The 72,089-nt window shown below is 33.4% G+C and overlaps 4 protein-coding genes and 1 long non-coding RNA gene across 9 annotated transcripts; 1 reads left to right on the plus strand and 4 right to left on the minus strand.

Annotated features, from left to right (window-relative positions):
- Positions 1 to 22,417: 22,417 nt before the first annotated feature.
- On the minus strand, positions 22,418 to 23,056 carry LOC107177819 (cytochrome P450 714C2-like). Its single transcript, XM_015532273.3, has 3 exons — positions 23,025 to 23,056; positions 22,687 to 22,937; positions 22,418 to 22,601 (listed from the first exon to the last, which is right to left on the minus strand). Exons 2-3 carry the CDS (start codon positions 22,932 to 22,934, stop codon positions 22,469 to 22,471), a joined length of 381 nt encoding a protein of 126 aa, XP_015387759.2. The 5' UTR covers positions 22,935 to 22,937; positions 23,025 to 23,056; the 3' UTR covers positions 22,418 to 22,468.
- Positions 23,057 to 29,888: 6,832 nt separating this feature from the next.
- On the minus strand, positions 29,889 to 31,348 carry LOC102609782 (hypothetical protein). Its single transcript, XM_006485057.4, has one exon. The coding sequence runs from the start codon at positions 31,111 to 31,113 to the stop codon at positions 30,151 to 30,153; it is 963 nt and encodes a 320-aa protein (XP_006485120.1). The 5' UTR covers positions 31,114 to 31,348; the 3' UTR covers positions 29,889 to 30,150.
- Positions 31,349 to 32,107: 759 nt separating this feature from the next.
- Positions 32,108 to 37,454, minus strand: LOC102609027 (sialyltransferase-like protein 2). Of its 5 annotated transcripts, XR_001508756.3 has the most exons (13): positions 37,190 to 37,451; positions 37,022 to 37,092; positions 36,821 to 36,910; positions 36,540 to 36,617; positions 36,340 to 36,440; positions 35,581 to 35,773; positions 35,395 to 35,485; positions 35,255 to 35,319; positions 33,673 to 33,827; positions 33,493 to 33,574; positions 33,082 to 33,191; positions 32,661 to 32,987; positions 32,108 to 32,313 (listed from the first exon to the last, which is right to left on the minus strand). XR_001508756.3 is itself a non-coding variant. In XM_006485056.4 (12 exons), the coding sequence occupies exons 1-12, from the start codon at positions 37,275 to 37,277 to the stop codon at positions 32,801 to 32,803; spliced, it is 1,293 nt and encodes a 430-aa protein (XP_006485119.1). In that variant the 5' UTR covers positions 37,278 to 37,451; the 3' UTR covers positions 32,349 to 32,800. The 5 variants fall into 5 exon arrangements, 2 of the variants coding, with proteins under 2 accessions (XP_006485119.1, XP_006485118.1); XM_006485056.4 differs by lacking the exon at positions 32,108 to 32,313 and having other exon boundaries at positions 32,349 to 32,987; positions 37,022 to 37,074; XM_006485055.4 differs by lacking the exon at positions 32,108 to 32,313 and having other exon boundaries at positions 32,349 to 32,987.
- A 2,049-nt stretch (positions 37,455 to 39,503) lies between these two features.
- Positions 39,504 to 41,056, plus strand: LOC112498859 (uncharacterized). The gene is made up of 2 exons (XR_003066284.1): positions 39,504 to 40,283; positions 40,443 to 41,056. It is a non-coding gene; the product is annotated as an uncharacterized LOC112498859 (long non-coding RNA).
- Positions 41,057 to 58,300: 17,244 nt separating this feature from the next.
- LOC102577992 (putative bHLH transcription factor) lies at positions 58,301 to 60,968 on the minus strand (the record flags this gene model as incomplete). Its single annotated transcript, NM_001288879.1, is given in 8 exon segments — positions 58,301 to 58,698; positions 58,951 to 59,079; positions 59,243 to 59,431; positions 59,522 to 59,617; positions 59,710 to 59,778; positions 59,919 to 59,984; positions 60,121 to 60,306; positions 60,416 to 60,968. Coding segments are annotated over 7 exon segments (1,113 nt in total). The 3' UTR covers positions 58,301 to 58,698; positions 58,951 to 58,983.
- Positions 60,969 to 72,089: the final 11,121 nt, after the last annotated feature.

Consider the following 72,089-nt stretch of genomic DNA (forward strand, 5'->3'; position numbering starts at 1 on the left):
GGACAATTTCATTTGGATCCCTAAATTTTGTGAATTGTCACTATGGCCCAAAATCTTTGCAAACTTTTCAAAAGGGTCCTTGACCGAGGGTCAACTATGTAAAAGATCATTTTGGTCCCTTAAATTTTGGGAAATTATAGTATGGCCCAACAGTTTATTTTATTGTATTTACAATTTGGGCCAAAAGTTTTAATAGTTAAAACAGTAAACATAATTCTGAAAATTGTTCATTTTAGTCCAAAATCCTTTCAATTTTGGCGATTTTTCAGAATTTTAAATTTTAAAATAATCCATCAGTTATTGAATCTTATGGGCATATCATTTATATATTTTATTGAGGCATGTAGATATTTTATTTGATTTAATATCTTGTTAATTTCATTTGACAAAATTTATTTAGCCTCAATTTTGTTAATATACGAAATATATATATGATGCAAAACTACAATTTAGAGTGATTGTGTATCTGCTTATCGTAGGACCAATCATGATAAATTATTTGATGTTTTGCAATTGGTTGTCCATTTATAATTATGAATTATGGATTATGTGATGGATTATTATTGTTATTACCAAGATCCATACGGGTGATGATACTGCCCTGTCGGCAAATCACTACTTGGTAGGATGCTTGGGAAGAGAGAGTTGTTGAGTATTTTCTACTGAGTGGCTTAATTACCCTGTCGGTAATAAGTCAATGTTGGTGTTATATTCAACTTGTCTGCTTTATCTTTAGGTTAGTGCATTCCTATATTGTTAAAGGATGCCTAACATATTGTGTTGCTATTGGAGAAACTTAGAATGAGGAGTAATTGATTATAGCATGATTTTTTAGTTTTGCATGCTTGATAATTCTTTTGTTATTGCTTCCTCAGCTCTAGATATTCTCTCATTTCTCCAAGTAGCCTCCCTCAAGAATTTAACTTGGACAAATTTTGAGGAATGGCGTGAGTCCATTTTGTTTTATTTGTCTACACTGAATAGAGACTTGGCATTAAGAGTTGATGAACCAGCCAAGCCCACAGATAAGAGCACTGCTGCTGAAAAAGCAGAGTGGGCAGCTTGGGATGAATCCAATAGACACTGTCTGGATACAATGAAATACACAATTGATAGAACAACTAGAGATAGCATCCCTGCATGTGATAAGGCCAAAGATTACTTGGCAGCTGTTGGAAGAACTTTTAAGAAGGTAGATAAGGCAGAAAAGGGTAACTATCTGAGGCTGCTTGCTAACACTCAGTATGATGGTGTTTCTGGAGTGAGAGAGCACATCCTTAAGATGACCAGTTACCATAAGAAGTTAAAGGACATGGATGTCAATCTGCCTGATGACTACCTGGTCTTCCAAATCCTTGAATCCCTTCCACTACAATTTGGCAATTTGAGAAGCCAATACAATACTCAGAGAGACACTTGGAATATCACTGAGTTGATTGCTTATGTGGTTCAAGAAGAGGAATCATTGAAGAAGGGGAAATCTCACACTGTCATGGTGGCCACTACTCAAGAGAGTGGGAGTGTGAAGAAAGGCTCTTCAAAGGGCAGCAATAAGTTTTTCAAGAAGAAAAAGTTTGGCAAGAAAACTTCACGTGGTACTTCTTCTACCACTTCTGGTTCCACTTCTGAGAGCTTTAAGGGAAAGTGCCACTTTTGTAAGAAACCTGGGCACAAGAGAGCTGACTGCAGGGGATTCAAAGCATGGTTGGAAAAGAAAGGTATTCCTGTAGCCTTTGTAGGCTTTGAATCTAATCTTATTGATGTTCCTTCTGATACTTGGTGGTTGGATACTGGTGCAACCATTAATATAACGAATTCCTTACAGGAATTCAGAAGCATGAGGGAGCCCAATGAAGGGGAGTTGATAGTTCAGATGGGCAATGGAGTGACAGCCAAAGTTGAAAGCATAGGAGTTGTCAGACTACATCTAGCCACAGGCCATGTTTTGGATCTATTAGATACAGCTTATATTCCTTCTATTAGGAGAAACTTGATATCTGTATCTATTTTGGATAGATGTGGCTATACTTTTCATTTTGGTGATAGAAAAGTTTACTTATTCCGCAATTCAGAGTTAGTTGGTTCTGGCACTCTATATGATGGCTTGTATATGATTGATTTATTTTCTCGTGCTGTTGAATCATCATCCAATGCTCATGTTATGCACGTTGTTAGCTCTAATCGTGTCAGGGTTGATGAAAATTCCTCTATTTTGTGGCATAAACGGTTAGGTCACATTTCTAAACAGAGGATGGAGAGGCTTATTAAAGATAGCATTCTACATAAGTTGGATTTCTCTGATTTTGGCACTTGTGTTGATTGTGTCAAAGGCAAACTTACTGCCAAAACCAGAAAAGAGAGAACTCAGAGGAGTCAACAGGTGCTGGAGTTGGTACATACAGACATTTGTGGGCCATTTACTCCTATTGCCATTGGAGGTTATAAGTACTTCATCACGTTCATCGATGACTTTTCTCGTTATGGTCATGTTGAACTTCTTGCTGAAAAGTCTGAATCCTTATCTGTGTTTCAAGCCTTTACGGCTAATGTTGAGCTCCAAAAGGGCAAGCAAATTAAAGCAGTAAGGTCAGACAGAGGTGGTGAGTACTATGGGCGATATGATGAAACTGGGCGTAATCCTGGACCTTTTGCTAAATTTCTTCAGGAATGTGGAATAGAAGCCCAGTATACAATGCCCGGAACTCCTGAACAGAATGGAATTGCAGAAAGGAGAAATCGTACCCTTCTTGACATGGTGCGGTGTATGCTGAGTAACTCCACCTTACCAGATTTTCTATGGGGTGAAGCCTTAAGGACTGCAGCTTACGTTTTGAATCAAGTACCTAGTAAGTCAGTGCCCAAAACTCCTTATGAGTTGTGGTCAGGAAAGAGACCGAGTCTTCGTCATTTTCATGTCTGGGGATGCAGAGCAGAAGTGAGGCCCTATAATCCACAATCAAGGAAACTTGATCCGAAAACAATTAGTGGTCATTTTATTGGCTATTGTATCGGCTCAAGGGGTTCTAGATTTTATTGTCCTTCCCACACTACTAGAATCATTGAGTCTGATCGTGCCATTTATTTTGAAGATGATCACAATGGTGGGAGTTCTGAGCCTCGCAGTCTGACATTGAGAGAAGAACGTGTGGTTTTGCCTATTCCATCTTTTCCGACTTCTGCGATGGGATTACCACATATTGATGATTCTTCTGTTGATCCTGAACCTCATCATAATATGGAGCCCATGATTGTAGAGGATGATGGTACTGATGTGCCATTGAGGAGATCAGAGAGGATCAGGAGACCTGCAATTTCTGATGATTATGTTGTTTACTTGCAGGAGCATGATTTTGATACTGACTCTTCATCTGATCCTATTACCTTTCAAGAGGCCATCAGTTGTTCAGAATCATCATCTTGGATACATGCGATGCATGATGAGATGGCATCTATGTATTATAATGGGGTTTGGGATTTAGTTGAGTTACCAGATGGATGCAGACCAATTGGTTGCAAATGGGTTTTCAAAACCAAAAGAGATGCCAGGGGTTAGGTAGAGAGGTATAAGGCCAGGCTTGTGGCTAAGGGTTTCAGTCAAAGAGAAGGCATTGATTACACTGAAACCTACTCTCATGTTTCTACCAAATACTCTTTTCGTATTATCATGGCATTGGTAGCTCATTTCAATTTAGAATTGCATCAGATGGATGTGAAGACAGCTTTTCTCAATGGGAGCTTGTCTGAAGATGTATACATGGTGCAACCTGATGGTTTTGTTGAGTCTGGTAGAGAAAACATGGTGTGTAAGCTTAAAAGGTCCATTTATGGACTTAAACAGGCATCCAGACAGTGGTATTTGAAATTTCACGATATTGTCACCTCTTATGGGTTCCACGAGAATGCCGTTGATCAGTGTATATACTTGAGAATCAATGGGAGCAAATATATCATTTTGGTGCTTTATGTGGATGATATCTTGCTCGCTGCTAATGACACTAATTTGTTACTTGAGACAAAGCAAATGTTGTCATGCAGCTTTGATATGAAGGATCTTGGTGAAGCCCATTATGTATTAGGGATAGAGATTCTTCGTGACAGACCTAGAGGAATTCTAGGTTTGTCTCAAAAGACTTACATTGATCGCGTTTTGAAAAGGTTCAATTTGCAGTCTTGTGCTCCTGGGAAAGCTCCAATTTCGAAAGGTGACAAAATTTCCAAGTCTCAGTGTCCCGATAATGATGTAGACAAAGCTAGAATGCAAACAGTTCCGTATGCATCCGTTGTGGGTAGCTTGATGTATGCTCAAGTCTGTACTCGCCCTGATATTGCCTTTCCAGTGGGAGTACTTGGAAGATACCTGAGCAATCCTGGATTTGAACACTGGAAGGCTGCAAAGAAAGTACTTAGATATTTGCAAGCCACTAAAGATTTTGTGTTGACATATCAGCGATCTGACTATTTGAATATAGTCGGATATTCTGATGCTGATTTTGCAGGGTGCTTGGAAGACAAGAAATCCACATCAGGTTACATCTTTATGATGGCAGGAGGAGCTATATCATGGAAAAGTGTCAAGCAGACACTCATAGCTTCTTCAACAATGGAAGCAGAATATGTAGCATGCTTTGAGGCTACACGTCATGCTTTATGGATGCAAAATTTTATCACAGGGCTAGATTGTATAGTGGCCGTACCGAGGCCATTAAAGATATACTGTGATAATTCTGCTGCTGTTTCTTTTTCTCACAATACAGGGAGTTCTTCACGTTCCAAGCACATTGACATTAAATACTTGTTTGTGAGAGAGAAAATTGCTCTATCTTGTGTATCAGTAGAGTATATCCCTACAGAACTCATGTTAGCCGATCCACTTACTAAAGCTTTAGCTCCAAAGGTATTTAGGGAGCATGTGACGCATATGGGATTATTTCAATCCACTTATATATGCTGAGTCAGTGGGAGTTCTGGTTTGTATTATGAGTTGCAACTTAAATGAGCTTATGTATTACTCATTTTGTTATTAAGCATGCATGTTGTTATGTGAAATGGATATGCCATATATTGTGTACACATTTGGTTGCGTATGGCATTATATATATATATATACTGAGGATATTATGGTCCGAGACATTTTGCTAAGTCTCAATATGGACATTAAAGATTGAAGCATTATGACTTAGCTTCAGTGTGCTTTCTTGAGACATTTTGATTCAGTCTCATTATGATTATAAGAAAGCACGGCTTCTGTGAGACATCTTGGTATTAGTCTCATTATGATTAAAAAGGAAGCTCGCTTCTCGAGACATTTTGCTATAGTCTCATTATGGTTATAAAGAAGCGATGGTCTAGGAGACATATTGTTTTCGTCTCATTTTGCTAGACATCTGGACTTTATGGAAATGAGCATGTTGATCACATTGTCATGTTATTTCCATAATTATACTTGTATACTACTACATGATCACGTGTTTATAAGTGTCTTGTTATATGGAGCATCCTGTCGGTGCACATATGATTTGATATTTATGGCACATTTTGGACTTGTTTATGTTTTGGGTGATTGCTTGTATTTGATCTTTTGTTATTGTCACATATTGATTAATTCGGTTGTTTTCAAAATATTATTTTATTTTAAATTTATCATTAGAGTGATTTCTGTCGTCCAAGTGGGAGATTGTTAGATTTATTTCTCACATTATGTGGACTGACATAAATCATTCTAATTATTTTCTATATTTTACCGAATTAATACGTGACTAAAGTCAAATATTGTTGAGCAATTTTGACATACCATGTACAGTAGTATATTATGGACAAGTATATTCTTAATTGTGTTATTTTCGCCCATAATGGGATGGGCAATTTTGTACTAACACATGAGGGGTCCCTGCACTCAACCGCTGTATTTAAGTAACTTCAGCCCATTGGGAGTTAACTGTTGAAAAAATCAGTGGCATGAGTGCAGTGCACCTCTCTCTCTCCCTCTCCCTCTTTTCTCTCCCGTGAGTGTGTGTACAGCAAATTTTGAAGCAAGCCGATCCTTGAACTGAGGCAAGAGAAAGGAATTCAGAAGCTAGATCAAGCAACTAGCAACTCTCTTGAGGCTCCATAACAAGCTTTCAAGGTCGGATTCATGGGAGATCACGGTAATTTTCGAAATTCCCGAAAATATGTGTTTAATTTGGAAATGCACGATTAAGGGCATAAAGTTTGTGTTTGTTTCATCAGTTAGTCCATACCTGCAAAGGTATGGATGGAGAACTCCTGCTGGAGCTACATTTTCAGCCTTTTGTCTTTGACAAGTATTATACTGCTTGATGAATTCTCTTATTTTTTTCTCATTCCTACACAATAAAATACTAATCTCACCCTCTGCAAAGTCTTGTGGTACCCTTCATGTGTGCTTCAATGTATTTTATTTAAAGTTGCAAGCATTAAAGATCAATCTGCTAGCAAATAAATTCGATTCTGAAATAAAGAACTCCATCTTGATATTTCCAGGGCCCTACAGTTTCTCACTGTTCAAATAATTTACCAACTGCAGCAAAGTTGAATTACTTCGCACTTCTTCTTGGATGGACCTTAGCCAATCAGGAACTGAGGCTGAAATTGCATAATTTTACCATTTTCCTTCCGCCTAGATAATGCATCTGCAACCACATTATCCTTTCCCTTCTTATGTTCTCTGGTAAAATTATAGCAAATCAATTTGCCCTTGTAGGATCGTCTGATCCATTGAAGCAAGTGAAATCCAACTTGATTGTTCTAGGGAGATGACTATTGAAGAAAATTTCTTGGCTGCCTCCTCCACTAGTGTTTCTTTTTCCACCGCTATTATGTGCTGCATTATAAGAACATTGACCTTGCTCACGAGCTCGGCTACTAGACATTGGATCAAGTCGGACATTCATTGCTGAGAACATCTCTTGCATTTCCTTGACCATTCGTTCTTCACTAGCTGCAAGGGAGCTTACTTCAGTCTCTAAGCTTTTCAATCGTGGTTTCTCCATGCCTTGCTCTGATACCATTTTGTTACGTGACAATGTTACTGACCTTGTAATTGGTCTATTTAAGGAATTAAAGCCTTCCAGAATCGTTTGCTTTTGTTTCCCAATTGTAGTAGACAACTAAACAAAGAATAAAGAAGTAAACTTGGTCTATTTCAAGGAAGACAAACGCCTCCAATACTAATAAAATCCGAAGGAAATTAATCTGCTGCCTTCGTTCACTCCTGGACTCTAAATTTACACAAAAACTTCAACGGAAAATAATGAAAACATAGCTAAAAGATAGCACAAGTGCTGACTTAGTGGACCACTTTTACAAGTAAATAGCAATAAGTCAGCAAGTAAATAAAAACCAAAGATTTATTCTGACTATAACAACTACCCCAGACGAATAAGACTCTAAAACAGCTCGCATGACACATGGTGGAAGAAGTTTAACATACAATGACATCTGCTATGTAACATTTACTTTGCTGTTAATGGTGACTGTTTGTTTCAAATTGATCACTGCCCATGAATTCAAAAATTTGCAATTGAAACTCCTAATTGTTAAAGTGCAAATGTTAAATGTTGTTCACCTACCTACCCTTCTGCGACGGAGAACTTTTGCCGAAACTTAGTATCGTTGCTTAGTGACTGGTGGCTGATTGAGATATAAGATTGAACATGATTCCATTCAAAGCCATAATGCCTTGTATCCCAATGACTCTGCTATAACAATGACCCTATTGGCCTATTTGTACAGTTGACTGTACCCATGGCATGTGTTTGATCAAGAATTTTTGGAACTGCATGGCAGGTGTTTGATCAAGAATTGTTGGTTTTTTGACTTGCTTATCCAGCTTAAGTTAAATTTCTACCGAAGATGATATATTTTTGCAAGGCTTATCGGAAGCCATAAACCAATTAGGTCTCTGTAATTTCATCTAGTTCTGCTTGTGTGGTGCAGAGCATGGAGTCGCAAATATGGCCGACTGACATCAATTGTATTATCATTTTTGGTCAATTGTATTCTTATAGTTTATACCAGCTTTCATAGAAGAGTTTAAAACTTTGGCAATTGTAAATTAGTAGGATTAAAAATTGTATATATAAGATCAATAAAAGTCTAAGATTACTATTTTTATTCAGCTACAATAGAGAAAGAAACAGATACAAGTTCATGGTGAAGGCTTATCAAAATAAAAGAACAACATCAAAAATTAATTAGTTAATTGTTATCTAAAGCAACTGAAAATGAACCAAATACTAAACTGATTAATTAATCTCGGGGCCAAAACTATTCTTTTTCAACTTCAATGCTCTCACTATCTTTTTTTACCAAGTCATATCCTTTTCAAATATTCTGTTGGTCAGCGCTTGCACGTGTCTCCAATTAGATTAGACAAATGGTTATGAATATCATTTTTATCATTTGAAAGAATTGAAAGGTCAATATAAATGAACAGATCATTCACAGCAAGTTGCTTCATCAATAAGCTTCTTGTTTTGATCCCCTCATGACGACGAAGTCTTTGCTTCTTTTTCATTCCGCTTATGCAACATGTCAACACATGAAAGCAGCACCTAGCAAAGAAAAATGCAGAACGAACAATTGATGGATGTTTATTAGTTGGTCCCGTGCGTGTTGTATTCCCAAGAATATATTCGATGCTTCATTAGGTCAATGGGAAAGCAGGGATCCAATCTAATCTCCTCAAAACGTTTTTCTTCATGCATGGCTATAAATACATGTTTGACAATGCAGAAATCGCAAGCAGCAAATTCAAACTTAGTGACATTTGAAATGAATTTAGAGGAAGAGGGGTCTTGTATGAAGATGAAGAGCTTTGCTTTGCTAGCCAAGGATGACTTGCCTACGTCCACCATTGAGGGTTTTCCAAATCAGAAGAATGAGAGCCCCTATGTGGGTTATGTTTGGCAAGTGTCCTAGGCTAATTGAGTGGCTCTTATCTTGCACACTAGACCAAATTCGCTTCCATTAAAATGTAACGTGTGAGCTTTTGAATGCAAGTCTCAACTTCTCTTCCATTTCATTAACTATTTGTGTTGCTTTAGGCTGCGTGCTCAATTAAATTGATCATACTACAACAATTCTACCAAATAAATCGTTTGGTGAATGACCTATTAATTTTTTTTCCACCTCCTCTCTAAAAATGTTTATTTCTTTCTACAAGAAAAGATTCAAGTGAAATCGACGTATCAAGTCATTTTCACGGTATCCATAGAAAATTTAGGTGAGTTATGAGTATTTGAAAATTGTAATAAACAAAAAGCCATTAGGTCAATTTATGACATAGTTTAATGTGATTCTTCCTACTTGCTACGGTCAATTGTTTTCACGCTTAATTACTAAATATTTAATTGAGTGTTTTTCAAGTATTTTCTACAAATGATTGTCTTGATTCCTATCTCATAGGGTTGAACTATTTTGAGTGACAAATTCTTCAGTTTGGTTTTAGTGTTTGTTTGTACCTAAGAAAGCGAAAGAGTAAGGGTGCGTTCGGTATTATTTTCAAATCTTATTTTCTATTTTCCGAATTCAGAAAACACTAAATACGTGTTCGGTAAATCGTTTTTGAAAATATTCTTGAAAATGTAAAATTCATTTTACATTTTTAACAAATGAAATAGGAAAATAACTTTTTCTTACTTTTCATATTTTCCAATACAGTATTAAGTTTCAAAGTGAATAATTTTCTTCCACCATCTCACAAAATAATAATAATATCAACAACAACAACAACATGATGATGATGATGATGATGATGATATCAACCACATAATAATAATAATAATAATAATAATAATAATAATAATAATAATAATAATAATAATAATAATAATAATAATAATAATAATAATAATAATAATAATAATAATAATAGCCATAATAATAATAACAACAACAACCAAAAGAATCAACTTCCCCCAGAATAATCTTTTCTTTTTATATACATTTTAATATTTATGTTCTTATATATTAATTAAATCAACTTTGTAGAGTTTATCATTTTTTCTTTAAACAAAAAAATTAACAAGATCACCTAATTTATTCTTAAAATTAAAATAATCAAATGAATTAAATAATAAAAATGATCATCCATTACTTAATTTTAAGTTTATGGAAATAATAATTCTTTAAAATATTTCTACCGAATGTATTTTACTTTTTTTCATCTTCAAGGTTACTTTTGAAAATGACATTGAACACATTTTTTTGTTGGGTCACTGATAACTCTATGAAATGAGAGTTATCATGGCACTTCTAGACTTAAATTAATAATACTTAGAGAGTAAATGATGTGTTTTCATTGCATTTTTGTTATATTTTGCATAATCATCCATCTTAGTTTATTCTTAATAAATTTTATATGATTTAGAATAATTTGTGTGCTTAAACCATATGCATAATTGTAGGTGTCCGAAAGCTCAAATTTCAAGGAAGGAATGCTGATGCAATAGGCTTGCAAAAGATGAAAAAGAACAAGATGATAGAAAAATGGAATCAAGTCTGGAACAGTACAGTTGCTATAGTCGTTGCTGTAGCAATCCTAGAAAAACGACAGAGAAAATTTTGTAGAATATTGTGATCTACGGTTTCCTAATCTGGAAGACACGCGACCTAGGCTTCCGTTTACCCTAATTTTCAACTATAAAAGGAGCACACATCATAAGGAAAGGGGGGAGCCGTCACCCAAAGAGAAAAACCACAAAGAAACAAAAAAAAAAAAAAACAAGATTCAAGAGAGAGATTGAGGGCTGCACAAGAGGAGAATTTGCATAAATCAATTGGGAACTCAGTCATTCTTGTTCTTCTCTTGTTTTCTTGTTTACTTTTAGTCATGAGAATGTGTTTGACGACTGAAAATTTGTTCTTCATTTTTCTTTTGCAAATCATGAACTAAATTTATTTGTGGTTGAGTGATAAACAATCTTGATGGTTTATTGACTGAAAATATGTGTTGCTGCATGTTTGCTATAGCATTTTTTTATAGTATTTATTTTTATTCATTATTTCGGCTGATCACTCATTTAATGATACTAGCTTAGGAAGAGCCACAAAATGACCTATCTTGGTGGAGCATATCATAGCAATACTTAATTTTAGATTGGGTTTCCTAGATTAAGTTTAACTTGATCCCAAAATGTCATGCTTAATATAAAATTAGTGATGAACTAGACATATGGATTCATCTTGTATGGTAAATAGAACCTAAGCGTGTAATGATATATCTTATGCTGGCATAACAACTAATCACTGTTAGGTTGTATAAAGATGTAAGATATCCAACATGCGACAGCTGAGGATACATAAGAATTCTGCCCAGTGCTATAGCAGATGTTGTAGCAACCGAGCCAAACATTAGAAAAATAGTCAAAACCATTAAGAGAGTTTATTCACTCAACTACTCTATATTTCTATTGGTTTTATCTTTGAGTTTGACGTGATAATTTACTTTGTTGCATTTTATTTATTACGTTTTTATTTTAATTAGTATATTAGTTTCATTACTTGTTTTATTTTAATTTAGAACAAAATCTGCACTATTAAAATTGCTATAGCAAATCCGATAGAGTTCTGATATTTGCCCCGGATCAAACCCCAAGTCAAACCCCGAAACTAAACAAAACAACGTCGTTTGGTTTTTTTTTCTTTTTGCTTCTCCAAAACGTTGTTGTTTGACTTACCATTTGCAAAATGACTCTACAGAATCCAGGCGTCTCTCTTCTTCTTTGTTCGACTTAACAACTGCTTTTCTCTTCATCCTCTTCGTCTTAAGCTGTGATCTTTCTCTTACAAAGAATGTACCCATTTAATAAAGAAGGGGATTAATAGCAGCTGCAAAATTTTTCCGTCAAAGCTGAGTTTCGACGGAACAAGATCAACAGCGGCTGTGAAGTTTCGGCAGAACAAGATTAACTGAGTATTTATTTTTATATTGCATTTTGAATGTTGAATAATGAGCTGGACATTTGTTTGTATATCCCAACCTTATACTGCAATGTTTTTACAAAGGTTGAATTTGGACATGCAGAAATCCACTACTCAAAATAAATGAATCTCAAATTAATAATTTTACCGTGAATTAGGAAGTACAATCAACCCAGAAAAAGAATCCAAAACTTTAAACCACCACAATTTCCTCACCTTATCTGCTACAAGCATAGCATGAAGATGAACAAAAGCATGTAAGGCATCACCCATAACAGCCTCTTTAGACAGATTCTGCAGCTACTCATATCAGTTAGATATACATGCACAAGTGCGTGGGTGCATAAACAGAGAGAGAGAGAGAGAGAGGGCTTGAATAACCTCCAAGCCATAACAGCCTGCCTGGCAATTCCCCTTTTGCTCCTCACTTATACATAGAGTAACCAACACAAACTTAATAAAATACATAATATTAATGAAATACTAACTAGGCAACCCAAGAGGGGGGGTGAATTGGGATTTTAAAAATTATCCTAGGCAAACTACACAACAATTTAATCTAATGCCTTAATAAATTAGAAAACAATAAATTCAATAAAAGCACAATAATAAATGAGTAAGGGAAGATAAAACAAACTCAAGGATTTTTACGTGGTTCGGCAATCCCCGCCTACGTCCACGCCTCCAAGCACACCGGGCTTGAGGATTTCACTAAGCTAGCCTCCCAATGCTTCAAACGCTTACAATTGACTTCCAAGGTGTCAATGGACCTTTACAACAAGAGATTATCTCCAATCTCTTAACCCAAGTGTATCCCAACACTTACAATCTTTTAACTTGATTTTACAAAAAGATTACAAATGAATTCCTCTCACACAATGTGTTTGATCTCAAGTGAAAGCTCAATGTGTGAATGAATGAGATGAATACAAAGATTTAAAGCTCAATGAAAGTTGTATTCTCAATATTTTGCTCAATGATGATCGTTGGAATTCTTCTTGTTTGAATTAGATTGAGCTTATTTATAGTTAGAGCTGAAAAACTAGCCGTTATAGACTGTCTGCTCGAAAACGGTTCGCCGTTAACCATTAACGGTTAACCGTTTAGGCTGGTCAAAGTTACCGTTGGGCCAATTTTCAAATAAACGGTTAGCCGTTTAGGCTTACCCTTTCGCCGTTAATTTCCAGACACCTGCAAAACAAATTTGGTTTAACCGTTCTTACTAAACGGTTCAAGGTTAGCAATCTGGAAATAATCGGTTAACCGTTTTCAGTAAACGGTTCACCGTTAGTTTCCAGAATCATCATTTTAACAATACTTTGCAGAACATGCTTTCTGGAAATTATCGGTCAGCCGTTTGCTACAGTGATTGCTACAGTAACTTGCACAGTGCACTATTTTTTGAAATTATAGTTTGACCCCAAAACTTTACAAAACTATACTATAGCCCAAAACGTTATGAAACGTTGCAAATAGGTCCAATTTCAGAATTTCTAAGTAATGCTTTGTTAATCCCAAAACTTTTTGAAATTATGTTATAGCCCAAAATGCTATGACACTTTTCAAATAAGTCCTTCACCAAAATTTCAAGCAATACTTGTTTATTTCAAAGTTTTCAAAATGCTTTCAATTAAACCATAAACTTTGAAAAATAACCAATTTCATAAAATCATTTTTCCATTAAATATGAAACATTTATAATGTGAAAATAATGATTTATTTAAAAAGAATATTAAATAATTTGGGCTTAAAAGATTAATCATTCTTAATCTTGTTTGTTATCATCAAAATCAATATTATGGAAACATATATGTTAACAATTAACTGCAACTCAATTTGAATGTTGAGTTGCTTTCGGCAAACAAAACACTGCTTGATCTTCGTTCGGGTGCTAGATAGTAACTAAGACGAAGATTCTTTCCATTATGTCTCGTTCCCTGGTGAAACGAAGAAACAAAGAGGAAGAGAGGCGCAGAATCATTTTGCAAATGCTAAGTCAAACGGCAACGTTTTGGAGAAGCAAAAAGGCAAAAAAAAAAAAAAACCAAACGATGTCGTTTTGTTTAGTTTCGGGGTTTGACTCAGGGCAAACATCATTTTCCAATCTTACTCATTATTATATTACTTGTTGTGTACACTTACACATTGACACTAATAGCATTTGAATTCATACCAACAGTCACACATAAAAGAAAAAATTATGACTCTAAAGGGTCTGAAAACCCTCCTAAGTCTTAGTTAGGTCTGCCCATCCCTGTGACTATTGAGTCCACTACATTATATTGTTACTAGCTTAAAGATTTGTAGGTGATTGAAGATAATTGTTTTTGTCCTGAAAATTGACTATTTACAATGCTTCCAATTAATATATCTTCCTATTGTAATTTTATTGTTTTAGTGTTAATTAACATGATGTTCAAGTTTACTTAATCTTAGTCATATTCGAAATCCTAGTTTAATATTAAATCATATTAGATTAAGTCCTTATTGTCAAAGGATTGAAGCTAGTATATATATGTCTCAATTGTAAGACTAAGGGTATATACAAATAAAAATAAAATAAATCTTTCTTCTCTCCTTTGTCATACATGCTCTGTTTTCTTTTATTTTTCTAGTTTTGTTTGTTCCTTGAAACAAGTTATTCAAGCAAATAACCAACATAAAGTGGTATCAGAGCTTGAAGATAAAAAGGGACTATACCAGAAAAAATTAAAAAGGAAAATCTGTTGTTGGAATAATAATCAACAAAGCAAAATATGAGTGCACCAGGTACACCAATTCAACAACAATCATACGTGCCACTCTTTGAGGGTGAGAACTATGATTTTTTGTGTGTAAGGATGATAACTCTTTTCATCTCTCTTGATTTATGGGACCTAGTAGAGGAAGGATTTGAAGAACCCGAATCAATAGAAGATTTGTCACAAGCGCAGGAAAAAAATATGTTAGGTAAATAAGAGCACCAGCTCGGCCATGCCATCATCACCACCACGGGATGGATCACCTCAGCCGAATGGTACGAGCATAACACTGATAATGAGCCCTGTACAAGCATGGGCCGACCAGAGACGAGTATCAGCCAGAGGAATATACCGACCAGAGACATATACCGAGCTAATACCCATCCCCCAAAGAGCGGGAACACGATCTCACAGAATCACGATAGTTGCGCTTTTCCCAGAACCGTTGAAGGAAACGCGAGATCCCACGTTTGCCCATAACGTAGCAGTTAGAGTCCCATGAGGGGTTGCTACTACCCGAAAAAGGGGGGATGAAGGGTAAACGAAAACGTGGGACAGCGGCTATAAAAGAGGAAGAAATCGATGAAGAAAGGGATGGAAAAATGGAGAGAATGGAAAACTCTGCCCAATTGAAACCAGACCATTTTCAATACAAATTGTGAGCCCATTATAAGCAATATATCGAATCTTAATTGCACCGTTTTCCCGTAAACACTTTGTGTTAACTTAGGCATCGGAGGGTTTACGCCGGTAAAACCACCGGCGTCTCTGATCCACTTTTGTGAACGTAGGCTTAGTGGGAGAAGGAAGGATAATTCTAACTTCAGTGACTAGAGCGATCGTTGAAGCAAGAAGAAATTGACATCCTCACTATTGATAACACAAACGTTGGTGTAAAGATCTGGTCGGGCAAAAGACGAGCAGATTTCAGCATCAACAAAATATTAAAAGAAAAGAAACAAAGAAATGCCGATGCTCTTGGAAAAATTCAACAAGGAGTGTCCAACTCAATTTTTCCAAGAATTATTGGTGCAACAAAAGCGAAGGAGGCATGGGATATTCTTCAAACGAATTTAAAGGGAGTTCAAAAGTAAGAATCTCTAAACTTCAAGATCTCATAAGAGATTTTGAAAATATCAATTTGAAGGAGAATGAAACCATGCAAGAATTTTCAGATAGATTTACAGAACTTGTAAATCAAATGAAAATATATGGTGATCAAATTAAAGATAAGAAAATAGTTGAAAAGGTGCTGATTAGTTTGCCTGAAAAATTTCATCCCATTGTTTTTGTTATAGAGGAGACAAAAGACCTTTCTACAATGATGATTCAAGAATTGATGGGTTCTTTAAAATCTTTTGAACGAAAATTGTTACGACGCTCTAAAAAATCTGTTGAGAGTGCGTTTCAGTCTAATCTTAATTTTAATCAAAGCAATTCTTCAAGAGGTGGAAGACAATGAAGATGAAGAAGAGGAAGACGGAGAGGAAGAGAAGGAAGTGCAGGAAGAGGACAATCTAATTATGATAAAAACTCACAAGATGAAGAAAGGTCACAAAGGCAGCAAAGATGCAATATTTGTAAAAGGAGCAGTCATGTGGAAAAAGATTGTTAGTTCAAAGGCAAACATCAATGTCATAATTGCAAAAAATTTGAACACTTAAAAAAAGACTGTAGAAACAAGAACAACTAGCGAGCAAGTATTGCGGAAGAAAGAAAAGGAGATCATAGTTTATTTTTTGCTTGTCAAAGTGCCTCTGAACATAAAAACAATATTTGGTTTCTTGATAGTGGTTGTAGCAATCATATGACCAGTGATGAAAAAATCTTCTTGGATATGGATACTTCAGTTAACTCACAAGTAAAGATAGGGAATAGTGCTTTGGTGCAAGTAAAAGGAAAAAGGACAATTGGGGTTCAAACTAATGTTTGAACTAAGTATATACAAGATGTGTTACTTGTTCCAGACCTAGAGCAAAATTTGCTCAGTGTTGGACAACTTTTAGAACATGGATACGTGGTTAATTTTGAAGATAATAGCTACTGTATTTATGATAAAAAAGACAATATGCATTTGGTGAAGAAGATAAACATGGAGAAAAATAGAAGCTTTCCGATTCTTTTCAAATATGGGGGAGATATAGCCTTGAAAGTAAACAATCTTGAAGAATCGTGGCTGTGACATAGAAAATTTAGGCATTTAAATTTCCATGGACTGAAATTAGTTTCTCAAAACAATATGGTTGTGGGGCTACCAAGTTGCATTGAAGACAAGGAAGGAGTTTGTGAAGGTTGTGCACTTGGAAAGCATCATCGACAGCCTTTTCCAAAAGGAGTTAGATGGAGGGCAAAGAAAGCACTTGAATTAGTTCACACGGATGTTTGTGGACCTATGTCTACACTTTCTCATGGTAAAAATAGGTACTTCATTCTCTTTATTGATGATTTTACAAGAATGACTTGGGTATTTTTTATGAAGCAAAAATCTGAAGTTTTTACCATTTTCAAGAAATTTAAAAGCTTTGTTGATAAACAAAGTGGAAATTATATAAAGATTTTGAGAAGTGATAGAAGTAAAGAATATAATTCAAGAGAGTTTGATATGTTTTGTGAAGGTAAAAGTGTTGAAAGGCAACTTACTATTGGCTATACTCCACAACAAAATGGGGTATCCGAAAAGAAAAATCAAACCGTAATAGAGATGACCAAGTCAATGCTTCATGAAAAGGGGCTGCCTAAAACCTTTTGGGGTGAAGCGGTTCATACAGCTGTATATTTGATAAAAGGTGCCCAACAAAAGCACTTCAAAATCAAACACCAATTAAAGCTTGGAGCGGAAGAAAGCCGTCGGTGAGACATCCCAAAGTATTTGGCTGCATTTGCTACTCACAAGTTCCAAAAGAAAAGAGACATAAACTTGATGAGACAAGCGAAAGTGCATTTTTACAGGTTATAGCTCACAATCTAAAGGTTATAGGTTGTATAGTTTAAAAGTAACAAGATTGTCATAAGTCGCGATGTGTTATTTGATGAAAAAGAAACATGGAATCAGGCGCAAAGCAAAGGTGAACAAAAGGTTATTAATGTGGAAGAAATCAAAAAACAATCGAACCTTGATATTGACAACAATGAAAATTTACCTCAAATATCTCCACCATCAAGTCCATTGTCAGCATCGTGACTCATCAAGTTCATCTACAAGTCCAAGAAAAATAAAGAGTTTGGCTGACATTTATGTGAGATGCAACTTTTGTGTCTTTGAACCTGAAAATTTTGACCAAGCCATAGAAGATGAAGCTTGGAGAAACGCCATGCAAGAAGAAATTGATGCCATTGAGAAGAATAAAACATGGCAACTTATTGAGAGACCAATTAAAAAAGAAATAATTTGAGTAAAATGAGTTTATAGAGTGAAGCATAATTCTAACGAAAGCGTACAAGAAACAAAGCAAGATTGGTGGCCAAGGGTTATTCACAACAACCGGGTATTGATTACAATGAAACTTTTGCTCCGGTTGCTCAGCTTGACACCATACGAACTCTTATTGCAGTGGCTGCACAAAGAGGTTGGTTACTACATCAACTTGATGCTAAAGTAGCATTCTTTAATGGAGAATTGGAAGAAGATATTTATGTTGAACAACCTCAAGGATTTATTGTCAATGGAGAAGAACATAAAGTATATAAGCTAAATAAAGCTTTGTATGGCCTCAAACAAGCTCCAAGAGCTTAGTACACTCAGATTGATGGCTATTTCTTAGAAAAAGGATTCAATAAAAGCAAAACCGAACCCACCTTATATGTGAAATGTCGAGGTATGTCTGACATTCTTATTGTTGCTCTCTATGTTGATGACTTGATTTTTACTGGCAACAATGGGAATATAATTGAAGAATTCAAAATGGAGATGATGAAAAAATATGAAATGAGTGACATGGGGATGCTACATTATTTTCTTCGGATTGAAATTTTTTAAGAAGATAATGGAGTATTTATTTGCCAAAATAAATATGTTGAACGTATTCTTAAGAAATTTGGGATGTATGGCTGCAATTCAGTTTCAACACCTCTGATAGTAACTGAAAAATTAACAAAGGAAGATAAAGGGAAGAAGATTGATGAGACCCGTTATAGAAGCTTAATTGGAAACTTATTTTATCTCACAGCCACAAGATCTGACATCACTTTTTCTGCAAGTTTGCTGTCAAGATTTGTGCAAGCACCAAGCCATATTCATCTTGGAGCAGCAAGAAGAATGCTAAGATACTTACAAGGCACAATTAATTATGACTTAAAATTTAATAGAGATATAGATGTAAAGTTAATTGGTTTTTGTGATAGTGATTGGGGTGGTTGTCTTGATGATATGAAAAGCACTTCGGGTTATGCTTTTTCACTTGGTTCTGGCATAATTTCTTGGGCATCAAAGAAGCAACAAACAGTGGCATTATCCACAGCTGAAGCTGAATATATTTCAGCATCATTGGCAACTTCTCAAGCTATTTGGCTACGAAGAATTTTACAAGATATTTAGGAAAAGCAAAATGAAGGTACAAAATTGTTTTGTGACAACAAATCAGGATATTTCCCTGTAGAGCATTTCTTCAATAAGTCAATAATGAAAAACTTTGTATTCCAATCTTTTAATAGGATCATTTTCTTCTTGTTTATCATAGTAGAACAAGGCACATAAGTATCAAGTATTATTTCATACGAGAAGCAATTGGCAATGGAGACATTCTTCTCAAGCATTGCAAGTCTGAAGAGCAGGTTGCTGATATATTCACAAAGGCTCTGCCAAAAGTGAAATTACATCAACTAAGAAAGCTTTTGGGAGTTGAAGATCATCACATTAAGAGGGAGAATGTTAATTAACGTGATGTTCAGGTTTACTTAATCTTAGTCATATTCGGAATCCTAGTTTAATATTAAGTCAGATTAGATTAATTCCTTATTGTCAAAGGATTGAAGCTAGTATATATATGTCTCAATTGTAAGACTAAGGGTGTATACAAATAAAAATAAATAAATCTTTCTCTCCTCTGTCATACGCGCTCTGTTTTCTTTTATTTTTCTGGTTTTGTTTGTTCCTTGACACAAGTTATTCAAGCAAATAACCAACATTTAGTTTATGGTGTATCAAGCTGACTAGCACATGCGTCTTTTCCTTGCTCTTAAACATGGTCAGGAGAAGGTTAATGGTGGGGAAAGCAGCAAGTTCTGAGGCGAAGGCTGTTTCAGAGTACGAGTGGCCGGAGAAGTTGGCAAAGTACAAAGATGAACTATTACTAACTAAGGATGTGCGGGTTACTGGGAGATAGAGGCATGGAAGTCGCCTGGCATCAGTGCTTGTCGTAGAGCCAGACTCTGCAACGGCAAGGCAAGATTGGCTATTTGGCCCTATGATCCGGAGATGAAAGAAATGAAAACCGAGAAGAAAGGGACAAGGTTGATAGAATAGCTGCGGAAAAAAAAAACAAACACAGCCAAATTGGTAGAGAAAATGCCTGAAATGTTGTTGGACTACAAGAGGGATAAGTGGGAGAAGAAAATGAACGAAGAGGATAAAGCAAAATAAAAATAAGTAAATGTTCAGTTGTCGATCTTTTGTTCAATTTTCGTAGGTTGAATGTTCTTGTTTTCAAGGGAACTAAGGATAATGTGCATCCATGTTATTTTCTTGCTTGGTTTAATTAGCTTAAAAGACTGGATAAGAGCTAAACTATGTTCTTACTGCATTTCTTGCACAATATACAACTAGGCCGGCAAAGTTAATAAAGAAATTTTGTATTTGTCATGAGATGTGAAATGTTGTAGGTCTCTGAGTAAATCAAGTATGTTGTTAAGAGTTGCAATGCTGATATGTTTAGGGTGTTTTTGGTACAAATGAGAAGGCAAGAGATTTGTTTATTAGGGTTGTTATAATTCCAACCCCATGTTACACTCCATGTGGTTTTGATGCTGAGGTTCTTGTTGGCAATGGTGAATGCAATGGTGGTGAAAAAGCTTTTCAGCAGCTCTTTTGGCGAAGATGAAGCTAAGAATCTTATAATGAAGAATTACAGGTCGGTAGTGACAGGTATTGACAATGCATGTGAAAATGGTGGTCTGGATTTCGCTGGTGATTTATTTGAGGTTTTATTTGGTGACGCCCGCGTGCAGAAACGGGCATGAAGCTGAAGGAATTGGCAGCCTTTTTGAAGTCAATGGGGACTTGGAATTTTCTGATTTGGTCGTGGTAATGGAATTCAAGGCCGGGTTGGTCAATAGCTAGTGGAAATGGATGTGGAGCTTCATGCAAAAAAGGAAATGGAGATGGTCTTTTTGCTGAATGGGAATGCAAATGGAGATGAATATCTGGTAGTGCATACCAATTTACATACAACATTTGTTTTGTCGTTGATTTGGGTGAATTTGCGATATCGCCGAACCGGTAACTAATTAGATGTATGTTGTAACTACCATCATTACGCAATAAGGTTTTAAGAATCAATACTTAATACAAAATAAGTGCATCATAATCTTCGATCCCATTTAGGCCATTAGAACTCCTTTCTCAATATTCAATCATATATATAAAGCCTCGTACATCTATTTTAATTCTAGTTAAGTTATTTACAATTTTATTAAGAAATTAAAAAATGTCAAAGAGTCTCAGTTTCATCATCTTGACTTTACTTGTACGGCAAACACTGAAAAGCATGTTTATTTCAGCCACTAAATCCTGGCCATGGATCTACACATATGCTTTACTTTCTCCTAATCCTACAGCATCACCTTGCAGTGTCTATTGTTAAGGGCTTACAAGTGAAGAGTGCTCGACCAAGAAGACTAAGAATGCTCAAAATGACTGTATCTATCCATGCCCTCCAGGAGGATGTAAACGATTTTGCTAATTAATCATTTCTTTTATGTTGTATTTGTACATACTTTCGCAATAATTATCAGCTGCTAGAAAAATGATCAGGATCCTTTCCTGATCTAATCTTTATCTGAGCAAATGCTATTAATATGATTAGTGGTTAATAAATGAAAAAGAAAAAATAGTTAAATCTTAACCATTCACTAATATTAAAATACAGGTGGCACAAGATCTGTAAAAGATCATGAGTGCTCAGATCAGGAGAGGATTTCAATCCCTAAAAAAATCGAAATCATGATTTAATAAAAATGATAAATATATTAATTCAATATGAGTGTGTGATGTCATGTTATATGTCATTGTGAATCAATCTATTTAAGAGGAGTGTGTTGAATGCTAATTATTAACAAACGATTACATCTAGTTCCTTAGTGTCCTTATTTTTATTTTATGTCGATTTCCTTCCTTCTAGGATAGGGGAAATTTACAAAAATAATCATAAAATTTTTGTTATTTTCACAATTAATCCTCTCAATTTTTTTCTATCAACATTAGCCAAACACACGCTTTTCTCCCCAAATTACCCTTCTGAACTTGATCGAGAGTTTCAGAACTGAGAGTCGTGAGTGAATCTGACGACAGACTGCCTGTCGAACGAAGCTTGGTGCGACAGATTGCATGTCGCACCAAAACTTAGAGCGACAGGCGCCTGTCGCACGAAACTTGGTGCGACAGGCAATTTTAGACACCATAAATCCGTTTAATGTCGCTTGGACAAAGCTAGAAACTGCAGAAACTTTTCATGCTCCTGCTGCTTATCCTTGAGCTGACTGGATACCATGGACAAAATCTCAGCACCTCTAGTTGTTGTCCGTATATACTGGTGCAATTCATTATCGGCATCAGCACTTTCAAGTATCATCTATAGTAAGTCCTTGGAATTTTTGCCATCCTTCAGACTCTCTTCTTGACGATCTTTGACCACTTTGAGTATCAAATTCTCCACCTCTTTCTTCAACCTCCGTATTTCTCTGTTACTTTTTGTAGGAAGCCATCTGCACAAGCAGATTATAAATTCTTTTTAAATTCGCATTTTAAAAAGAGCAAAAGTCAGTTAGAAAAACTACTATAAATGTTTACCTGATGTTGGGAAGTCCGAAAAGTAAACTGGGTTTGGACATGACCTCTTGCATGGCCCTCAACTTTACAAAAGTACTTTTTCCTTGGGCATAAGAGCTACCAAAACAAGCTCTAGAGATGATATAAGCCGAAAGGCTTCTCAAATCTTGATCAATTAACAAGTCCAGAACTCCTCCTTTGCTTTCTGTTAACAGGCTCTCCCATTTACTAATCATTGACATGGTACATTCTTCCATTAGTCCAATCATGCCCTAGAATACAATTCAACTTATATTATTTGGCCATCTGTGAATGCCAAAGTGCCAAACTAGCTTGCATTAAATTTGTATAACAAGTACCTTAACCTTGTGGGGAAAGAACTCCGGAGCAATAAGTCAAAAGGGTTTCAAATGCAAGTTCTTGCATGATTTGAATATTTAGAGAAAGGGTGGAAAGATAGATATTTACAGTGATAAGCGTGATGGAGAAACAATGGAGGATTGGGACTAGGAGACACTGGAGAAGGTTGTTGAGTCAAAAAAGATGGAGTATAACTAGAATAAACCAACTGAGATTGTTTGCAAAGCTTGGTTCTTCGGTTTGGGAGAGATGGGAGAAAGAGAGATTGTTGGGGGAGAGATGAGAGAGAGGGGTATTTTGGTCTCAAATATTTTTTTATGGCTAATGTTGATAGAAGTTTGTTTGGGGGGTTAAGAAGGAAAAAGTCAAAATTTTTATGGTTATTAGTGTAAATTTCCCCTAGGATAGGACTATCTGCATCTTTAAAATAGCTTTTTGAATGATGACATTTTACCCAAAACTTATATTATTTAATTGCCTATGAAAGTAAAGTAATTAATATAAAAAAAAATTCCTTTTACTTTAAACATTTATTTACCTCATCCACTAAACATACAATCATCTTTCTCTAATTTTAATAACTAATAGTTAAAACTAGCAAATATTTACTTATTCTGAAAAACTGAACCTTAGCGTATGATCATATTTTTATCTAAGTCCTTTTAATTTCTTTCCAAGAGATGGACTAGAACCCAGTCGAAGCACGCATAATGATCGGACGTTTATAATGCATTAACCTAAAATAATTCATCATCTATGCTAATTTCTTGCATAATCAAATTAACTAGAAGTCGAGTATCGAAACGTTTTGTTGCGGACGATTCTCATGTATCTCTTGCTAAAATAGAGATATGCCACTAAGAATATTAATGTATGCGAAGGACTCGTCATCCCTAGATTATTAAAACAGTAACGAATCGTATATTTGGAAGGGAAATCAAATTGCAAGACTATTGTTGGGTAGGTCTAAATACCAGTCAATTTAGTGTGCATGCTCACATGAACACACTGTTTCTAATTTTTTTTTTTAAATGTTAAACTTATCATTGTTGATGAGTAGGAGAAATCTGTGGTGCAAATGTGGTATCGTGCTACAGTTGGATCCAGTCGTTAGATGTCAATAGACCCCACCAATCTAAGTGCATCCAACGGCTGGATACAACTGTGGCAACTATTACCACAGTTGCACCGTAGCCTGATCCCGATGAGTAATGCAAAATTCTCATAAATTTTCTTTCATTTTATTAATTAAGTATCCCAATGTATTATAGTTTCTTACAAATATAATCAAAACTCTATCGAATTTAATTGGAGGATACTACCCATAGCAATACCTTTAAATAGTAAAAAAAAAAAATTGGTTTAACTATTGATAAAAAGAGATAAAATCGAATAACTAAACTAAACAAAAAGTAAAACAAAAATAAAATAAAATCAATTGAATGTATGCTCCAACTACCATCACAACCCTACCAGATATTAAAAATTGGGGACAAATTCAAAAGATATAATATTAAGCATAATTTTAAACACACATCTTTTACAATTAGAATATAATACATTTAAGAGTTGAGATTAAATGCGACATGGAATATATTAATTCTAAAAATTAATTAACTAATGTGGGTCTCCTATGGTAATAAATGGTATACCAATTCTTCTCTTTTTTAGTTAAGGTGTTCCTCTACTTTTGTCTGTTAGCTCTTTACGATAAGAGAATAGAAAAATTTCTATCGCAAATGGATTTACAGTTTATAAGTGCTCAAAACTTCATTTTTTAATTGATTTACGGTGAATCCAACTTCTTTTTATAATTATTATTATTATTATTATCTTGAACAAATCTTTCTCAAATTTCAAGAACTAAAACCATGCTGTACATTGCCTCAGAATGAATTTTAAATGATTTGCATCAAGAAATCTAATTTATGAATAAACGAATAAATTGGTTTTGCTAGAAATTAATATTATGTGAATTTCATGTTTAACCAACATGCAAAATGAATTAACAGCGCATGTAAGATTAAAAGCCGATCTTGGTGGAGATACTAAAAATGGATCAGCCCATCCAATTTTGTGAGTTTGGAATTTGGATCCTAAGGCCATCTCCAATGCATAACACTATTTTGCTCTAACACCAACACCAAAAATGTACCTTTTTCACACCAAATTACTATTTCATCTTAAACCCATTTACGTCAAATTTTAAACCAAAAAGAATATTCTTCTTTTTATTCTTTTAATTCTCAAGAATTAATTCAATTAATACAATAAATATTACTATTAATATAGATAATTAAGTAATAAGTAATTTTATATCGATTAACAAAAAAAATATAGAAAATTATTAAATTTGCATTTAATTAACTAAATTAGTACATTATGAAAATTAAACATTACATTAATATAGAAAAATACAATAACAATAAATAACAACAATAATATAGAAAAATACAATATAATAACAATAATACTCTAGTTATTCGAATTATTAAATTCATCACATAAATGATCAATTAGTGCATTTCGGAGTGCAATGTGAGCCTCTTTATCCTTAATTTGTTTGTGTCGAGTAAGAAATTCTTGAAATCTAGTATTCTCATCTACGCTCATATCAACGGTTGGTATTGGGACTTGCATCCAATCATTAATTGTTGCATTAACATCACGTTCATCTTCGATTATTATATTGTGCATAATAATGCAAGCAAATTAATATTTAATATCATCATATTGGAGATGGTCACATATCGTGAAGAAAACAAAATTTTACTTAAAAATTTAAATTCGATCAGTGATCCGAGCTTACGTCAATATTTTCAAAATGAACAAATTAAGATTTTGCAGAGAAGATCTCAGCAAGGCCAAGCATATCAAAATACTTCCAATAATATTGGCCAATATTTTAATGATATTGGAGGATCTAATAATGATCTCCCACATTACTCAATAATTGTTCTAATTTATGCTAGTAGTAGTAGCTTTTTTAATTTGTGTTAATTTAATTTTGTATTTTTAATTTTGTAATATGTAATCTAGTAATTAATGTTATTGGCACTTTATTTTTATTATTAATTTTTGTGTTGAATATTTTTTATTTAAAATATTAGTATAATATTCAAAAATTAAAAAATGAAATTAAAAAAATAACAATAATAATAATAACTTAAAATATTATATAAAATAAGACATATATGTAAATAAGATAAAATAATAAGGATATTTGAGATTTTTTTTCCTAGCACCAAATATGGTGTAAGGAATAGTACTGCACCATATTTGGTGCAATACTATTCATTACACGATTTTAGTGTTGATTTTGGTGTTACATTGGAAAAGTATTTTACACAAAAAATGGTGTAAAAGGTGATTTAGTGTTAGATTTAGTACTACATTGGAGATGCCCTAAATCATCCTTCTCTTCGATAAGACTGAAAACTTAGTGGGAGATGTGGTTTTACTCCTCCTCCTCTCATGGTTTTGTTCCTCCTCCAATTATTCATCCCATAATCTATATTTTGAATAAAATTAATTCAATTAATCTGCACAATGTGCTTTCTGGATCTTGCAAGCATAAATAAAAGTGGAAATTGCATCTTCATGAACTAGAAGTCTTATATTTTCTCTTAAGCAACAAGCGAGAAAGAGAGAGAAACGAAAAAGAAAAACGTAAAATAATAAAGAGAAAAATGTCCTAAATAATTTATTACCGTAATAAGACCCACGCTAATTAATTAGTTTTTAGAATTAAAATATCTCGTGTTAACTTTAATCGCAATCCTTAAATGAATTATAATCTAGTGGTCAAAAGAATATGTTTAATTTTGTGTCTCTTCAACCTGTCCTTTAAAAACTATTAGTTAACACAAATAAATGCATCATGATTAATTTAATGCTCAAATTTTCAATTCAATCAAAGTCATCACAACTCATTTCTGAGTACCAATTGTACATATAGAGCCACAAGTCATCCTAATTCTTGCACATCCAATTTTAATTCTAGTTAAATTTTTTTGCAGTTCTTTAAGAAATTGAAAAATGTAGGAAGAGCCCTAGTTTCATCATCTTGATTTTACTTGTAGTGGCAAACACTAAAAGCATGCTTATTTCAACTACCACTACCAACCAAGAATCTAATACAAATGCTTTACTTTCTCCGAATCCGGCAGCATCACCTAGCAGCATCGATTGCTCAGGACTTATAAGTGAAGGGTGCCTGACCAAGAAGACTAAGAATGCTCACGCTGACTATACCAACCTTCGGAAGGATGCAAATGATTACATTAATTAATTATTTCTCTTATGTTGTATGTTTACGTTTACAATAATGAATCAATTGTTAGAGAAATTGACACTATGTTTTAGTGAAAATATATATATATATTAATCAAATATATGTGATGTGATGAGTCGTGTGTGTACTACTTGACTATTTGTTTCTTCTTTGTTGTATGTATACCATTAAATCAAACCATAAGAAGGCAATTTGTTGAATGCTAATGATGATCAAGCTATTAAAATTACATTGTCGATACCCATTTGTTCTATTTCTATTTCACGTCCATAAAGAATTTCATAAGCAAGGCCAGGCAATCGCAGTTGATGAATATCTGAGAGTGCAAATTTGCTTAGAACAGGCATCCACTAACAATTTATAGAACATATTCGAGCAAAATACTTGTAACCTTCTCTCATCAATCCTTAATACCCGGGTAGATCATTGTATACCTATTCTAAAAACAAACTAGAAGATCATGAAATCTAGATATGCATAAACAATTCACCAAACTTCTGATCAGGAAATGAGATAATATTGTCAGACAGACGTGCATAGCTTAATAATTTCAATGTTCTGCTATCAACCACCACTTACAAATGTGATGTTCTTCTCTTAAAATATATAGAAATGATATTTGCATTAATTTATTTATTCCGAGGAATATCCATAGCAAATCTATTCATAGAAATGAAATATGAACCCGAAAAGGAAAATGTCAGCACAAAATCCTGAGCACGATCTAATACACATTCAAACATATGCATCTATGAACTCAAAAAAGTTTTAAGATAATTCACATGCTACACAAACACCTTCAAGCAAAAATATGGATTATGATTGAATTCATGCATCAGTAAAGTCGAGGCAAGGAATAAAGAATTCATCCTCTCAAAACAATACAAAAGGACTTCATGTATAACATTAAACTCATGCATAACAACTTCTCTGTTCCCTATCAAGGGCGTCCTACAACTGTAGTTGGAAGGCCTGAGAATCAACAATGCAAATGTATCAGCATCCGGTCTTGACTCAGCAATAAGGCACATACATTAGGACACCGAAACCTGTTACCATGTCTTGTATAAAATTCTCCACAAGGATACATATCATACACCCTCAACAAAACATGAGACATGGCAACAGGAATTCCTCATATACTGACTCCCTCCTTTGAATAAGCAAACTATAATCCTTAGGCTTAACAACTGACTCAAGAACTTTTAAAATAACTCCTTGTAAAAAAATGGACTATCCCTTCAATACAATTACCTTTTCTTCATAAAACTGAAGTAAGCAAAAATAAACTAAGAACCCAGTAGCATTTGAAATTCGAATGTTTAAGTTGTCTTCCACCTGATGACCTCAATATCCTAACAATCTTTCTTTGTTTCACCAAGTTGACCAGAAGTACTAATGTTCAGCTTAACACAAAACACTAGTATTGGTTTTACCAGAACTTCCCTAGAATTATTAGAAAGCATCAACCACCAAACGAGTTAAATCCCAGTTGAGTGAGATGGCATCCGCTCCATGTGCCCACAAAAAATTAGAAAAAGAAAGAGGCACACCAAATCCGCCAAAATGCCGGTGAAAACCAGAATCCCCCCCCCCAAAACAAAAAAAAAACCAAAAGCCAAACACTTAGAATTTGATTTTCCCATTATAATGAAAAATGAGCATACACAGTCTAATTCGTTTAGAGCATACAAATGCCAAGCACTTAAAAATTGATTATGAGCGAGTAAAGATCAGCCCAACTGACATAAAATGAAACTCATGAAATGGAAGTCAGTCATCGAAAAAACACAAATATAATCATCATCCATATAACGATGTCCCCCAATGCAAACAAAAGTTCAATTGTAGAGCACTTTAGAAAAACACCAGCAACATCTATGGTTTGTTATTATTACTCAACACTGAAAATTACTGCACAACTATTTGCTCAATCAAACATGTTTCTCCAAGCAAAGCTTGCTGTACTAAAAGAAAGCACTTTGATTGAGTAAATACAGATCAACAGGACCCACAGAGCATGCAGCTCATGAAACAAAAGTCAGTAGTGAAAAGACATGTAATTATCACCCACCATTTCCATGTACACACTGGTCAGGTTGACATAGAATGTACAGAACTGAATTAGATCAGGTAAGGTTGGAGGCCTCAAAGCAGAATCAGAAATTTTTTAAATCATTGGCAAAGCAGAATAGCTCACAATATTAACTATTTAATATAGATGGCTGTCTTAAGTCATAACAAACTAAATCTTCTATATATGACTACTTTGATTCACAATTATCATTATTAGAGCACAGGGATGCCAATTGAGGAACATTCAATAGCTCCAATTCAATGAAGAATATACTCGTGTTAGGAAGAGGGAGGAAAAAAAACTTCTAGATTGAACAATTTATCATTCTAACAACTCCCATTTCACTCTTAGAAGTATGAGAAAACTAAAAGAAACGTATCTGAAATTAGCATTCTTTATTAAGCATGATCCTCAAAATCCAAGTCAATCTAGATTTTCCCTCAATGTTGACCACACTTATCAAAACTGATAAGCAAAACTACTCCAGCAAAATCATAAAAAAGAAACTACTATTTACCAGGAAATTGCACTTAATTAAAACACATATAAGCGCAAAAATATAATCGCTAACAAGAAAATCTACTATTTCAATATCTAACACTGGGGCCACATAAAGAGAAAAAAAAATACAAAACAGAGAAGAAAACAAATACTAAAAGGCTCAAAATATTTCAGTCATTGCATTGCACCTTAGGTTGCCATGGCAGTGAACTCGAAATCTCCTCAAATACCACAACCCCACAGACCAAAAACCTCAAGAAAAACCTTTCCCAAGTTTCTGTATCGCGCAGTACATCTTCCTCCTCGACCCCACTGCATTTATCCCCATATCCTTCAAATCCTCTAATGTCAACATTGGCAACACCTCATCATCCACCTCATGTACTTCAAAAACTGGCGCATATCTCCCTAACCCCAAACTATTCAACCAAATTCTTACCCCATCTTCACTACCTCCCCTATTCCACTCCCTTGCATCATTATCCGACGGCCCAGATAACTCCATTCCATCATTGTGGTCCCTACTTCCTCTAATGGGTCCCCTTCTATTGCAATAAAATTCCTCCCTTCCATGGCCATCAACAGCTAAATTGTCAAGAGAATGAAGCGGGCTCTGCTCTTTCAAAGGACTCTCCGAATTTTCCATATTAAATTCGCGATACCCATCTTCCAAATCTTCTTCATAGTCTGCAACTTCAAAATTGTTGCTGTTGTTAACGTCGTCGTTTTTGTTATTGTTCTCTCCACCGGTTTCGTTATTTTTGGATACCCAATTAGTCCTGGCCCTTTTAGTAGATCCCCTCTTCTTCGAATCCTTCACTTTCCAGCTCCCAATCGCGATACTATCGAGATTCTCATCTAGGGTTTCGTTCAATTCTCCAGAATTAGAGTTCAGATTAGTTAAAGCTCGAACCTTTGACGACTTACTAGCGTCCTTTTTGTGATCGAAAACATTCGCCACGTAGTGGTGGCTCCTGAATTGCTTGGCCGCGGCGTTAGAGGTGGTGGTGCTGGTGATTCTCCGCACGTGCGATTCGTATGGCTGCTGGTGGTGGTGGTCGCCGCCAATGTCACCTAATCTAACGCTTGGCCTTCGCTGACGCTTTGATCCAACGGTTTCAGAAGCAGCTACAAGCATCAGTCCTCCTCCTCCTCCTCCTCCGCCGCCGCCCCCCAATACGGCGCCGTTTAATTGACCCTCCGGTGGCTCACCCATTTTATAATGAGACAAATAACCAAAAGCTTTCGTCTCTCTCTAAAATCGAACTTCAATTTTCTAAATAATAATAATAATAGAAACTAGGGTTTGTGATTATATATGTTTATAGAGATAAAACAAAATATAATTAAAAATAAGAAAAAAGGATGAGAAAATAAATAAATAAAAAAGCTTCAAGAACTGCTGGTTCTGAAAGAGAAAAAAGACGAGCAAGTTTTTATTTTTCTTTTTTCTTTTTTTGAGTGAGAGTGTGAGTGGAAGAGTGTAGCGTTGTGTCGTGAGTTATTTCATTCTATGTTCTCTGTTGTTTAGGCATTGGACGCGTGTTCACATATCGGAACTTTTTGAAGCGTTCCACGCGCTGATAAGCGAGTGTGACATACTTGCTGCGATCCCAAAATTATTGAGCCACTCGTGAATCATGATTCATTTATTATCACAACATTTACTTATTTTAATGTTCTAGTTTTTATTCTGTGTTGACACATTAAATTCAGGAACTTACTTTTTTTTTTTTTCATTATTTGCTGGTCCATGTTAATCCATAAGGACCACACCCATTCAAAGTGCTTATAACATTAATGACACTTTTTTTTTTTAATTTTTTCCCCCAAAAAAATATAGTAGAAGAAGACTCCTTAATTATGCTCAAACCACCTCTTAACACATTATAAATACAGGTATCTATACCTTCTATTAACCAATTTTTCAGAAATTCTAAATCAAATAAATTAACACCACTATAAGTGTACTTAACATAAACTCAATCCTTAAAATCCTCGGATGAATGGGATCTTAAAATAATATATCTCAAATTGTAATATCCATGCACGTTGTATCAATTTAAAACAATCTCCAACGATTTAATTGAATAATTTTTAAGTAATTTTATTTGACTAGCTACCGCAATTCGAATCCTGAAACAAGAAGACTAAAAAATTAATTTAAGTTTTACACACCCATAAAACTAATAATAGTAGCTTTCAAAATATTTGATAAAGAATTCAATTATTACCTCGCTAATCAAATTATCAAGCTCTTTATATTCGTTCCTTAAGGGAAAGTGATTCCATAAAACACTGAAATGCAGAGTCTCCTGTCCGCATGTCGGCTGATGTTTTGCACTCAAGACATGTGATTGCAAAAGTAATGCAGAGATAAGGTGATCACTATAACACTCACTTTCACGAAGCTGTCCTGGCGTAGGATTATAAAAAATGCAAACAAACAAATAATGAATCTTCCTGTGTTTAAAGTTTGGTACAAAAGTTTACATAATTTGGACTCTCTGTATCACTTAGGAAACTGCCAGCTAGAAAGTCTAGTTTGGTCAGTCACAAACACATCATAAACTATAACACCTAAATTCCATGATCCATTTCCCCAAAAAAAGAAAAAAAAATCATGTATTATAGGCACTGCTGGCACTTGCTAAGAAAAATGAAGAAATGAGTGATGTCAACAAGTTATTCCCAAATCTGGATTTTGAATTTTCCAGTAGAAAACCGAGTCTGCAAATGTGCAAGAGAGCACGAAATACTTACAATTGTATCAGCAATACCCGTAAGCTGCCTCTTCTTTTTCACCACTAACTAGTGTACAATGATGTGAGGATCTAAAAATTTCACAGATTTATCCACCTGGCCTTTCAGAAAAAAGATAAAGTCTAGCTGCCTCAATTCGATTAAGATGACACCATGCAAAGCTGACCGTGTCCAGGGTTGTGATCCAAAGGGTACATGGTCGTATCTTCCACAAATTTTTTATGGTCAATGGCAGCCTTTCTGAGGCTTGAAATCAATGCAGGCTTCACTCGCTTCTTTATCAATGAACATGTATCAAGTGGGTTCGAAGACCCTGCTCCAACCATCCTAAAGAGCATTAAAAAAGAATAGTAAAAGCATCATATACATGTCCAAGAAGATAGTTCAGAATAAAAAATTGCAGAAAAGAAGGGATACTTACCCCAACAGTTTCTCTGATGCAGCTCTAGCGGCTCTAATTTTATCACGACTCGGTACCCATTTCACAACGCGGTTTGGGTTAGCTCGCATTGGGGAATGGATTTTGACCAGCTGCAAAAGATAAACAGCAAAGGTTGTTGACCTATGTTAATTATCAGACTCGTAGTAAATTATGAAAGAATTCCACTTGAATCACAAAGGGATAATTAGAACCAAAGATTTATAACTACATGATTTATCTAATTCTGATGTTTACCATCAAATGCAAAACTCTGTAATAGATTAAAGAGTCAAAGAATGCATTTTAGAACCCTAGGATACTCTCAATTGTTTACAACGATGCTGAGTTGATCTCCCAACCTAAGATAAGGCTGCTTTGCAATTCAGAAGGAGAGAGCACTTCTAGACTTACACCTAAACATTCCATCATCTGGTAGTAAGCCCTTCCATGCAGAGGAGTATGACCCTTTCGAGATTCAGAAAAATATCTGGTCCTGAAAAAAATATTATAAAATGACTCAGTCAGCTAAACATAAAAAAATTGGTAGAAATGAAAAATTGAGGAATACTAATTGTCAAAAGAAAAATATACCATTCTTTATAACCTGGATCCACCGTGAAACCATACATATCTACCGAATCACATATAGAAAGAGCAAATTCTAGAGCCTTGAGTCCAGTTCCCTTTGCCGCTGAACCAAAGGCTGCCCCTAGCATGAGATATACAGGATTTTTTATTGGGATTTCCTGCATAAGAGGAGCCATATTGAAAAAGAAATGCTAAGAAAATAACCACAGAGGAAAGCAAGAAATGTTTCTGAAAACTTCCAGTTGGATAATTTTGGCCACAAGCAACACGACAATATCTTGCTATGATTGTATGATAACCCGTTACACAGAGATTCTGACATCTCCTTTTAGTCTCTACTTAAACAAACAAAAGAAATCCAAACTTTTGGCGATGGGTTAACCTGATAACCAATGAGAAAACAAAGTTTGGCTACTGTGATTTTGGACTCTCAAGAGAATCCCAGTGCTCAAATATGAATATGAAACCTATTGCTATTCAAAACAAGAAAAATAAACAAGAGAAAGGGCCAAAATGAAGGGGAAAAAACAGAATTAAGAAATGGTAACAGTGTGGTTTGATGGCCACAATTTAATGTAGATTCATTTCAGTGAAGAAAAAGCCTACTCCCTTTCAGCTTCTGAAATACAAGTTCTCCTCAATAGCAATAGCTATCCAAGTCTAAATCAAAACAGCATCTCAGATATCTCTTTGATTGATTCCAAAATTATACTGAAAGAATCCTGAATTGAGTGCACTTGTGTAGCCACATAGATTCTAGGATTCCCACAATCCGAACTCAATCAATCCAATGGGCAGAAATCAACTTAAAATGTATGAGACAAAAGATGACAATTTTGTGACTATGTATTCTGCACTTGAACAGAGCCTAACAGCAACATTCACCTTTCTGAAGCCTATAGTTCATCAAAAATTTGGAGGCAAAATCATAAAGATATGAAAGGCTGGTTCATAAATTACAACCGAAAGCATTTGTCAAAAAAATATTTCATAATTGAATGACACAATTTTAAAAAGATACAATGTCATTCGGGAGTCAAAATAAAGAATTTTCATAAGAATAGAATGTAAATTAAGGCACAATACAAGGTCTACAGACACAATTCAAGGTCTTCATCATGAGCTGTTGTGGAGAAAACATAATCTCTACAGCGTTTAGGAAAAAGGAAGAAAGAGATATATGGTCTCATTTCCGACCAATAAGAGCAATAAAAGCACGAGAGCCAACATTAAAAACATTATAAACACAGAATCATTATGAACAAGTCCCAATTGGAAAGGCAAATACAAAAATAAAAGTCGGAAGGACTGCAATATGGTCTCATATCAACAAAAATTTCTAACAAATCTGATTGAGTGTCTACTAAAAGAGATAAAAGATGATTGCACCTTATAACAAATATTTAACTCAGGATATACATATACAAGATGTCAAAAAAAGGCATCCAAAAATAAAAATAAAAATAAAAGAAAATGAAAAAGAATGTTGGTTGCATACTTAAACACATCAGTTGGCAAAAGAAGAACAAGTTTGTTAGAAAAATCTATCCGATACAAAGAAATACTTTGAGAACAATGTGCATACCTGAATCATCTTGCTCATGATGTCATGAATAGTGGTTTTAACTATCAGGACCTCCTTCCTTGTTTCTACAGTATATGAGATATTTAGTGCACAGCTCGTAATATGCAATACGTATAATAACAAGTGGACAATGTTCATACCATCTAACTCTACAACTTTATCAAGAGCTTTGGCAGATCCCCTGTTAAGAAGACGAAATGTACTTTTCTTGCCCACATAGTCAGTATAGTTCTGCAATAAAACAGCAAGAAAAATGTAACTAAAAGATATATTCTCAGTGAGGCAAAAGCAGCAAAATTGCTGGTCGAATATAAGAACATATTAACCTGAATTGGTGCCCCATTCTCTCTAATAACAACATCATAACCATCTATCTCCTTTCCAAACCTCGTTTTTAGGAGATCTCCAGAATTACCAATAACAGCACACCTACCAAACTGTCGGGGAGAATATGGTGGTGTTTCAGGAAGTACTAGGGAAAGCTTCTCCATACATAAAGTTTTATTCTGACAGCGGTTGCTGCAAAAAAATGTGAACCGCATCAAACTACATGTAACTAGCTTATAAATCCCAGCTCATCAAGTAACACATAACAAAGAATCGAGAGAGAAGCTTTAACTTTTGAAGAACTTTTTCTTTTTTTCCTTTATTATAAAAGGTAAGCGGGTGGGCAAAGCCCAAATTCATATTTTAGCCCCTTACCTCCCCCAAGAGTCAAACCCATGTGGGCAGCCAAATAAAACTGCTTGAAAACCATTTGGCCACGCCCCTGGGGGCAACTTTTGAAGAACTTTCTACCAGAAAGAAAACATGTATATGTGCATGTGTGTGTGTGTGTGTGTGTGTGTGTGTGTGTACACATACATACATATACATACACACTTTTTCAAGCCTTCCAAATAATTTAATGAAGAAAATAAAATTTTACGTGCGTTATATATATGAATAGCAACTATCAATTCATAGTTCTTATCAAAAATAAATTTTAATTCATAGTCTTCTCATTTTCAGATGTTATTCATCAATACATTGGACGGTATATAAATAATACTTTATCCAGATAGATGTCACAGAAGACTACTTACAGAAGTACTCCTTTATTAATCCTACGCCACGCATATTCCTCCCAGCCATTTGGTAAAGCATCAATGTATTCCTTAGTGAGAATTGTAGTACTGTTCCTCACCTGGCCAATCAAATTACTGAATGACAAATCAATTGCAGAGAATGAAACACAACCAAAACAAGTACATCAAAAGGGTGCAACACTAAGTAGCAAACTCACCCGTTCCCATGCAGCTACAGCCTCGCAGAGATTAAAGTCAAACGATAAACTTTCAAGCTCTCCAGTATTAGGATCTCTCTGTTTAAATTTCAAACGGAACCAAGTCACAACATACTTTTGCACATAACCACGAAAAATTTTGTGTATAGATGGAAGTAAATAATAATTGCGGAGCTTCTTGAAAATCATATCCCCACCTCACACAAACCACACATTTCCAAAAGTCAAAAAGAACGTGAGCTTCAAAAAAATAACTTATAAAATAAAAAATTAACACCTACCCATTTAGGCACAGTATCTTTGGGAAAGTTAATCTTCACTTGGCAGTAATCTTCACCACTGACAGCTTCTAAACCTAATCCATTTGCACTCTGTACCAAACCAAATTCATTGCATAAAATATGAATATCTTGATCATTAAACTACAAATCAAATCTTAATAGCATGGGAAAAAATAAAAATAAAAAAAGAACCCCACTAACCACACACTTGCGGAAAGCATTCTGAAGAGACTCTAAGGCCTCATAATCTTCATCTGAAATCCGATTATAATCTACAAAAGCAAATCAAATTAAAAAATAATAATAATAATACAAATAAAAATCACATGAAGTTGTTTACAGAGAGAGAGAGAGAGAGAGATACATTACATAAATTGGAGACACCAGTGATGTAAATGAGGATAGCAGCGAATCCTGATGCCAAAGCAAGTAGAAAAGCAAACTGCAGTAGCCTCATCTCATCTATTTTCCAATTTTGTTGAAGCTGAAATAATAATAATAATAAACTTCAAATTTATTTTATGACTTATGGCTACGCAGTTCTTAGTAACACTATTGAGTTTGGTTAGTGAATAATGATCATCGGCACAGCAACAAATTTTGATGCCTTGGATCTGGACAGCTTCGCGATTTCAATCAGTGAAATTATATAACGCAACCATGCTTTTTCATTTTTGTTGTCTTCGATTTTAATGAAACGCACCGTCTTAGACTACTTGGGCTTTTAGCCAAAATGAGCCCGGCCTACCGAACAGAGTTTAATGATTCTGGTCCAAAACTCCAAGTTCAATATCTTCTAGAGTTTCCCCTCAGATGATCTTCACGATTGAGCTTTCCTAAATCTAAGTAGGCTCGTCGGCCTTAGCATCGAGGGAAGAAAAGGGCAAGTGCTCGCTAAGCCAGCAGCCTTTGCTTTTAACACCCCTTCAATTTCCTGATAGAACCTCTCTACTGATAAAATTACGATTAAGGACAAATTAAACCTTATTAGACCATCTATCTTTTTTTTAGAGTAATGATATAGCCACAAACTCTTGTACAAACTTATTTTGTACAAACTGATGTGGCGTTAATTCATTGGTTGAATTAAATATCTCTTGGTCTACATGATTTATTTCTATTATTTTATATTTCCATTCAACCAATGAATTAATGTCACATCAATTTGTACAAAATAAATTTGTACAAGAGTTTGTGGCTGTATCATTACTCTTTTTTTTGTCGTCAATTATTCACCGATCACCTGTTTTTTACCTTTTTAAAAATACACAATTCTTAATTTTTTTTGCTGAACTCCACTCGAAATTATATTATTTTGCACATGTCCACTTACGTCTTTAAATTGTTAAGAGAACTAACAAAATATTATATAAATGATTTTTTTTACCCTCAAATGTAAAAGGGCAATTATCCACTAACCACTTGTTTTTTTTCGCATTTTTTGAAAAATACGCAATTCTTAATTTTATTTTTTTTTGCTGAATTTCATTTGAAATTATATTGTTTTGCACATGTCCACTTCTGTCTTCAAACAATGTCGTTGTGAAATGACAATTTTACTCTTATGATGTCAGCAAAGTTCTAACAATATTATAACGGGAGTGCACTAGTGAAAAAAATGTTAAGTTCAGGTGGAGCGCTACCAAAAGAAAAAAAAATTGTGTATTTTTAAAAAACTTAAAAAAAACAGGTGGTCAATAGATAATTATCTTTTTTTATCATTATTGTTATTCAAATTCTACAAACAAGACAAGCATTTTGTAATTTTATTTTTCTGCAAAATCAACAATCAATTTAATTGATCTCCACAAATTTGTAACAATCTATCTTTCTTGCTCCTTATTTCGATATGTGAAGGTTTCTAGAGTATAACTTTTTAATAATTTAAAACTAGAATATAGAAATATATTTTTATTTAATTAATTATTGGCGTTCAAATCCTTCTCGCTTAGAATTTGAATTGAGAAGAAATGATAGTCCAACTAGAGATAATTTGTCGTTAAATATAATTTAGTGAACAAAGAGTTTTGTTTAAGATATTGAAAGGGTTGTTAATGGCACGACGCTTATCTTCTAGGTGGCAAGAAGCATACCTATCTCCGTATGTGGACAAAAGCCCTTATAAGCTTTGGGCTATGGCATTGTTTGAGCCCTCTGGACCACTTTAAGATAGCCATGCGAGCGAAGAGATGATGTTCACAATTAAAGAGGTGAATGAAAGCGAATCTACTGACTATGATTTGAAAATAAAAATTATAATGACAACACTACTTATATGCAGCATTTGATCATCAGAGATGTGTTAGGATCCATTGACATCAATTTTTTAATGGCGCAACCCAAAATAATGGGACTTATAATAAAGTTGAAACTATTCCCATTTAAAGAGATTTCAGGTACAAGAACTCACTCCCCATAAAATTGTTGAGCCCCAAGTAATACTGAATATGAATCTTGAACATTAGAACGTTGCATAATTACACAAGCACACTGTCTTTGTGGGACAAAGTCTGATCTTGAACAAACATCTCAACCAAATGATTCAAACCAAACACAGCCTTCTTATCCAAAATTGTAGAAAATATAGATAGTAGAATGAGAGAACATTCGAGTCCACGATCAAGTTGCTAATTTTTATTATTATTAATTTCTTTTCCCCCTTTTGAAAAGGAACCAAGGGTATTCAAACGATTTATAATCACATTGTATGGATTGAATTTTGTTCTTTTGCTTGTTCTCGACAAGTTGAACAAGTTGCCCGTATTGAATCTGCGCCATAATCTCACATCCAAACACATCACGATGACCAAATTGGGAATATAATATATGAAATTTGTCCAATCTCGAGACCGAACTGTACTAGGATCTACCTTTTGTCTATTATCTCCATCTCTCTCTCTTTATATTTACACAAATATAAAAGGGGGTCCAGCTATCTTGCAACAGTGATGTGTAAAATTAAAAACCTTCACTTGGTAGAACCAAATAACATGTCACGGTTGATTGGTCTGAAGCAAGAACAAGTAACATGTTAGGGTTAAAGAATTGTAGCTCTAGTAGTACAAAACATGAAACAAGTGGGTATCAGTTCGTTTTCTTAGGACAGCCCATGAGGAGCAGGGTGAGGCATGGCTACAAATACAATATATAGCATAGATCAGATCAGATGAAGACACCATCAACCATACACACACACAAACACACACACATATAAAGTTTTCTTCTAATGAGGAAACCAAACCAAAAGAGAGAAAAATCCGAAGTCCAATCTGCAAAAGAACAAAAAATATCGTTTTGAGAAATACGAGTTTTTCTCCTCTTTTATTTTGGTTCTCGTCTTACTTAAATGACATGAAGGATTGCTCGTCCAAAATATATTTTGTATATATATGAGATAGATGTTAAAAAGCTATTCAAATATATATAAAGTAATGATTTAGTATGCGATGATATTTATGTTACGGTGAGTGACATTGACATGTGGTGCCATATGTTTCAAGATTATGTATAAAGAATCACAGAATTGTGCCGCATGTTCTGCTGCTCATACATATGAAAGGCATTGATGTTTATTAGATCGTTTTCCTTTATATATATGCATCTAATCTATTCAATATTGCAGACAAAAAGAGACAGTTAAAGGCAATTCAATGGAGAAGTAGAGGCGGACTTTGTCATGCATGCAGCTAGCAACTAGCAAGCTTTGGCTGCAATGGTCCCGCATCCAAATGGGGTAGGTGATGAATACATATGCATATACCCATCAATATGAAAATAATCACCGTCTTTTAGCTAAGGTGAAGCAACCAAAGTACCAAACAAAAGAAAAAGAATTGAAACTGATAGAATATTTTGAGCAATTAATGCATTATCTTTTTTTGTTGTATTTTAGCACATATCATATATATATCAGACTCAGTCCGGTTGAAGCAAAGCAACCGGAAACATGAACCCGATGTGTTTTCTGTCGTCTTCACGATGTTTCCAAGAAGCATCACTGATATTTTTATTTGTAGCTACTCTCTGTTCTAAGGTTAATTTATTATTTTTTCGCCCTTTTCATCTGTTTATTGTAATTAGGTAAGGAATCAGCAGGTAGAAGAAAGCCTTGCATTAAGATTGAGAATATTTCAATTCAACCTTGACCTTCTTTTCTTTTTATCATCATTAGAATTTTGTCAATATTTATGTTTTGTTAATTACTTGAGTTTTTAATTCATAAAATTATAAACTTTATTACATATGTATTGTATATGATGAAAGCGAAATGCTTTGGTTGAAGCAAAAACGAATTTTGCTTGCTTATAATGTACATAAAAAACTATTTAATGGTTTTGTCCGTTATGTAATTTGCTACAGTTTTTTTCCCAGTTATATAAAAAGAATAGACGTATTGATCATGAATTCAATTTACACGGTATTGTTGTATATTTAATGCTGACAGTGTCCGTTGTTCACGTTACCACCATAGAAATTTATCTTCTAGTTGGCTTTCTATTTACTTCCAAATTAATACTAAGTCATTATTAGAGAGTTGATATAGAAGATTCTGGAAGTATGATAGCATTCTGTATATAAGTTAAAAAATTAAAAAGCTCAGCTCAATGCTAAGCTAATCTCCTTTAAAATAGATAAATAACTACGGTGCAGTACAAGAAAAAATAATTATTATTATTATTCATAGCAGAAACCTAATGGATAGTCAAATCAATCAGTTACGTTCGTAGTCATATTTAGTGTAATAAGGACTAGACGATATCCAGATGATTAATGGCAAGACTTAGCAATCAAAGTAATTAAGGCCAGAGGCCAAATTTGAGATCAAATGTGACCATACATACATGATTGTCGGCCAACTAGATAACGACGCGTCATGCATGCAGTCAAGCTTATTATGATGGATGCCCTACATTTTCCATGCATGATCCTTTTTACCCATCACATAAGATGGGGACTGCCATGCATGGTGGGTACCGTGGGTTCATCAAAGCAATATACCACTTATCCCTTTACATTGATGGTTACAGTGCCTTAACACGTTAACAAGACCATTGTACATTTTTTTTGCATGTGGAAGCTTGGCTCGGCTACGACGAATACAAGTAGTGATGTATCTCCAATTTAAGATTTTGATGGGACATGCATTGGCTTTATATGATATGGTATGATCGCGATATGATATGAACATCATGATATATAATTAATTAATTAGAAGTCTCCGGGTATAGTTTTTATACGAATTGATCTTGTATCATAATATAAGTTTGAGGCAACCATCAACTTTAAAGTTAGTTTTTGAGCATAAGTTAAACCAGTACAACAATACTTTTTATAAATTGAATTAAGAGGTTTAGTTAGTATGACATAGTTTTGAATTAAGTTAGATGTGTAATTTGATTAATTTAGATGTATAGATCGTGCTATTATGAGCTCATATATTTCTCCCAAGCCATTATTAATGAGTTGATATGCGAGATTATGATAGTGTAACATGCTATATTTATTATAATATTATATACAATTACTATACATATAGTTTGTATCTTAAGTGATGTGTCGTGTGTTAACATGAATATGTTAATAATATTGATTTTGATGATAACAAACTTTAAATGGATTTTGATGATAACAAACTTTAAATGGAGATATTCCTTAATAAACGAGAGCCTTATAAAACATTCCAATTATATTCATAAAAGATGGATAACTGTTAAATTTTAAATTGGAAAATGATTCTCATCAAAATCTGGCTTAAACTGTGATTCTGAAAATAAAAGGTGAACTGTGTATTTAAACGGTTAACCGACTAAAAACAGAGAGCAACATATTGCCTAAGCTCTAACCGATTAAGAAAAACGAAAAACACAAAAAGCTGGGAAGGCTATTGGAATTTAACGGCGAACCGTTTATTGAAACAGTTAACTGATAAAATTCAGAATGAAATATTGTACCTAGAAACAAACGGCAAAAGCTTAACTGAAATGGATAAAGCTAACTTGTTTTGCAAGTTACTGGAAACAAACGGCGAACCGTTAATTACAAACGGCTAACCGATAAGTTCCAGAGAGGTCATTTCATGCAAATCCTTAACCGTTTAATGTAAACGGATAACTGATATTCATCTTACAGGTCTCTGGGAATTAACGGCGAAAGGGTAACCATAAACGGCAAACCGTTTATTTTAAAATTGGTCCAACGGTAATTTGACCAAGCCTAAACGGTTAACCGTTAATGGTTAACGGCGAACCGTTTGCAAACAGACAGTCTATACCGGCTAGTTTGTCAGCTCCAACTATAAATAAGCTCATTCAAATTCAAACAAAATTCATCACAACACGACCATTGAGCTTATATTCGAGAATACAATCTTCATAAAGCTTTAAAACACATTCTTGCTTCATCTATTCACACATTGGGTATTGATTTGTAATCTTAAATATTGTGTGAGAGAAAAATAATTTTTAATCTTTTACTTTGAGTGATTGTAAGTGTTGGGATATACTTGGGTTAAGAGATTGGGGATAATCTCTTGTTGTAAAGGTTCATTGACACCTTGGAAGTCAAGTGTAAGCATTTGAAACCTTGGAGGCGTGGATGTAGGCGAGGTTGGCCGAACCACGTAAAAATCTCCGTTTTTGAATCTCTCTTCCCTTATCTTTTTATATTGTAATTGATTTAATTGTTATTCCATTAAATTCATTTTAGATTTGCTTGATAATTTGTTTTAGAATCAAATAATTTTTAGAATCCCAATTCACCTCCCCTCTTGGGTTGCGCACTTGTATTTCATTTGGTATCAGACCTTGATTCTCTTGTTAGGAGTTAACCGTCTAGAGTAAAAGATCCATGGCAACCCAAAATGACTCAACCTTTAGGGAAGGACAGTCCACAACTAGACCACCGTTCTTTGACGGAAATGACTACCCATATTGAAAAACTAGGATGAGAATTTATTTACAAGCACTAGATTATGAAATTTGGGAAGTTGTATGTGATGGTCCGTTTTTGGCCCTAAATAAAAATGAAGTCGGGGAAGATATTCCAAAACCTTCAAATGAATGGAATGAATTGGAAAAGAGAAAAGTTTCTCTAAATTTCAAAGTTATGAATGCTTTATTTTGTGCACTTGATAAGAAAGAATTTCATCGAGTATCTAATTGTGAAAGTGCTGATGAAATTTGGTACAAACTTGAAGTAGTCTATGAAGGCATAAATCAAGTGAAATAGTCAAAAATTAGTAGGTACACTCGATAATATAAGTTGTTCCAAATGGAACAAAATGAGAGTGTGTACTCTATGTATACGAGATTTACGGACATAGTAAACACCCTATGAGTCCTAGGAAATGTCTTCTCAAATAGCAAGAAAATTAAGAAAATCATTAGGTCACTTCCAAAAGAATAGAGACCTAAAAGAACCGCTATTGAAGAGGCCAAAGATTTAAATACTTTACCTCTTGATGATTTAATTGGTTCTCTCATTTCATATAAAGAAGATTTGGCCGCAGAAAAAGGGCATGAGGAGAAGAAGAAAAGCATTGCTCTCAAAACTTCAAAATATGAGAGTGATGAAGAGAGTGAACCAGATGATGAAGAGCTGGCCATGCTAGCAAGGAGGTTCAGAAAATTCTTCAAGAAAATCGGAGAGCGAAGAAATTTCAGAAACTTCAAGAACTAAAGGGAGGAGAAAAGAGGTAATCACATGCTATGAATGCAAGAAGCCTGGCCATATAAGATCGGAGTGCCCACTTATCAACAAACTCAAGAAGAAGGCCATGGTTGCAACTTGGGATGATAGCGAGGAAGATTCAAGTGATGAAGAAGGGTCGTAAGGAGTATCAATCCTAGCGCTTGTGGCAATAGGAGGGGATGATGATCTCAATGAGGTAAGTTATCCCACCTATGATGAATTGTATGATACTTTTAAAGAATTGCATAATGAGTTGATGAAGATTGGTAAAAAGAATGTATGTCTTAAAAAGGAAATGACAAAGCTTAAAAATGAAAATAAATCCCTAAATGCAAGAATTGCATGCCTAAAAGTAGATAACAAAGCATTGCATGATGAAATTACATTATCAAATGAGAAACCTAGCATCTCACATGAGCATTTAGAATCACACATAGATGATTTGAAAAATGAAAACCAAATGCTTAAGAAAAAGAGCAATGAGTTGAATGAGATTGTTTTGAAATTTACAAATGGGTAAAAGATGTTGGATAATATGCTTAACTCACAAAAATATGTTTTTGATAAAGAAGGACTTGGGTATAAGCTTAACTTGAAGCAAAAGTATTATAAGAATTATTTTGTTAAAGCTACCTCCACAAGTGATCATAAGATTGTATGTCATTTTTGTAATCAAGATGGTCATATGAAAAATAGGTGTCCAATAAAAAGAAATGTATATTATGGTATGAAATGCATTTGGGTTCCAAAAGGAATCACTACTAACTCTCAAGGACCCAAAAAGCTTTGGGTACCTAAAACTTGAGATTTTCTTTGTAATGCTTGAAGAAGAAGAAAAATAAATGGTACTTGGATAGTGGTTGTTCAAGGCACATGACTGGAAACTATGCATGGTTCTCAAGCTTCACCAAAATTGAAAATGGTGGAGACATATCTTTTGGAGACAACTTAAAAGGAAAAATTCTTGGAATTGGAAATGTTGGTAAAGTTTCCTCAACTCTAATTGAGAATGTATGTTTGGTTGAGAACTTGAAACACAACTTAATTAGTATTAGTCAATTATGTGACAAAGGTTATAAAGTTATCTTTGATAAATTTAGTTGTGTTATTGAGAATTCATGTGATGGCAAGATCTTATTTTTTGGGAATAGATGTGGTAATGTTTATATCATTGACATAGAATGTGCATCTACTCTTGATAAATGTTTTTCGGCACTGCATGATGATAGTTGGTTATGGCATAGAAGGTTAGGACATGCAAGTATCGATTTGATTTCGAAAATTTCGAAAAATGATTTAGTTAAAGGTCTTCCAAAAATTGGTTTTCAAGAAGATAAGATTTGTGAAGCTTGTCAATTTAGAAAACAAATCAAAACATCTTCCAAAAATAAAAATCATATTTCTACTTCAAAACCACTTCAACTTCTTCACATAAATTTATTTGGGCCTTCTAGATATGCTAGTCTAAATGGAAAATATTATGCATTTGTGATAGTGGATGATTATTCTAGATATACATGGGTATTATTCTTAGCTAATAAGGATGATGCTATTGATGCCTTTAAAGTGCTTTGTAAGAAAATTCAAAATGAAAAAGGGTATGGTATTGCATGCATTAGGAGTGATCATGGAGGAGAGTTTGAAAATCATGCATTTGAGACTTTTTGTAATGATTTTGGTATTGAGCATCAATTTTCATCACCTAGAACTCCACAACAAAATGGAGTTGTTGAGAGAAAGAATAGATCCATTCAAGAAATGGCTAGGACTATGTTGAATGAAAATTCATTGCCTAAGTATTTTTGGGCCGAGGCCGTCAACACTGCTTGTTATGTTTTAAATCGTGTGTTGATTAGACCTAACCTTAACAAAACTCCATATGAGCTTTAGAAACATAGAAAACCCAATATTGGTTATTTCAAAGTTTTTGAATGCAAATGTTTTATTTTGAACACAAAAGACAATCTTGGCAAATTTGATCCAAAATCTAATGTTGATATTTTTCTTGGTTATTCAAACTTAAGTAAAGCTTACAGAGTTTATAACAAAAATACACTAGTTGTAGAAGAATCTATGCATGTTACATTTGATAAGTCTAACCTCTCCTCTGCAGAGAAAGGAATAAATTATGATGATGCAGATCGCGAGTTACAAGAAGAACCATCAAAGGATGATCAAGAGAATACACCATAAAGAAATCAAGAGGATGAACAAGAAGAGCAAACAAATATAGAGCAACATAAAGGTACTTCTCAAGCACTCCCCAAGGAGTAGAGGTATGTTTCTTCTCACCCTAAAGATGTAATTTTAGGAGATCCATCACGAGATGTTACAACTAGATCATCACTTAGGAATACTTGTGAGCATAATGCATTCATTTCTCAAATTGAACCCAAATCCTTTACGGATGCGGAAAATGATGAATCTTGGATTATAGCAATGCAAGAGGAGTTAAATCAATTTGAAAAAAACAATGTGTGGAAACTAGTTTCTAAACCGGAACACTAATCCGTCATAAGTACTAAATGGATATTTAGAAATAAGATTAATGAATCCGGTGTGGTTGTAAGAAATAAAGCTAGATTAGTGGCTCAAGATTACAACTAAGAAGAAGGAATTGATTTTGATGAAACTTTTGCACCCGTTGCTAGACTAGAATCAATTAGAATGTTGTTGGCATTTGCATGTCATAAAAATTTCATTTTATTTCAAATGGACGTGAAAAGTACTTTCTTAAATGGGTATATATTATGGAAGAAGTGTATGTAAAATAACCCCTTGGTTTTGAAAATGAAAAATTTTCAAATCATGTTTATAAGTTGTTTAAAGCCTAGTATGGATTAAAACAAGCACCTAGAGTATGGTATGATAGACTTAAGAATTTCTTATTAGAAAATGATTTTTCCATGGGCAAAGCGGATACTACTCTCTTTGTCAAACATAAGGACAAAAACATACTTGTTGTTTAAATTTATGTTGATGATATTATTTTTGGTTCTACTAATGAATTGTTGTGTAAAGAATTTTCATCTTGCATAAATAATGAATTTGAAATGAGTATGATGAGAGAGTTGAAGTACTTCCTTAGGCTGCAAATAAAACAAAATGAAGAAGGAATTTTCATAAATCAAGCCAAGTATGTAAAAGATCTACTCAAAAGATTTGGCATTGATGACTCAAAGACCAAAAACACTCCAATGAGCACAACAATCAAACTTGACAAAGATGAAAAAGGCAAAGAACTGGATATCAAAATGTGTCGAGGTATGATCGGATCTTTACTTTATTTAACTGCAAGTAGACCCGATATCATGTTTAGTGTATGTTTGTGCGCAAGATTTCAATCATGTCCCAAGGAATCCCATTTGCTTGCTGTTAAAAGAATTTTCCGTTATTTGAGTGGAACCATATATATCGGCCTTTGGTATCCTAGGGGAACTCATATAGATTTAACATGTTATTCGGATGCGGACTTTTCTGGTTATAAAGTTGATAAGAAAAGCACTAGTGGAACTTGCTATATTCTAGGTCACTCACTTGTTTAATAGTTTAGCAAGAAACAAAATTCTGTTGCACTTTCAACTACCGAGACTGAATATATAGCTGCAGGAAGTTGTTGTGTGCAAGCTCTTTGGATGAAACAAACACTTAGAGACTATGGTATTAACCTAGAACAAATTCCTATTAAATGTGATAATACTAGTGCTATAAATCTTTCAAAGAATCCCATTCAACACTCTCGAACCAAGCATATAGAAATAAGATATCATTTCTTGAGAGATCATGTTCAAAAGGGAGATATTGCATTAGAGTTTATTTCTACAGAAAAAAACTCGCCGATATTTTTACCAAACCCCTTGGCGAAGAATAATTTTCGAAAATTCGGCATGAACTTGGGATGATGAAATTTTCGCATTAACGTCTCTATTCATACTATTGACTGTATTGAATTGATTGACTTATTGGTGATTTAATATTTATGAAATGCTTAAGCTTGATATTCAAATGATGTGTTTGCTTTGTTAATTCTTGATTGATTATATGAATTAATTGCTTGAATACATGTTCATGAATCATGCATTAAAATGGCTCATAAAACATTTTTAGATCAATTAAATGATCTTGAAATGTATTATTTGCTGGCCAAAAATTAAATCAAATGTGCGAAATTATAGATAAAATAAACGGATAACCGTTTTCAATAAACGGTGAACCATTTTATTCCAGAAACGAGATTATGATGTCTATTTTTTTGCCCTTTCACCGTTTGATGCAATCGGTAAACCGTTTAAAAACATAGAGCTCTCTAACAGTTACTCTTTAGCCGTTAAGAGCTTAACCTTTCACCGTTTCCCATTCTTTAGCCTCTGGAAGTTACCCCTTAACCGTTTAAATAAACGGTTAACCATTTTTGTGATTATGAAACTGTTCAAAGGTTTTTCTTCTTCTTCTCCAGTTGCCCTTTCACCGTTTCGGCCATTATTGTGCAGCCGAAGATTCCTCTGCCCTCAAACCTTCATTTTTCTTGTTTTTCTTGCCAAATCAACCCTATAACATCATTTCTTATCACCTTTAGAACACTTTCACTGATTTAAATCTTCAAATCAAGCCCAAAATTGAAAAATCCCAAATCTAAACCCTAAGTGCAGCCGTTCGGGTTTCTTCTTTTTTAACCTGATTCTTGCCCTTCTTCAACCAAATTAAGCCTCAAAATCACATCCTTTACTCATTCCTAAACAAATAATCGGTTCATCTTCTTTTCATCACATTTCTCCCAAAATTTTCAAACTCCCTTATTCTTCACTATGGCTGCACCCCCTCGGAGAAATCTCAGGCGAAAATATGTGCCTCTAAGGAATCCTATACCACCACGGGAAGTCTCTGAATTCGCAAGAATTCATTTCCCCATGCCTTCCTTGGCCAAGCGGTTCGAGGATCGCTTCAATGGTCGCAAGGTACTTGACTCTTCCTATGTTGAAATAGATGATTTCAGTACCTTAGTTGTATGTGGTAAAAGCATTAGGGATATGCTTCAGCCTTAGGAGTCTACCATTGACTTTGATGACCGAGTTTATCCCAATTTAGTGCGAGTCTTTTATTCGAACATGGAAATCTCTGCAACTCGCCTAGATAAGATAGTTACTCAAGTCGGTGGTGTGCCTATAGAATTTGATGATAAGGACCTAAATAGCTTTTTAGGTATCTCTAGTGAGGGTCATGAAATTTATACATCTAAGAAAGCCTTTTCTTTTGACGGTTTTAGCTATGTTGATGGAGTTCGTAATATTTGTCGCCGTTGAGACTTGTCTAATGAGATCTGTAATCTACCTTTTCGGTCTCAACTTTTACCTCTCCAAGTTCGCATTCTTCACACTATTTTACAGCACATAGTGACTCCTATAAAGGGTCACTCGGATGAGGTTACGAGGTTGGACGTGGGCCTATTACACAGCCTCATTACAGGTCGTCCCATTAACCTCGACTATGTTATTGTGCGGCACATATTGAGTGCTCCCGCGGTTAACCACCGCTTGCTTCCATATGGCAGTATCATTACTAAGATACTGCGATATTTTGAGGTGCCTCTTCTCGATACCGGTTATATGGAGACTAGACGGATTGGTCCAAAGGCCATGACTAGTATCGATTTTTCTAGGAAGAATGGAGAGTGGATAAAGACTAAAACCCCCAAAAACCAGGATACCTTGATTGCTCCAAAGGACGATCGGATGCTCAACGATGTCTATCCTCCTGATAAGCTTCCAAATTTTAGATTAGGAGCTCATCCTCATCCTCCGCGTCGCCGTTTTGTCCTCCGGCCTCCAGCTAACTCTGACTCTGAGGAGCATGCGATGGATGCTGACATTCCATCCTCTTCCGAGCCGCCTCTGGCTCCCGAGCAGCCTCCTGCTCCTGGGCCATCTGCTGTTCCTGAGCAGCCCTCTACCTCTGAGCCACCTCCAGCTCCAATTCAGTCCCCTGCTTCAGACGTTGTGCAGCAGTTGATTGCTGATGTTCACCGGATTTCGAAGTGGCAGCAGCTGATTCGAGATAGGTTGGACACTTTTTCCCGTGACCACCAGCAGCTACGTTCTGACTTTTAAACCTTCCAACAGCAGAGCATTGATCAGCAGCTTGAGTTTATAGCTGGACAGCGCACTCTTTTTCGCTATTTTGGTTATGATCCGGGGAGCACATCTTTTCCACCTCCATAGTTTCTGAGTTCTATTTTCGCACATACATTTCATATTTTGTTTGTTTGTGTGTTGCTATTTATATTTTTATATACATTGCTACCTATATATGATCTTGCTGGATTTTGATGACATGTTTTTGTGATGTTCTTGATGTTGGATGACTTGATATTGGTTGATGAAATTGTTGGTTTATTGGTTGATGGAGTTGTTGTTTGTTGGTTGATGGAGTTGTTGGTTTGTTGGATGATGGAGGTGTTGTTAATATATTTTGGAAGTGTTTTAATGTCATTTTGTATTAGTGGTTTTGCTCCATTTTAAGGGGAAACTCTGCCAAATTTTTTGCTCGTCAAAACTGGGTAACTTCTTTATTCTTCGGATTTACAAATTTCTTTTCTCTCTTTTCTTTTTTATGATAAAGGGGGAGATAATTATGGGGAGATTTGAAATGAATTTTGTTTTTAAAATGTTTCCCTTGAGCAAAAATCATTTTATTGGACATTTTTTAATTTGGTCATATATTAAGGGGGAGCATATATTAAGAGAGCAAAATATTAATTGAAGTTTGTCATCATCAAAATGGGGGAGATTGTTAACATGAATATGTTAATAATATTGACTTTGATGATAACAAACTTTAAATGGATTTTGATTAAAATGTTAGAGCTATTCCTTAATAAATGAGAGCCTTATAAAACATTCCAATTATATTCATAAAAGATGGATCACTGTTAAATTTCAAATTGGAAAATGATTCTCAGTAAAATTTGGCTTAAACTGTGATTCTGAAAATAAACGGTGAACCATTTATTTAAACGGTTAACTGACTAAAAACAGAGAGCAACATATTGCCTAAGCTCTTACCGATTAAGAAAAACGAAAAACACAAAAAGCTGGGAAGGCTACTAGAATTTAACGGCGAACCGTTTATTGAAACGGTTAACCGATAAAATCCAGAATGAAAGATTGTACCTAGAAACAAATGGCAAAAGCTTAACTGAAACGGATAAAGCTAACTTATTTTGCAGGTTACTGGAAACAAACGGCGAACCGTTAATTACAAATGGTGAACCGTTAATTACAAACGGCTAAACCGATAAGTTCCAGAGAGGTCGTTTCATGCAAATCCTTAACCGTTTAATGTAAACGGATAACTGATGTTCATCTTGCAGGTCTCTGGGAATTAACGGCAAAAGGGTAACCATAAACGGCAAACTGTTTATTTGAAAATTGGTCAAACGGTAACTTTGACCAAGCCTAAACGGTTAACCGTTAATGGTTAACGGCGAACCATTTGTGAGCAGACAGTCTATAACGGCTAGTTTTTCAGCTCCAACTATAAATAAGCTCATTCAAATTCAAACAAGATTCATCACAATATGACCATTGAGCTTATATTCGAGAATACAATCTTCATAAAGCTTTAAAACACATTCTTGCTTCATCTATTCATACATTGGGCATTGATTTGTAATCTTAAATATTGTATGAGAGAAAAATAATTTTTAATCTTTTACTTTGAGTGATTGTAAGTGTTGGGATACACTTGGGTTAAGAGATTGGGGATAATCTCTTGTTGTAAATGTTTATTGACACCTTGGAAGTCAAGTGCAAGCATTTGAAGCCTTGGAGGCTTGCTTAGTGAAATCCTCAAGCCCGGAAAGCTTGGAGGCGTGGACGTAGGCGAGGTTGGCCGAACCACGTAAAAATCTCCGTGTTTGAATCTCTTTTCCCTTATCTTTTTATATTGTAATTGATTTAATTGTTATTCCATTAAATTCATTTTAGATTTGCTTGATAATTTGTTTTAAAATCAAATAATTTTTAGAATCTCAATTCACCCCCCCTCTTGGGTTGCACACTTATATTTCATCGGGGATCAAAAAATATTTTATGTTAGTTTTCATTGACTTTATTTTTCACCATTAGTATGATAATCTTATATCACCCATCAATAAATGACAAATCATGTACCATGTACATTGGTTAATATACAAAGGGGAAATAAGTATAACCACCCTACTACTAGTTGATGAAACTAAACAAACCCCCATGATGATTTATAATAGGTCGAAACCCCTATGATTATAATAATGTTAATTTTATTAATCATTTGAAATATTTTGGGAACATAAATAAAGTAAAATAATTTATATGTCCTTAATCATTGAATTAATTTAATAATAAATATAAATTATTTGAGAAAAAAGCAATTGAATATGTCTGCACCAAAAAAATTCTCATGAATAAAATAAATATTTTTAAATGATATAATTTAACTTGGGGACAAATTGTCGCATATGGCCAAATGTGACATATTGCAATTTTAATTAATATTTAATACAATTAATAGGGGTATTTATGACATTTTCTCTACCTATAACTATGACTATTTTAATAATTTCTTTATATATTGTCAAACTAACACAAGCAGTAAGAGTATATAAGTTTATTTGCTTTATTAATATTCTCAAAGATTTAAACTCTATGGCTAACATCAACAGACGGGTATAATAGTAAAATAATGAATAAAGTTAAAATGTCATAATGGTAGAGGTTCAACTTATTTTAAAATACCAGGGGAATTTTGCTTGGTTTCGACAAACAAGAGGAAGTTATGCTAATTTTTTCATATACAAAATATCTATCCCAACTATGTGCGTATAATATTACTCTAATATTATCCAAAACCTAACTAAATATACCTTAGTTTCATATCTGTTATGTGACTCCCATCACAATATCAAATGATTTCTTTTTCATATCAGATTCGCTTAGGACTAGATGGAAAGATTCTACAACAATTAATTGCATGAACCTGTCCAAGTAGGATTTGAAATTTTATCTCATTCTAAGTAATTAGAATCTCGGGGAAACAACATGTCCGGGTACGACTTCCTTGCATCACTATTAGTAGAGTTACAGAATGTTTTCTGTTCCAATCGATATGGGGAGAAAACACCATAAGTCCATAACCACTGATATGTCACCCTTCTTTTCATTGCTTTTAGGAGAATCTTTCCCATATAATTTCTCATTAAGTATAGATCATATCAATCAAATTCCATTTCCAGTGCATGATTTCTCAACCATGCTTAATTGAAATTTTAAATATTTGGTCCTCATGATCAGTATCCATCTTTAAAACACACGTTAATTTTTTTTTTAAATCTCTTTAGAATGAATTTTAATTTGATCTACTGCTAGGTTGAGCCGTGCTAAGCATTTTATAATTTTTCTGGTACTTCTGCCTTGTGTGCATTATAGCAGCTTATAATGACTGTAAATTAGCCATTAAAAAATGGCTAACAATCATAAATAATATCATAAAAAAATTAAAAAATTGAAAAACTCAGTACAAACTAAATCCAAATTCCGATGAACGTTGTAGTATCCACAAAATTGACTAATCATTGGAAGAAATCTCTCAGATATAGAGAGAATCAAATCAATATAGGTGACATTGCCATGGCCAGATGATTAATGACAAGACTTCTTAATCGACTAATCCAGTGACTAAATTATCATATCAAGTGTGACCATATACATACATGCATGATTTTCGCCCAACTAGACAACATGTGCATGCAGTCAAGCTTATTATGCATGCTCTACATGTCCCATGCGTAAGCCTTTTTGTCTATCACATGCCATGTATGGTGGGTTCATCAAGACACATTATACTATTGATCCCTTTGCATTGACGGTTATTATGCCTTAACACTTTAATTTACACGTTAACAAGACCTTTATATATATTTTATGCATGTGAAAGAGCTCGGGTTAGGCCACGACGGGTACAATTGATGATATATGTATCTCCAATTCAAGATTTGATGGGTCAAGCATATGTCTTTATATGATATGATATATCATGATTATATATAAAAGCAAATTAAATTAATTAATTTAGGAAGTCTCCAGGGTTGCTCACCTGGAAATCCCCTGTTCAGAATGGTATTTTTTTCAAGTGGTTTCTTTGCATGCATGATTGTTGTATGGAGGTGAACTTTGACATGTGTCAAGCTTAGGGAACGTTCCTTTTTGGTACTACAAGCTTTTGATCTTTTGCTCTACTCGAATCATCATGATCTCTTGGCTTGGGATGCAGACTTATCATGGGAAAGGTACTGGACCATTTCTTTGCTTGTAAGTTTGGGAGACACTCATCTAAATGTTCATTTCCAAGGGAACAGTCGTATATCATAGCATAAGAAAGGATCAAAATTTAATTCAAAATATTATGTCCGAGAAACTGCTTGACTAAAAAATTAGGCTTTAAGGTAAAGGGTTTATGTAATAATTCGGCCTAGATTCAACTATTAAGGGAATATTTTTTGATTTGGGATATCATGCTCCGACATTAGTATTAAAGATAAATAATTATTAACAGGCTCCCTCAAGAGGTGTTCGATTTTAAAGTCATGCGGATCCAAAAGGCTAAGGATGGCTGCAAAACAATCATTGGCGCAAAAATTGAAATACTTAAGTAAGGGCTCAACATTTGTATTAAAGATAAGTCTTTATTATATAAAATCTTTAATAGTCTTGGACGTAGTCCCTTTTATTTTATAAATTGGTTATTTTATATATTTATCTCAAAAGTTAGGCTTTTAAGTAAGGATTTATGTAATAATTCGACCTAGATCTAACAATTAAGGAAATTATTTTTATTTGGCATATCATGCTCTGGCATTAGTATCAAAGATAAATATCAACAGGCTCCTCAGCTATTCGATTTTAAAGTCATGTGGCTCCAAAGCAATTATTGGCGAAATTGAATATTTAAGTAAGGGCTCAACATTTGTATTAAACGGAATCTCTTATATTTTATAGAGCGGTTATTTTATTTATTTATCCTCCCTCACAATGTCTGTTTCGAAAATATACTTCCGATGAGAATTATTTCCATAATCAGAAAGGAGCTAGGACTTTCTACATATCAAAAAAATGGTTAGCCTTCATCAATCAAAGAGAGGATACTCAATTAAATTATTACTTACAAAATGGATTGGACTGATTTATCTAACTAACTAGAGAGTAACATAAGCTGCCAGAATGGCTAAAAGAAACCAGTTTCAAAATAAATATGTGCTTCACGAGCAATCAACATGGGGACCCAAAATAATAATTTAAAAAAAAAATTGATCAAACACAGAACAAAGGGGACCCTAAAAGAACAGATTGATCAGTTGGTGAGCTGCAGGTGTCTTGAAACATTTACTAAGTTGTAAGCTAATAGCTATAGCATGTAGTTCAGAAGTAGGGCCAGTTTTAGAGTCTGAAGGGCCTTAGGCGAAATTTTTTTATGAGGCCTCTCTTTATTTTATAATTTCAATACTCAAAGACATATAAAAAGAATTAAAATTTATTTCATCTTTAATTTTTGAATTTCAATAATAAAAAAAAAAGATAAAAAATCTTTAAAATAAAACCTAAAAAAATAGTCAAGAAGGTATTTTTTTATTCCATTAAAAACGTTAAAAACAAACAAACAAATAAATAAAAATAATATTTTTTTCAAATAGAATATTTAAAATGATAGAGTACAAAATTTTGAAATGATGAATTGATGTTCAAAAACAAAAATGGACTTTATATTTTAAGAAACTAATTATTTTACATGAACCAATGAATATAATAATTTTCTTTGTAGAGAAAAGAACAAGAATTTTTTTTCATTTACTAATTCTTGAGATTATAAGGTTTTTAATATAAATTAAAAGATAAACTAAAAATCAAAGATTCTAACATTGAATAATTAAAAAGGTAAATAATTTTTTGGAAATAATAATAATGAATCAACTAATGGTTAAATAATATTATTAATTATATTTATTTAAAATTAAGGTTTCCAAAAATAGATTTTTTTATTAAAAATAACTCTTAATTTCTTAAAATACGTATTAAAAAAATTTATTAATTAGAGAATTATTAAGGAAATACTCAAAAAATAAGACCTTCTTAAAATATGAGGCCTTAGGCGACTGTCTTTTTCGCCTATAGCTAAAGCCACCCTTGTTGAGAAGACAATTTTGATAATTTGAGTTCCAATTGTCTAACAAAGAGGACAGCAACCTGAAGCATGGTCACCTCAATCCATTTCCAAACCAAATGGCAATGCATTGTGTGATCAATTTATTAACACATTTGCCGCGCTAAGAGAAGAACGCAAAAGAAACCAAGATGAAACCGGTTCTTTCTAGAGAACCAAGGATTAAGCCCACTTGTAATTAATACCCCTTTAGCCTTTTTTGCAATGGATGAAATTCCAAATATGCTAAAAGAGGATTGAATTTTCTTGCTTGATCATTTAGATAAATTATTTTCGCCAATTGAGAAAATAAAAATCAACATGTGGGTCAACATTAAAGAACAGATGGACTTCTAAAACCACATGGATTGTCTGTTTTATACAACTGTGGAAACTCATAAATATTGTTTAATAAATGGATGCTTAATGCTTACACTAAAGGAAGATATAAATTATACACGATTATTCCAATGAGATTGATGTACATCTAACAAAATGTCTTGTTCTTTCAGTATTGTGTGTTTCCTTTGGTTGATTGTTTTGAATGAGTAGACAGATGGGACCTTGAATGTATTCAGTAAATGACTTATTGTTTTGCAAGCTGGGAGGGGGGGCCTCAGCAACCTTTTTGCCGACTGAAACTTTCATGCTTAGCAAATCATTAGCAATCATTAAATGTAATTATCGGAATGTAATTAACCAACCTCCTAATTGCCTTTTAGCTCGGAAATCATACTGCAATAGACTAAAAGCAATCATATTGAGATTTGTAATTACTGTATTTAAAAGTCATTTACGTTGCAAAACATTGGAGTAATTATAACTTGTTTACTATCACACAATTTTTAATTGCTAAGAGAGTGCTCTTGTTTTGAGGTCTTTATGAGTACGACTAGTGCTCTAAATCCTGACCACCTCCAATTACATCATAATTAATGAGGTTCAACTCGGGGGAAAAAAAAAGAAAATCTTTTGTTTAGTTAATTTTTCTTGCGCGAGTGAGAAAGGAAGTTGGTAGAATTTTTATTCTGTTTTATATGTAATTAAAAATCTTATTTTCCATACACTGTTAGGTCTTTTATAAATGTACACGTCAAATAGTCTTTAAAAGATCAATACATTTTTTGTCAGCAATGCCGGCAGGCTGATGGCCTAATTCATATTATTTGAGTTATCATATATTAAAAACATAAGTTGGGCTAATTAGAGAAGGGTTTAAAAAAGAACAATTTGCACGATATGATTCCTTGATGCAAAGTACAACTATTCCAACTTGTAAGAGGAAAAATGCCCAAAGGAGTGGCTGCAAATTAAATAAATATTACACAAGGAGAATTCCAGATGTTGATGCTCTGTCTGCTGAATTTGATCCAGGGGGAAGGGAATTGAATCAATTGATCATCTCAGTCACCATAAAGCCAAGACACAAAGATTCCACCACTCACATGATACAACCAAACTGGTAACAAATGCATAACTAGTCATATCAACTACAAGCTACATTGCATCTTTATTTATTATTTTAACATAGAGAGGAGGGTAAAAATAACAGAAATAACTGTAACCAACAAGAATTCACTTCAGATTTAATGGCTAACTCATCATATTACAACATAATATATTAATATATTACATGAGGGAAGAAATAAATTAACTAGTGTGTCTCTGTTTACCAACCATAGCCACAGGCTCTAGGAATTTGTGCATGGGCGACTTTTAGAGTCAAAACAATGGACAAGGAACAAGGGATCTACTAAAAGATCTGGTCGTAATTAATTTGGTCGGTTATATCTGTCCCCTGCGTTCTTCATATTCATTGCTTTTGCTGCTGCCCCTCTTTAATTATTATTATATATATATATGTTCAATTCACCCTCAGATACCCCTTCTTTACACTCCATTGAAACTGATACGCCAGAACATAAATTTAAAGAAGCTTTTGTAATCTCCTTCCTTGCAAGCTGCAAGAGATTAAAAAAAAAAAAAAGAAGGTGATATACAATATGTACAAATATATAGCAGTCTTCTTCGAAATAAAGTATGAATTGGACATTTTTACAATTTTTAAAAGTATTGTAAAAAAAATTGTCTGCATTGTAAAATACAGAATTCATATTTAATAAAATACGGACGTCCGCTTGTTATTTAAACTATTCAGTGGACATTGTTAATTTTGGAACATAAGATAGTTGAGACAGGACATGAGGGCTTACCAGATGTTTTGTAGGGCAGCTCAATGTCACATATTAATTGAAAGAACACAAGTTGCTGGTGAACCCAGATGGGTTAAGAAACCTTTGTTTTTGGTCTTCAACATCCCAAAGGAGACTATTCCCATTATCCTGAAAATGACAACACATTTGACACATTTGTCACATACTTAGAAGCATAGAACCATGTATTTTTTTTTGTTGAACATTTTGTAATTTGATAATGGATTAATGGTCTAAAATGGTTTGCATATTCATGCAAATAAGTAACTAGCTAGTTAAATTGATAATATACCTGATAGATTAAGGCATTTGGCCTCTGCCCTTGTTGAAGTAAAAATGCAGTATCAAGAACAGGATAGTTATTGCGATGATCAGCTGGGGCAAAGGCAGTGGTTGTGTCAGCAAAAGCTGTGAGCTGGGCTGTGGGGCTGCATTGCACTTGAGGTGCTGAAGCTGAAGCAGCAATAATGCTATTCAAATTCTGGATTTTAATTCATGTCAGAGACAAAGATTCATTACATTTAATCATAAATTATAATTAACTAGACCCTATAAATGAAGGCTCTTTTACCTGCTGATCATCTGGCCTGACCATGAATGTGTTATCTAGGTCCATTCCAAAATCATAGAACATGGGATTCACAGAAGCAAGCTTCATTGAGAGGAACTGAAAAACAAAAACACATTAATAATGTATTAAAGAAGAATTAAATCATTATAACTGTGTTTGAGTTTTTTTTTTTCCAATAGCAATGTTACCTCCACTTGGTTTTGTAAGAACTGTACATAGTTGATAATTTCATCCAACATGAAGGCCTTACCAGTTACCTAATTTTATGTCAAACCATATGAAATTTATAAGAATCATTATAACCAATAAAATTCCTTATTTGCTTTAAGAAAAGAAAAAGTGAATAAAGAGACCACAAAAAAAAGAAAATAGTAACTCAAATTACTTAATTATATACCTTGTCACAGCCAGGAACAAGCTTTTGCAAAATTTTCATCCTCTCACTAATTTTCTCTCTTCTTACCTGAAACCAAAATGACAAGACAACAAGTCAACAACCCATTAGACTTCAACAAAAGTTGAAAATTAAAATAATAGAATAGGTAGTTAGTAGGGATAAAATGGGGAAAAAAGTTTGAATTTGCAACAACATTACTCACCCTTTCTGCTAAGCTGTGGCTGTCAGTTGCTTGACCCCTCCTTGCTCTAACATGAATGTAATCTTTTGGAGGTTCTTTAGCAACTTTCTTCTCACTATCAGCTTTAGGACTATTTTCCTTTTCTTCTTTCTTGGCATCATTAACATTGCCTTTCTTTTGCTTCTTGCTTTTCACTTCTCTTGGATCCTGTTTTAAGAAATAATGGACACCGAAAATCAGAAACCAAGTAGAAAACTAAAATTTCAAAAAATCAACTCCATGAACAGATTTAAGAGAAAAATTTGTGTATATGTACCTTTGACTGAGCAGAATTGAAAGAAGAGGAAGCATTAGTTCTGTTCTTCCTTTTCTTGTCCATACGAGTAGTAGTAGCGGTAGTCGTCACAGTACTCTGAGTGACCTGCTGCTCAGTTGAAGACACTGCAGTGCTTTGGTTTTTGGTGGCTAAAGAATTATTATTAGAAGGCTCATTACAATTATCATCACTGTGATGATCATGATTGTCACCACAGCTAGTTTCAAAAACTGCAGCTGCATCAAGAAGATTATTGCTGTTATTATTAACAACAATCATCTCTTGATGATCATCATGAGTAGGAAATTTTGGTGGGTAATAAAGTTGAGAGAAAAAACTGCCTTCCTCAATGAACTCTGACGAGTCTAAAAGAAAAGGGTGGTGGTGTTGTTGGTATGAAAAGGCTGCCATTTTTTTCACTATTTTTTTTGTTTTGAAAAGCTCTGGAATTGAAAATGCTAGTTTTCGAGAAAGTGATCTGGAAACTGGAAAGAGAAGCTAAGCAAGAGAGAGAGAGCTCAAGCTTTGGCTAGTCAAGAAAAGTGGGTCTGTTGTCACAAACTGTGAGGCCAATTGGTTTATATAAAAGATCAGGTAAGGAGGGAGATGAGTGAATCATCACTAATTAAATTTGCCAAAATAATGATAATAACTTTGGTAACTAATTCCCATGGAAAAATAAAAGAGAAAAAAATTCAGTGCATTTGACTGGTCTTTATCTTTTCTTCCTGTAGATGAAGTTGTCATGATAAAGAAGATAGTGATAATTTAAAGACACATATAATCATATCTCAGACTTTTTTCATTTACTCTGATGAAGAAAATAACAAGTCCTTTCTTATTATATTCATTTGCTGAAAACAAATAATATATATATAATAACTTCACTGTCAATTTTCTCTTTTTAAGATAAAAGCCTCAGTGATTCAGAATTTCAGATATAGATACTCTGCTCTCGCTAAGTGTATGATACTCCATACATGACAGTGATTTGGCATCCATTTTTTTTTTAATTTTTTAATTGGGTCAAAAATTAAGTGCTTTTGCACTAAATAAGATATTCATGCTCTGTGTGTTGTTGTCATTTTTATTAAGGAAATTTACAATGGTCCACCTATTTGTTTTGTCTTTTTTTTTTTCAGCGCGCCACCTGAAGTTTGCTTTTTGTTACATTCGTCCACTTCCGTCTAATTTCCGTTAGTGGATTTAACGGAATGTTAACGAAATGACCTTTTTACCCCTCAAAATTACAATTTAACCCAAAATAAATGAAAATTGGAGATAAATTGGATGGATTTAATTTTTTTCAAAGGTGGATGCTAGAAATTGGAGGAAAATAGAAAAAATAAATACAAATTTTCTAAATCTAGCAAGCAACAAACACTATTTTCCTCCAAAAAAATAAATACAAATTTTCTAAATTTAGTAACAAACATTATTTTCCTCCAATTTCTAGCATCCACCTTTGAAAAAAATTAAATCCATCCAATTTATCTCTAATTTCTATTTATTTTGGGTTAAATTGTAATTTTGAGAGGTAAAAAGGTCATTCCGTTAAATTCGCTAATAGAAATTAGACGGAAATGGACGAATGCAACAAAAAGCAAACTTTAGGTGGCGCGCTGAAAAAAAAAAAGTGTTTGTGTATTTTTGAAAAAGGCAAAACAAACAGGTGGACGGTTGTAAATTTCCCTTTTTATTATTAGGGAAAATGATAATTGGACCCCTAACATTTAAGGAAACAAACATAAAATTTCTTGACGCTTTGAAAAATACATACGGATTCCATGAATTAGTGAATTTCATTAGTTTTGGATTTAAAAAGAAAGATGTTTTAGAAAATTTGCTCTAAAAGTACACATGGCACTACATGACTAATGTTTAAATTGTTTTAAACTATTTTATAGAAGAAAACTTTATATACTAACATAAAATTAGTTTTAATTAATTAAAGTAAAATCAATGACCCAACTAGATTTTTAATATTAAATCTTTTAAAAATAAATAATTATTTTAATTACTTAATTTTCTCAATTAAATTTTCGTATTATTTTTAAAAATGCTATCCAAATTAAATATAAACATAGTGATTATGATTTTTATTTTATTTAATATACATTCTAGTAAATGAAAGAATAAAATTATGATGAATGTCATCATGTGAAATCAAATTTTAGTTTTTTTTCCCCAAAATTTAGAGGAGTAAATAAGTCATTGAAACTGAAAATAGAATTTTACGTCCAAAAATTGATTTTCAAACAAATTAATGTTCTTATTAGGTCTTGTTTGATATTGAAGTTGGACAATTATAGTTACAGTACTCAAATATTTAGTAAACGCTATCCTGCTGTAACTTGAATTTAAGTTGATCTTATCTATCACTTATATGATTAAAAATCTATAATATTTTTACTACTTTTGTTAAAATTATTATTTAAAAGTTATATTTACTACACACTATTAATTTTTATTTTATAATTATAATTTTTTACCGTAACAACATTTCAATATCAAATAGAGCCTCACCTTGGTAAATAGCAATTGATTGCGTTTGTTCTTTTAAAGTCTAATGTCAAATAAAAACTATGAAAGGAGTGTGGACCAACCAAAACATTTGATTTTAGTTAAAAGCGTGTGGCTCGAGACTGAGAGACACCCAAAATCCAACTCAATCCATACCGACCTGGTCCGACCCAAAGACTTCAACCCTGACCCGTAACATGACAAATATTCAAATGGATAGTCATTTCGTTATCGCATCTTGATTCTCTTCTTATCGAACTTTTACCTAAGAATAAATACTAAGACATCCCAAAATTTAATTTATCATATTGATGGTGAAATACTATAATTAATTAATTCATTTAGAATTTTGTGAAAAGAGTATCAATCATTCGATGAATCATCTATCACATCATTCGAGATTAAATTAATTTTAAATATTTATCATTACTCTTTAATTTACAATAACAACTACGTTTATAATCATATATGAGCAAATAATTTGTGCTCTATCCTTCAAATTTAAGTCAATCAAAGTATGCCAACGAATTAGATAGTTCAATTTTTGGGATCATTATCCTCATCCCACTCGTGTAAAATGAATTATACCCAACTGAAGATAAGTTCATCGACTTATCTTGACTGACACACACATTTAAAAGGTGATGCTAGAGTCATAAGTTCAATGTAAAATAACGGCATTGATTGATTGAAAAAAAAAAACTAAAAATGAAATGCGGTGGTGAAAGCTATTTTCATCCAATCAATAATATTATTATACCACATCAGTTAATACGAAATAATGCGTATAAAGAATTCATAACTCTTAACATTTGTACTGTGAAACAAGACATATGGTGTGTAAGGCTTGTTGAAGAGTAGTAGCGTGCAATTAATAACCAAGTCAATGATGAAGGTCACCGTCGACTCATATTTTGGATGCGTTATAGGCAGCGGCACATCCGCCTTTGATTCGGGCTCTCGATTTCCGGAAATGGTCTTTAAATGGGGTAGCCATATGTTAGTTTAAACACGATTGAATTTCCTTTCCACTGTTAGTGTATTAGTATGACAAAATCTGAAGCAAGTTTTATTTATCTCTCAATAGATTCTACTCAGTTAATTGGACTTGATTTTATGTTTGTATATCTTTTCCTTTTCTTTTTCTTTTTTTTTTTTCCAAACAGAATTTGTTTCCAAAGACTTGATCTCGAGTGGTGTTTAAGTTTTTTTTTTTTGGTCTAATTGCCCGAGTTTGAGTTATGGAGGAAATAGAGGCTAAAGAAATTGATTTAAATTTTATCCAACCCTACTTAAAAAAAAAAGAAAAAGAGAGAGAGAGATTATTTCGAGCTCCACTCACATGAGTTGGAAGAGTATTGAGTTCCAATATTAGGCATTATTAATTTTGGGAGCCATACATACCAATGCCAACGGATATATCTATATAAATACTCTTTACATCTGTTTTGAAAACAGATTATGATTTCATCATGATACATACAATCATAATTCTTTAAAGACAAATAATAGAAGAGATATTTTTTATCTAACGTTAAAATTTGGAAGTCAACGAAGAATTTTGTTCAAAAAAATTAAATTCGATAATTATTTTTATATCAAAATCTATTTAACTAAAAAACTTCTTGTATCTTTCAATATCGAGCATTATTCATTTACCAAGGCACTCTAAGGGGTTCGGAACCTTAAAAAAACTTCTTTTTTAAGCGTTCATACATTCAGCAACATCAACTCTTAAAGGAACATAAAGTAATTGAAAATTTATTTATTTTTAGATTATATAAGCTACATATCAATACAAAAAATAAAATAAGAACAATAATAATTTAAAATATGATGATCAAATGATGGCAATGGATTTCGTAGAGAAGAATTTTATTTGTGGAGAAGAAAGTAATAATTTTTTTAATTGAGATTTTTTTATTCAATGGTTTTGAAGTTTTATTAGAGTTTAAAGGAATATCAAGAGTCAGTTTAGTGTTTAAAAGATTTTTTTTTTTAAAGAAAGTGAAGCGTTTAATTTTTTTTTCTTGGAAAGGTTAACAAAATAAAGAAATAATGGTTAAAATCATTGATTATACTATAAAGATTATCAAATATAGAATTTTTATGAAAAAAAAAATCTTATTTGAAGGTGAAGATTATCAAATAAATAATCTATATTAAAAATCTTAATTTTTGGATAATTATGAATGGATGTAATAATAAGGAGATGAATGAAAATTAACATTTCCTACATAAGTAACTTAAATAAAAAGTGAAATCTTAGAATAATTATTATAAGTTAGTTTATTAATAAATAAATGCCCAAAAACTGGGGCCTTCTTAAAATTTGGAACCCTAGACATTTGCCTAGTGCTAAAATCACCTGTGACTCTATTACACAAAAATAGAGTAATAAGCCATTAAATGTTGACTATCAAGCCTCAATTATAGTCTATTAAATTCTTAATCTAGACCTATTGATATATCCTTTTTGTTAAATGTTTATCATATGTACCTTTCAACTAATTATATAAAAGGTAAGTAACACGTGTGGCAATAAAATGCAATCAATTGGAGAGTATACAAGTTACAACTATACATGAAACCAATCATATTTTTCCTACACAATTTCCTCACATGTGTTCTGGCGGTAAATCTAAAAATGTAGCAGGATCTGCCCAGAAAAAATTCAATAATATCTCTTAATTTTTTTCTAATTTTTCATGTAATAATAGAGCTTTTATTTTATTTTCTACATGTACCAATTCAACTCTATTTTTTTTTCAAATTGGAGTTAGAGAATTATTTTACAAATAATTAAATAATATATATATATATATATGGAATAAATTGAAATCATTATGGGCTAAAATGTTATTATTGCTTGAACTTATTATAAAAGAAAATTGTTATGTATTAGTCTAATTGAAAGAATAATATACCAATATATTATTACATTGTCACTAGTATTAGAAAGTTATAAATTTGAATATAGTAACAATTAACAATATTTTTAAAATTTCATGCCTTCATAGTATATCTGCTTCAAAATCATATTTGCTCTGTTTTATCAAGTTATTCAAATTTTCATCTTTTCTATCAATAAAATAGAAAAGAATTTCATAAATAATTTTTATGGTGCTATTTGAATAATTTATATTATAAATTTATTTTTTTAGATTGTTGTCATTCTTTTATTAAATATATGTATTAAGAGTTTTCATATCATGTTGGTTGATATATGTATTTCTTAGCTGTTTTTTTTTTTTTTTGGTTTTGACCACGAGGTATCCTGGGGAGGGCCCCAACTGTGGGAGGCACCTTTAAGCCCGTACCACAACCCAGACTAGAAGTCCCCGCTCGAACCGAGAGGCACAGGTTCTCCCAACAAAGGCGACTTCCCTGCGACTCGAACTGGGGAGCAAACTCAATCAAGCCACTTAAGGAGACTCCATTGCCAGTGGAGCCAACACTTTGTTGGTATTTCTTAGCTCTTTTATATGCAGCAACATTCACACAAATTTACAATAAGCTTATAAATTAGTCCGGCCTAATGAAAGCTCCCGAGTCCGCAGGTGTTTCTATAACTAAATTGTAAAAATATTTGAAAAACCTAAATCAAGTGCAAAAGAAATAATGAATATTTAGCCAGTTTATATATTTAAATATGTAATGTTCCTCTTCCTTCTTTTTCCCCTTTTTTTTCATGAGTATCATTGTAAGCATGCAGGCAAGCAGATATGTACCTGGTTCATTTATAAAAGTTCAGTTGAGCAATTTTTAAGTAGTTTTTTAAATCTTGAGAAAGGGGAGAGACTAAAAAATTAATTTGGGTAGCTTGTATTGGCATGATCAACCCGAGGTTGCTACTTGCTAGGTTCATTCATCTCATACGACTTATATGATTACCCAGTCGTTAGACGATACAAGAGACAAAATTAATTAATGAATACACAACAGTCAATACACCACAAAAAAAAAAAACAAAAATACGAAAATTGAACGTGGTTGAACAGTATGCATTGCCATATACATAACACAAAAACAAAAAGCAGCAAGCTAAACGTGCATGGCGAGAACTTTGAACGTAGAAAACGTCAATCAGCCACCTGAAAGTACTCTCGACACATAAGACGATCATCAGTACTCGAGGCAGTTAATGTCGTCGAGAGAAACGTGAAAAGTAGGGCGGAAATACTTGCGAGTAAGTTACATTATTGGATAATTAATAAGTACATTATTAGGCAAATATACACATCACTGCTGAGTGCTGACTCCTCGCTCTCTCTCTCTCTCTCTCTCTCTCTCGATTAAAGTGTCCACGCAAGAGCCTAGTGTTAATGTGTTGTGTTTAATAATTAATAAGGACGTATGATTCAGGTTTCAGTGCGTACGTACAGCGTAGCAGCTGGGGCTCTCTGCACCTCCATTTGTTTCTGTAGATGAAATGAAAGAAGAGAAATAGAAGAGAAATCATCATCAATTCACTGTCATGTCATTGAAGTTCGTTAATGGCCTGGTAAAGGGGGTTATCTTTCAGATTTTTTATCAGCTTCATCATTATTAATCTTTCAGGAAATATAATACAAGACTGTTGATTGACGTGCTCCACTCTGTTTAGTCTTTACAATTACCGACTCTCGAGTGCGGCCCCCCACCTTCAGTAGCTACATTGCTTTTTCATATAATTTTAGGCAACAGGGTCTCTAACTCTCACTCTCACGTGAACACGTCAGGCGTAGCGTAGGTTCTTTGCATCATTCACAACAAGTTCGACCGCTCTTCAACTCTGCTTTTTTTTTTTTTTTTTTTTTTTTTTTTTCTGTTTTAGCCTCTTTTAGTAAATTTAGTAAAAAAAATAGTTTAATTATAAATAAAGTGACTTGATTATCAACATCAAAATTCAAAACTTAATCTTAGTCACTCATTAAGTTAAGAGGAGTTATGAGAGAAAAAATACTAAGAAAAGATCATTGTCTTAGTGAAAGAAGGTTGACAAAAGTAATATGTAATGAAGCAACATACCATTTTATTTTCATTTTTACCCTAATTTTATTATATTTTTATCATGTAAACTTCTGCTGCTATACAACTAATAAGATTATAAAAGATGGTATGAATCTCATTTTCACCACCTCTACGGATATTTAATAGAAAAATCAACATGACACATTCTCCAAAGAAAAAAAAATATGGTTCAAGTGAAAATATAGGATTCAATTTACAAGATCTTTCTAGAAATTCTGGATTGTGACATTGAATTTCTTATTAAATCCTTAAATATTTTTAGCATATATATGAAAACATATTGAACTTAATTATAAATGTATTGAATGAAATATTATAATAAATTTAGATTTTAGTACTTGCTATCTATTGAATATCTTTTCAAAATTCATAATCTTGATTAAACTTAGTCCCTAGTCCCTACGGCATTAAATTCCTAGCACCTCCAGTAATGGGATCCACGAAGAAAGTCTCATTGGTCAAATCATTTTTCATTGAAGATCTTTTCGATGTCTTCAAATCAAGAGTAATAAATTTAATGTTCACAATAAGAAGCATATGTATGAGTTTGACAAGTCAGCTGCGCGTGAAACATTATTTCTTATAAGAGAAATTTTTAAATTTGGTTTTTTTGTGTGGTTCTGTCACCACTCCTATCTATAGAATGAATTAGTCGGCGTATCTGTTTTCATCCTCCCACGCACACCAAAAACAAAATGAAGAAAGTAATAATAATATGATATTATTAATTCATATACTATAATTAGTTAATTACGTTGTCTACCGTCAAAGGTGTTAGATATAATTAGTTAATTACGTTGTCGAACGTCAAAGGTGTTTGATATAATTTTTTCGTTTGAACTTGTGTATATATGCTAGCTGAAAATGAATGTATGCAGAAGAGACAATCGGTGTAATACAATTGAGTCGTGTCAAATTTAAATAAGTAGGGATACGATACTTTTAATATTCGCATAAAAATTTTAAATACGGATAAGAACTACTTAATAAACAAATGATCCTACACGACCAACGAATAAGACCTAATTACATGATTAGATAATATACGATTAAGACCTGATTACATCGTTAAGACATGATACACAATTAAACAACACGATTAGCAAAACACTTGGTTAAAAAATAATAAACAACATACAAACTTAAACTAATCCAAGACGTAAAAATCTAATTATATAAGCCAACAATTATAAATCTGAATCATCAGAAGACAATAAATAATAAATAATAACTCAACCAAAGTATAAAATATGACAAATTAATAAATTAATATTCGTGTCATAAATATATAATCGTGTTTTATTAATCGTGTCAATATTTGTCAACATGAATATGAAAAAAATTATGTCTTATCTGCGTTGTGGTCCGTTTTGCCACCTCTAAATACATGCATGTCCAAAACAAGGTCAATTTAATAATAAAAAAAGTCTTTAAAATTTACAGACTCGTGTCTAACGTTTTATGTACAAAAAATATAGCAGGTGAATGGCCTGCTATAACCTGCATATTTATGTTTGAGTCTCTATATTACGTATTTATGTTTACAGTTTACAGAAAGTGAAGATCTGATATGGTTGTCTGAATAAAAACTTATGACTAGAATGTTCAATAAAACAGATAATTAATTCGTTTTCTTTTTTTCTGTTTTGTTTTGGATTTAATAAATGTTACCCGTTAATTAGTTACAATTTAATTCATATGCGTATGCTTTAATTTGCAGCTATCGAATCCAAATGCTTACACATTTTAAGTGAATAACCACTTCCTGAAATATGTCGATTTCCTCAATTCGTGTTCATGTATTGATTGGATAAGAGGAGGACGGAATCCAAAACTTCGCACGATTTAGTGAAACAAACAAAAGAATGGAATTGGCATTAGAATTTTATGAATTCTCTCAGAGACAAGACGTCTTCATTTCTTGTCTAAATAAACGTCTGAAACTTAACGACCTTATCACAAATTGCTACTTCTTTCTCGCTTCTTCTTCTCTACTTCTTATATCACAAACTTTTAGTATAAACTTGAACAAAGAAGAAACATTGCCAAATAATTCTTAATTCTTTTAAAAATTTATATCATAGAATTAGATTATTGAATGCATTTTTATTATTGGTAGGCTGCAATAACAATTAAAGACACTTGAAGCAGACAATATCAATTGAAGAAAATTTCTATTGCAATCGTCTGCGATCAATTTAACCTTGTTTTACGTATATAAATTTTGTTCCATCTTTCCCATTCTCCATCTAATTTGGGTCAAAGTGATGATGCGGAAACGTAAAAAGATTAATAGTTAGGAGACACTAAGTTTATGAATAATACAAATTTTATGGAAAAATTTGAATTAATAACATTAGGATTTTGGGTACCTTTTATACTGATCCTAAATATCGCGAATTTACTAAAATAGACAAATTTGAAATATTACTTTATAACAAGATTCTCCTAATCTAAATTTTTTAAAAAAGGACAAATGGCACTCAAATTTGATGTTAAAAATATATATATATAAATCCTGAAAGCAATAGAAAAAATAAGAAAATAACCTAAAACTATAAAATGACAAAAAAAAAAATTCCTAACTTGACCATGGAACAAAACGACCATCACAAATTTTATTGTAATCTCGCGAGTTTTAAAATAGTATATTATATGTCCAAAATAAATACCCGTAACTCAAGTTATAATCATCCTACATCAGAAAGACAATTAAAAAAAAACAAACAACCAAAGAATGAAAAGAAAAACATCTAACGTTCTCGATCGATCATTAAAGTTTGTTGGGACAACATGAAGTAGGAGAAAAAAGAAATAGAAAAGATAAAAGAGAAAAAAACAACAGAAGTGGAGTGGACTCTTGTAAGGCATCTGCTTAAAAAATGTGATGTGACTTCATAAGTTTGCTAAAAAACAAAGCGTGCCTGTAGTTACAAAAACAAAAACGCGTTTTTAGATATTTCTACAAAAACTAACAATTTGAATTTTAAATGAATCAGACATTTTATTATTAAAGTTGACAGGACTCCGGTCTACACAATACATCATGCTTAGATGTGGACATCTGGATTTTGTAAAAATCAGATTTTAAATTAGATAAAATCAGAGTTTTATAATATTAATGTTTATTTTACCACGCTGTATAACTCTAATTTAAACCCAAAATTCCGAGTAATCCGGACGTTTGGACCTAAAGCATCATCATGTGCATATGAGATTACTCCCCTAAACCGATCATCCCAAAAGACGACACATATCAAATTCCACCAGCTGAAAGAGGAAGGGAAATTGACCACAAATTGATAAGATTGTGAAGCCTTGGTAGCATCAAGCGAGCTAAATTACTTCTACTACCAACAAATTGACAGAAAGCATTTTTTGTTGATTTTATAGCTGTCTCTGACGTGACATAGAGGGACTAGCATGCCCATATCTCAAAATAATCGGCTTTGGACCCCATGATTCCATGAAAGATTAATCGGTGCATGCATGCTCGGCGTGCATACATCCTTGCTTTCAAGTCTTTTTATTGTTCATTTAATTTGCATGGGTTGATGTTCATATTAGGGTTTTAATCGTACAATATGAAAGCAATTCAAGTCTTGACTTTAAGGATTGCGATTTATTTATTGATTTATTCTGGTGGAAACGTCAGCGTCAATGTTGATGAAAGGCCGTCGGCATTGGGTAGCATGTTCTACAACCGTATATGGAAATGCAACACAAAATATTAAGTTTACAACAGAAATTAAATTTAAAAAAAAATCAAATTTCTCTTTTCATTTTTCCTTTTGTTTTTTGGTTTTGTTTTTGTTAATTTTGAAGAACAAGTTGTTCTTGTTTTCGCACAAAACCCAAACATAAACATGGCGTTTGTTTTTCTTTTGCATGAAATCTGAATGTATCTAAACTTGACTAAAGTTTGAATAAGTCTGAATGTATGTTTTTTTTTTTTTTAAATATTTGAATATAATGTTAAGTTGTTTGTGTTTTAAAAGAAGACATCTTAAATATGATAATTTTGACATATATACGCTTTTGAATATTATGAATACTTATATTTATTTGTCAAACATTTGACAAGTTATGAATAAATAAGGTTATTAGTTACGAAAATTTAATAATGTGCACCTTAACA

The sequence above is a fragment of the Citrus sinensis genome, chromosome 4, assembly GCF_022201045.2.
Source record: "Citrus sinensis cultivar Valencia sweet orange chromosome 4, DVS_A1.0, whole genome shotgun sequence".
NCBI classification, from domain to species: domain Eukaryota; kingdom Viridiplantae; phylum Streptophyta; class Magnoliopsida; order Sapindales; family Rutaceae; genus Citrus; species Citrus sinensis.

Coding starts and splice junctions, on each gene's coding strand:
- LOC107177819 (XM_015532273.3), bottom strand. CDS start 22,934: ATGATTGGACTAATGGAAGAATGTACCATGTCAATGATTAGTAAATGG. Junction 22,602..22,686: donor TTCGGACTTCCCAACATCAG/GTAAACATTTAT, acceptor CTGCTTGTGCAG/ATGGCTTCCTACAAAAAGTA.
- LOC102609782 (XM_006485057.4), bottom strand. CDS start 31,113: ATGGGTGAGCCACCGGAGGGTCAATTAAACGGCGCCGTATTGGGGGGC.
- LOC102609027 (XM_006485055.4), bottom strand. CDS start 37,277: ATGAGGCTACTGCAGTTTGCTTTTCTACTTGCTTTGGCATCAGGATTC. Junction 37,093..37,189: donor CACTGGTGTCTCCAATTTAT/GTAATGTATCTC, acceptor TTGCTTTTGTAG/ATTATAATCGGATTTCAGAT. Junction 36,911..37,021: donor ATGCTTTCCGCAAGTGTGTG/GTTAGTGGGGTT, acceptor GGTTTGGTACAG/AGTGCAAATGGATTAGGTTT.